This window comes from Bos mutus, chromosome 11 (assembly GCF_027580195.1).
Source record: "Bos mutus isolate GX-2022 chromosome 11, NWIPB_WYAK_1.1, whole genome shotgun sequence".
Taxonomy (NCBI): Eukaryota; Metazoa; Chordata; class Mammalia; order Artiodactyla; family Bovidae; genus Bos; species Bos mutus.
Window position 1 is genome coordinate 28,799,775 of NC_091627.1, and position 71,758 is coordinate 28,871,532.

The 71,758-nt window shown below is 45.7% G+C and overlaps 1 protein-coding gene across 1 annotated transcript; it reads right to left on the reverse strand.

The window, feature by feature from the left end:
* Positions 1-15,127: 15,127 nt before the first annotated feature.
* On the reverse strand, positions 15,128-56,674 carry APOB (apolipoprotein B). The gene is made up of 29 exons (XM_070380190.1): positions 56,602-56,674; positions 56,239-56,277; positions 55,096-55,211; positions 53,637-53,782; positions 50,934-51,087; positions 49,759-49,914; positions 48,952-49,076; positions 48,174-48,259; positions 46,660-46,879; positions 45,698-45,925; positions 45,358-45,475; positions 45,090-45,236; positions 43,492-43,703; positions 42,996-43,233; positions 42,290-42,466; positions 40,664-40,855; positions 39,608-39,775; positions 38,720-38,931; positions 35,816-35,998; positions 34,565-34,686; positions 30,591-30,801; positions 29,869-30,044; positions 29,556-29,743; positions 28,722-28,867; positions 27,305-27,678; positions 18,875-26,431; positions 18,020-18,134; positions 17,718-17,904; positions 15,128-16,768 (listed from the first exon to the last, which is right to left on the reverse strand). The coding sequence occupies exons 1-29, from the start codon at positions 56,672-56,674 to the stop codon at positions 15,128-15,130; spliced, it is 13,707 nt and encodes a 4,568-aa protein (XP_070236291.1).
* Between the last annotated feature and the right edge of the window lie 15,084 nt (positions 56,675-71,758).

Below are 71,758 nucleotides of genomic sequence, written 5' to 3' on the forward strand. Positions count from 1 at the left end.
CCTCAGTTTCCCTGTCTATAAAATAGAGACCACAATGGGCTACTTTGGATTTGTTGTATGAATGGTCTCGCACATAGAAAGCAATCTACTTTCATTAATATTCCTGATGATGATGTTGGTAAAAGAAGAGAGAGAGTCTGTCAGAAACTGAAGGCCTTTAGAAATTACCTGGTTGCGCTGTGGTCTGGAGGAATATGGCAAGGGACTGACCTCCAAGGGGCCCACAGAGGCACGAGAAGCCCCATGGGCCTTCGGCTGGGATGGCTTTCTTCACTTTGCTGAGTTCTGGGACTTGGTGACCTTGTGAACTTTGTGACCACAGCTGACCTTGGGACTTTGTGAGACGGAGGTGCCATATAGGACTTTTATTACTTCTGATCAACTTATCAATGATTGCTTGCCACTGAGAACTTAGTCCTGTTCTTCATATATATATTGAGGCATCAGCCTCCCTGGAACCTGTTCCTAGTAACTCTGGTGGGCGGGGGGAGGAGGGCGTGACAGAGCCCCTTCTCTGCTGGACACAGCAGTAGCCTGGCTGGCTTACCCAGGTTGGTGTTGGCCCTGGTCCCATCACCTGAGAAATGTTCTCTACATGTAATGAGGCCCACGTCGATGCCGTCTTTAAGTTAGAGGCCAAAGCAGAAACTCAGCCAAGACAAAGACTCCCAGTTTGCTAGGTACCAAACGTTACAGAAACTTATGGCTCCTTTTGGGGTTAGTGAAGGAGGGAGGGACTGATGGCCCAGGAAGAGTTCTATTGGTTGTCCAGGAAGAGTGGATTTCAAGTCAGATCATCTGATCCTAATGACAGCAAATATTCCATAGCCTTCACATTGCATCAGTCACCACTCTAAGCAACTGACACGTTCAGTTCAGTTCAGTTGCTCAGTCGTGTCTGACTCTTTGCGACCCCATGGACTGCAGCACGCCGGCCTCCCTGTCCATCGTCAACTCCCAGAGTTTACTCAGACTCATGTCCATTGAGTCAGTGATGCCATTCAACTGACACATATTAATGCCTATAATTTAACAAGAACCCTCTGAGGTAGGTATTTTTTAAAAAACTTATTTATTTTTGAATAGAAGGATCATTGCTTTATAGAATCTGTTGTTTTCTGTCAAATGAGGTAGGTACCTTTATTATACCCACTTTACACTTGAGGAAATGAAGATTCAGAACAGCCCAGAAAGCTCAGGAGGTCAGAGCCCTGGCACAAAAGGGAGCTGGAATTACATCCAGGTGGCTAGGCCTGTTCTGTGTCTTCTCCTGGAGGATGGGATCAAAGGACAAAGCCCCTTCTTCCCCACTGAAGGAGATCTGGGCTTACCGTTGGGAAGCTGTAAGCCTGGGCGTTTCTGATGCGCAGGAAGCCCTGGAGCGCCTCGCTGGCCGGCCACTCGGAAGCCGCTTGTCCTGCATTCCACGGCGGCCACATGCAGTTGCCTGGAGAGCCTCTGGGAGCCTCATTAATCACAGCGTGGCCCCTCATGGGGGCTGGCCCCACCGCACTCCACCTCTCCTCTCTCACATGCTGAATTCTCACTTTGAAAGGGAGCATGGCCTTCCCTTGGAGAGGGGCTCCCGGCCTCCCAAAGGTGGGGAGTAGGAACCACCTCTCCCTTCACGTTGTTCTTTTAGGTTTTGCTGTGTCCTTGCCAGGGGCCCAGACCTAGGAGGCCCGGTCGTGGGCAACAGATTGGATGAGATATGTGAAACCCAGGCCTGGCCCAGGGCACCCACAGGCCCCACAGCCAGGAGAAGGGAGGACGGATGGCTCACAGGAGCATCGGGGGCCCTGAGGGTTGGGGTACTGGGTCAGAGAAGGCCTCCCAGAAGAGGGGGAGTCTGGGGGCTTCGTGGCTAAGAAGATGTCACTCACCCCTCTAAGCCACTGTCACACATTAATGCCTATAACTTAATAAGAACCCTCTGAGGTAGGTAGTATTACTATCCCCAAATAATATCTCCCAGAGCAGATAGGTATGGCATGTCACTGGGAAGGGAGTGGCGGGGCTGGGGGCTGCTGTTGAAGCCCTGGGGCCCCACCTGCTGAGCCCTTTTCCTCCCGAGTCAGGAGGCCTGAGCCCTCCTGGTACCCAGCCCCGGGGTCCCCTGGTGCAAGCTCCTCTATTCACCCCTGTGTGCTTGCCTCACCCTTCTGTGTGCCCCATGAGGCAGGCCCCAAAGCACAGGGGCGGCACTTGAAGGGACCACAGAACTAAGGACAAATTACTGGTTGGTGGCCCACCTGGCCTTGGCGCCTAGCAGGGCCGCCTGGAGCAGATGGCATGGCCAAGTCGAGAGGACGTAAGTGTAGGCTTCCCCTCGCCTTAGCCAAGTACCTCCCTGGCCCTCATGAGCCCCAGATTCGTGTCTGGGGGCAGCTTGCCCTGGTGGCGCTGCCTTTCCCTCTAGGGTCCCCCCTACAGCCCAGGCCCCTTGTTGGGTGTCCTGGGGAGCCCTCAGCACCCTTCCCTCTCACACCTTGTCACCAGGCAGGACTGGAGGAGATGCCCTGAGGTGCCAGCAGTAGGCCTCAGCCCTGACCAGTCCTGACCAGCACCTCTCACTCGGCTTCCAGGGGTAGGGGGGACACCCTTGGCCCTATCTTGGTTTAAGCTGATCTCAAAACAAATACAGTTGCATCTCCTGGGAGTCAGGCCATGGAAGGAAGACACCTTCTCCCTCATTACCAAGGGACGATCATTTAAGATTATGCTTTTCTGGTCCTCTCTGGAGTCTATGAATCCCTAGTAGGGAGCCATTCAGGATTTGCATAGGTGGCGCTAGTAGTAAAGAACCCACCTGCGAATGAATGCAGGAGACATAAGACCTGCAGGTTCCATCCCTGGGTCGGGAAGATCCCCTGGAGGAGGAAATGGCAACCCACTCCAGTATTTTTGCCTGGGAAATTCCATGGACAGAGGAGCCTGGTGGGCTACAGTCCATAGGGTCGCAAAGAGTTGGACATGACTGAAGTGACTTAGCATGCACACACAAGGACTTTTTGATTTTCTGTGGGTTGCTGGGAAAGTCAGTGGAGAGTCTGCTCAGTGGGTGATGGGGTCCATCCTCCTTGCCCCCCAGGAGGCCTCAGTCAAACCCAACGACCCTGTCCCTGCCAGGGTGGTGACATAGGAAGGAGGTGGCTGGATTCTTGGGGGTCAGAGAGCGTTGAGAGGTAATGTCTTCTGGGGCCGTTTTACATTTTCACCTCCAGCTTTATATTTTGTTCAGAGCTGTTCGCATTACACTTCAGCACTTAATTCAACAGCCATAGAAAATACGCTCTTTTTACTTTTTTCATCTTTTTGACCTAAGATCATGTTGGTGCCAATTTCCTTGAAAATAATTCATTACCTGTAGGCCCCTGGTGGGAAATCCCAGCGGTCACCCACACCGCCCCTCTCTCTGTAATTCCGTGGCCTCCTCTCGCTCACCCTCCCCTTGGGAGCCCTGGCCTCTGTGTTTATACACTAACGTTTTTTCTCACACATTCATTGTGTGGCTTTCCTTAATTTGGTGTCCCGCCGGGCACCGGCAGGAGGCCACTCAAACATTATGTCAGTGATCTCAAAATTGAACCCCAGGGCTTTCTTCTGCCAGCGGCCCGAGCAGATGTGTGGCACACTTTATTAACTCAAGTACCCGAGAGTTGAAAATTTCATTAGTTTGAGGGGAGGGCTAAGTCCCATCCAGAGACCTGGTCTGGACAGATTCTTTGTGTCGACCTGACCCCTAGCAAAACGGATTATTGTTCTAAGTGAGACAAGCGACCCAATGTTCTGCCTGTTACGCACACATGGTCTGTAACCTTTTAAAATACGAGTGTGGGAAAACAGCGCCTTCGGCCACGTCCCCAACTGCACATTCCTGACAGGTGGCAGCCGGACTCCTAGCAACGCCACTAGGGGCCTAGAATTATCCAGGGGCCACAGTGGTTCCCTCAGGGCAGGTACAGGCCGGGACAGGAAGAAGGGAAGGGGGAACCTTGGGGAACCTCCAGTGCCCCCAAGACTTGGCCCAGGTCGGATTGTGGCCTTAGCCTGGTGTGCAGGACAGCCACCCTCCTAGGCCCTCTTGGCCTAGGTCCTGTTTTCCAGAAGTACTGGAGGAGCTTTGCCAGGGAGCATGGGAGACAAGCAGGGAAGCGTTGGTTGGTTGGTTGTGTAAAGAGTTTACCAGGGTGCTGGGCATTACGTGAACCACATCCCTGCACAAACCCATGTGCTCACCTGAGCCCCCCATCCCCATCTAAGTGATCTTGTGTTCTACCTATTAGGCGGCCATGCTCTGTAACCTTTCAAAACATGGGTGGTGGGGAGGGGATCAGCACCTTCTGCCTCCTCCCTGATCATTGATTCTGGCTCAGGGGCAGCCGGCTCTAGGGGAGAAAGGGCTTGGTAAAGTCAGCAGCCCCTGAGGTTCCCTAGCAAGGCCCTGAACTGTGACCCGTGTGTGAGACGGGGCTGATCCTCAATGGCCCGGTGAGCTGCAGGCAATAATCCGGCAGTCCAGGATGAAGCAGGGCTTCCCAGGTGGCACGAGTGGTAAAGAGCCTGCCTGCCAATGCAGGAGACATACAAGATGCAGGTTCGATCCCTGGGTCAGGAAGATCCTTTGGAGAAGGAAATGGCAACCCCCTCCAATATTCTTGTCTGGAAAATTCCATGAGCAGAGGAGCCTGGCGGGCTACAGTCCATGGGGTCGCAAAGAGTTGGACATGACTGAGTGACTGAGCATGCCAGGATGAGAGGATGGATGAAGGACCAATCGGGCCGGGGGTGCAATCTCCAGTTCATGACGTGGCAGGAGGAAGCAGGCAGTTCTGACCAAGGGACCCGGGGAGCAGGAATTGACTGAGGCTTGAACAGGCAGAGGAGTGGGTGAGGGAAGGGTCCTGGGAAGGAAAGCAACAAGCTGCGGATCTTGGTTGGAGTTTTGGGGACACTAAGAGGTGGCTGTGACTGTCTACAGCGTACTGGCTCTGGGCTGTGTGGCTCAGAGACAGGGCAGTTCCTGGGCTGAGAGAGGTTTCCATGGGGAGCCCGCAGGCAACCTTTCTGGTGGTACTGAGCTCTTCTGTGGGGCCTGTCGTGAGCGTCCACCTGTTGACCATCCCAGATATGGTGGCTACAAGCCTTGAGCCCTAGGGACATGGCTCCCCTCCCCCCCGCCTCCCCAGCCCCCAGCGGGGGCTTGGCTCTCCCCAGAGGCTCCGTGACCCGGCCTCCCAGGGAGCTGAGGAGAGGGCGGCCCTGGCCTCCACCTTCTGACAGACACAAAGCAGAGCTGGTTGTAAAAACTTAATTAAATGAAATATTTTAACAAGAAATTCCGAGAACAGAATGCCCTGCTCATAAGCAAGCCCCCACTGAAATAAAAGCTGACGGGAAGCGTGTGTTCTGTCTGACAAGAGAAAGCTTCTGCAGGAACCATGCTGGTGCAGAGGCAGCCTGTGCTGGGCAGGTGGGTGAGCCAGCCCGCCTGGGTCAGAGCCGTCCGGGGCTGGCTCGGCGCTCTGGGAAAGCCTGGACCATCCTCTTCCCACAAAAGCACGGTGCTTAGCATCTCCTGTGCGCCAGGTGGTGCGCGGACGGAGTGTGTGCCATTCCTGTGCTCCTGCTGGAATGAGCTTTATAAGATGAAGAAATGGAGACTCAGGGAGGATACGTGACCTCCCAGACTTAGGTCAGAGGTGCGAGTGAGGGGGAGCTGCGATCAGAGCCCAGTCCTCCTGACCCCCAAATTCAGTCTTGTTTCCACCTAACTTGCCCTTTATTTCTTTTTTTTAAAAATTAGTTTATTTTTGGCTGCGCTGGGTCTTTGTGGCTGCCCCCGGGCTTTCTCTAGTTACAGCACAAGGGGGCTGCCCTCTAGTTGCAGTGGGCAGGCTTCTCGTTGCAGTGACTTCTCTTGTTGCAGGGCACAGGCTCTAGGGCGAGTGGGCTCAGTAGTTGTGGCATATGGGCTTAGTTTCTCTGTGGCATGTGGGATCTTCCAGAATCAAGGATCGAACCCATGTCCCCTGCATTAGCAGGTGGATTTTTAAACCCTTGGACCACCAGGGAAGCCCCTGACCTGCCCTTTCTACCACAGAGAGATTGCTGGCTGGCCCAAAGAAGTAGGGCCACCTCCAGGGTGGGATGTGCCGTCATTCCTTCTCTTGGGGAAGCGCAGCCAAACTTTCTCCCCACAGCGGGCTGAGAGAAGCGGGGAACTTCATTCCCACTCTGAGGAGAGGGCCCCGGGGCCAGTATGGCTGAGGCATCACAGTGAGATCAGACTGTGTCAGGCCCAGTGGTCACATCATAGATGGGCTGCCCTGTGGGCAGATGGATGATCAAGGCTGACAGAGCTCAGGAGAGCACTGGAAGGTTCTGGAAAGCTTCCTGGAGGAGGAGACACTCTAGGGGACTCTGAATAGTACTTACAGAGTCGGGGGAATGTGTTCCAGGCTTGGGGAAGGGAATGAGCAAAGCCTGGGGGTGGGTGGCAAAGCTCGCTGAGTAGCCAAAGGGGCAGGAGGAGTCAAGATCCGATGACTGACCCCTAGGATAACCTTGCCCTCCTGTATGTGTCAGTGATGATGGGGCGCTGGGAACCATCTGCCTCCCTGTAGTCTGGGGCCTCTGTGAGGAAAATGTACCACATGTACAAATCAAGTGACCGGCTTAACTTTCTAGAATAGAAGTATTTCTGTAACAGTAGAAACAAATCCTTCCTGGCATAAGCTGGTATATTTACCACATGCCATCTCAGTGACCTCAGTAGGACCTGGCTGAGTACCACCCTGATTGAAGAAAGCTCCATAAAACCCTGAACTGCAAAGAACATTCATTTTAGGTAGAATGGTTTGCAGGATACAAGGACACTGCTTTACAAGAATCTTCTCCATCAGTTTCTCTTATACTGTAAAGTTAAAATATTCTTTGATTTATCAAAGTGAACACCTGCATTTTCTTGAACCTAGTGAATGTGTTGGAGAAGGCAATGGCACCCCACTCCAGTACTCTTGCCTGGAAAATCCCACGGACAGAGAGAGGAGCCTGGTAGGCTGAAGTCCATGGGGTCGCTAAGAGTCGGGCACGACTGAGCGATTTCACTTTCACTTTTCACTTTCATGCACTGGAGAAGGACATGGCAACCCACTCCAGTGTTCTTGCCTGGAGAATCCCAGGGATGGGGGAGCCTGGTGGGCTGCCGTCTATGGGGCCGCACAGAGTTGGACACGACTGAAACGACTTAGCAGCAGCAGCAGCAGTGAATGTGTACAGTGAGTCAGGAATGTAGTTGGTTTAGAAATCACCTTCCAATGAAAGTGACTTTTTTTGCAGAAGAAAAATTGCCTGCAAATTCCATCCTCCACCATCTTCCACATGTTTCTTTCCCTTAGACACCAAAAGGAAACACACAGAATATTCCATCAGGAACCTGCATCCACAGGACCCATCTCTTACCACAAAACCAAAGACTTGACTAAATCTCCCCTGTGTAAGGTTTTCATCTCAGCCTTTTGGGAGTAAGCAAATACATGCAGGCTTCCATTACCCATCTACCTTGTCCCAGGAAAACTGCATGAAGAATTCTTTAAGTTAATTTTTAAATTTATGTTTCGCTGTGCTGGGTCTTTGTTGCTGTGTGGGCTTTCTCTAGTCCCAGTGAGCACAGGCTGCTCTCTAGTTGTGATGTTGTGGGCTTCTCATTGTGATGGCTTCTCCTGTTGTGGAGCACAGACTCTAGGGTGTGTGGGCTCAGCAGCTGTGGCGCACAGGCTCAGTTGCCCTGGAGCATGTAGGATCTTCCTGGACCAGGGATCGAACCCGTGTCCCCTGTATTGGCAGGCAGATTCTTAACCGCTGGACCACTGGGGAAATCCTGAGTAAAGAATTCTTGATAAACAGCTTCTTTTAAAAATATGGCAGGATGAATCACTGCCCCATTTAATTTGTGAAAGGTAGAAAAAATTTTAATATTTTAAAGCTGGCTGCAGTTGGAACCTGTTGGCCTAAAAAGAAGGCAAAGTGTTTCCTTATAAGAAGATGCCTTGTTTTATCTTAAAGTAAAATAGGTCAAAAGACCTTTGGGTTATAAAACGGGAGGCCCTAGTGCCTCCCCAGACATAATCACAGAAGAGTCAAGTTGTTCTGCCCTCTGCAGTGACAGGAGTCTTCCTCTGTTGCGTGGGGCAGACAGGGTTTGGAGACCTGGGGAAAGTTGAAGGGAGAGGGGGAAAGAGCCCTAGAGGGATGGGACAGCCATGTGTTAGGGGACCTTGGGTTGGGTGCTATGTGAGCTGGAGCTCAATGAGTTGCTCAATGTTATGTGGTAACCTGGATGGGAGGGAGGTTTGGGGGAGAATGGATACATGTATATGTATGGCTGAGTCCCTTTGTCATTGGCTCTACCCTAATACAAAATAAAAATCTCAACAGGAAAAAAAAAAAAAGAGGGAGACCTTGGAGGCTGGATAGTGTGGGCACATCCAAGCAGCCAACACACGGTTGCATAGTGAGTTTCAGGCTTGTATTTCGTGTATGTTGGATTTGCTCAAAGAGGGGCACATCATGGTCAGTCCTGTCAGTCCTGGAAGGACCATAGGAGACGGGGCTGGGGACCTGTGCAGCTTCCCAGAGGCAGTCAGGCCTGCAGCAGAGATGGAGCCAGGAGCCAGGCCTGCAGACTGCGTGGAGAAACTCTTGCAAGCTTGGAGATGGAGACTGCCCCACTGGCCAGATGGAGGACTTCTAAGGGGTAAGATTTCCACTGGGGGTTCCCAGGATATGGTGGCCCGGTGGGGAGCTTGGAGAATCTGAGTGGCCTCAGAGAAGGAGTGGGGGTTGGGGCTGGTGTGTCCCATGTTTGGCTTATTCCCTACTGTTACTGGGGAGTTGAGGCTTCATGTGTCTTCCATCCAGCCCCATGGCTTTCCCCCTACACAAGAGTTGAGGGGAGGCCCTTTACCCCAGCTTACACCTGTGCCTGTTATAGAATGAGAGCCAGTCCTGCGTGGCTTAGGGGACCGGTGACTGGGGAGGCTGGATGTCAGGGCCGGGGAGGAAAAGCTGAAATGTAAAAGCACCGAATTTGGCGTGGGAGCAAGAACCTAGAGGAAAGGGAAGAAGGTGGTCCAAAGTATCAGGCCCCAGTCAGCAAAGGTGACCTCCCATTATCCATCACCTGTGGTATTAAGACCGCTGACCAGAGGTCAAGATAACAAAACAGGCACAGGAAGTGATCTGAGACATCAGAGAAAGGAGATTCAATGGGAAATGCCACAAGAAATGGACCAAACGAACTGGCTTGAGGATCAAGAGGAAAGGTGACACTCCCAGGACCCCACATCTAGTTTCCCTCGCTGCCCCTACTGTCCCCTGGGACCCTGGGGTGCCTGTGAGTCCTTCTCATCTGGCCCTCCCCCAGCCTCCCACTGCAGAGCCTTTCTTCATCTCTGAATGCTTAGGAGAATGCCTGGCTTAGAGATGGGGCTTAACAAATAGCTGCTGAGGACATGAAACAATTCTCTTTTTGAAAGGGGAGGAGTTTGTCCATCCAAAAATCCCAGGTTGATGCCATAAAGAAAGGGAACCACAAAGTAAATTAAGTATTTAATATGTGTCAGGCTCTTGGAAATTTTTCTTCTCTCTTTAAATTTTTGAATAAAAAAGCAATATATTTAAATTAATAACATTAAAAAATAGTTGTTCAGTCGTGTCTGGCTTTTTGCAACCCCATGGACTGTAGACTGCCAGGCTCCTCTGTCCATGGAATTCTCCAGGCAAGAATACTGAGTGGGTAGCCGTCTCCTTCTCCAGGGGATCTTCCAGACCCAAGGATCAAACCCCAGTCTTCTGCATAGCAGGAGGATCCTTTACTATCAGAGCCACCAAGGAAATACAGTAAATGGCCCTGAACTCATCGCTCAGCATGAGGGTGAAAGCATGATGTAATTCACACCTACCTCTTGTGTGTCCTCACCTTTTGTGATGGTTAATTTTATGTGTCAACTTGACTGAGCTAACGGATACCCAGTAGCTGGTAAACATTATTTCTGGCCATCTATAAGGTTGCTTCCAGATGAGATTAGCATTTGAATTGGTAGACTGAGTGAAACAGATGGCCCTCACCTCTACATGTGAGCACCATCCAATCTGTTGAGGCCAGGATGGAACAAAAGACAGAGGAGGGTGAATTTGCTCTTTCCTGAGCAGGGATGTCCATTGTCTCCTACCCTTAGACATTGGTGCTCCTGGTTCTTGGGCCTTTGGACTTTGATCAAGTCTTATACTTTTGGCCACCAGAGTCTCAGGCCTTCAACAGACATTGTTGGCTTTCTTGGTTCTCCAGGTTGCATATCGTAGATTATGGGACTTCTTAGCCTCTGTTTTCTAGACAATTTCCTGTTTTATCTATCAATTCTGCTTCTCCTGAGAAGTCTAATACACCCATCCTTACCCCTGCCTTTCCACCATATGTTACCTCTTTTGAGTCTTGAGTTTACCATTTCTTTCCTTTAAAAGTATAATTCCAGAAGATAAACTTAGTTTTAGTTGATTTTGAATTTATTGAACAGGTATCATGCTGTGTTTAATCTTCTGGGACTTACCTTCTCACTCCATTTATGTTGGTAAAATTCCTCTATATGCTTGTGTGTAACTGTAATTATATTTTGCTCACTTGCTTCTATCAAAATGATGCAATCAATTAGTTTACTCACCATGTGCCAGGTATTTCAGGTACCTTATTTCATTTCATCTTCATTACAACTCTATAATGTAAGGGGGAACCACTCTAATCCTGCTCAGAGTACTTCAGACTATTCTTTTATGATTCCCATTTTAAAGATGAAACTAAAAAAATCAAGTAACTTTCCCAAGGTTATATAACTCATGAGAAAGGAAGTCTGACTTTGGCTCCAGAGCTTAGCTTTCTTTTGAGACAAGGGAAGTAGTGGCTGCCGGACTCTGTCCTCTTTCTAACTCTTCTTTCCATGAACTTCCAAGGCATTGTGTAGGAGTGTTCCAACATTCCAGGAGTGTTCTAATGTCCTCAGCTTTGATCCATCTAGCCCAACCCTTGGAACAAGGCTCCTGGAGCTTCCCTGGAGTCTCATTGCTCTATAGGGACCTACATGCCAGCCTGAATTGGACCGACTTGATGAAAGAGAAGGAGTGGCGAGTCCACTTGAGGATCCAGGGGTAGCCGGGCTGCCGACCGAGCCACCCTTCCCTCAGTCTACGCTCTAGCTGAGAGTCTGAAGTGTGATTGTCTCTGCTTCATGTGGTGCTCATGCTACACAGCTATGGCCCAGCCACAGCTTAGAAACAAGCGTGGGGCCACAGCTCCTGGGCCAGCCTACCTTCCAAGGCCATAGTTGTCTTTCTTGATTAAAACTGGGCCTCAGTGGTGCCAGTGGAAGGTGAAGTTAACACAAGGATCAGAACTTAGTGCGTAGTGCCCTGGATATCACTGACGCAAGGCACTGCTCAGACTTGGAGGAGGAGTGAGCCAGTCTGTACAGGAGGAGGAGGGCAGGGCCCTTTCCTCCTAGAAACATGTGTACCTACTCCACCAGCTTTTACGAGGCCCTGGAACGTTATTTGTTGGTGACCACCCAACCATCCCACCAACAAACAGAGTGCTTGAAGGGAGTGCAGTTGACCTCTTAATGTGAAACAGTGAGACAAAGGGATGAGCTAAGAGGTAGGGTCTGTTTCTGCACATTTATCTCTGGTTATTAGACACTTTTAGAGGGAACATCTGTTTGTCCATCCTGGCTCCCATGTTACAGGCCCCATTTGAGGGCCAGCTTGGCCCCTTCTCTGACTGAATGGGGACTAAGTCATAAATTAGAGGCAGAAAAGGGACCTAGAATAAGCAGTCAGAGGGGACTTTGCTCATCTCATAGGTAAAGGGCAATTGGGTTCCTCAACTGACCAGCCTTCACAGGAAAAGCAAAGAGAATGGACAGAGCTCCTGATATTCCAGGTGGTACCCACTCCCAAGAGACTTAATTATTACAAGGTTTATTCTGGGTACAGAGCCACTGGCCTAAGGCAGAATCCGGGAGTCAAACCAAGTACACAGCTTGGTCATGCTTCCAAAGTTTGGGACCTGGGCTGGGGTCCATTATCTCATTTCTTCGTTGGTTTTCAACTTCGGATATTTGTTTTACGGGAGGAATAGCTGGGTTTATAGTAGTACTTTCCACATCATCTCACAGTATGTTCTCAGGACATGTACATGTTGGCTCACTCTCAGGTCAATAGGGCAATTATACAAGAGGAAAAACTCTGTTTTCTTGTTACATTTCTAAAGGTAGGTATAAGGACACAAAATCAATACAATTGGTTAAAATAATCCCTCATTCCCATTTCTCTGGATAGTTTCTCTAGCCCACATCACCAATATAATAATGGAGATATTTCTGCATGGACATACCATGCAACCTGAAGCATACCATGTGATCCCACATGACCGGCTATAAGTCCATGCCTTACATTAATAATCTGTCCCCCACACATTCCTCATGTTTATGCTGATGCCCCGTTCGTCTGCAAGTTATGCAGTTTCAAAATTTCTTAACTCTGAAGTCAGCTTGACTCATTCTGCTTCCTTGTTCTTTGGGTCATCCCAGCCATTTTTGTCTCCAGTGAATCTTCCAGGCAGTTCCAGTCCTCAGAGCTTTTGTACACATCCCTTCTGTCCTTAACAATCAGCCCCACAGCTCTGTCAATTTGTCAGTTATGTCTTCCTGATGCTTCTTGTATCCACCCCATCACCATTCTCAGCAGCTATGACTTGACTGAGACGTTGGGTATCTTTTACCTGGACCTTGCAACAGCCTCAAATCCAGATTCATCCCATGACAATTCATCCTGTAGAAGCTGTGATACCAGTTTTCTTAAGTCACAACTCATTTCACCCTCCTATTCAAACACTTGCATTGGATGCCCTCTCCAGCCAGTAAAGTACCAGCTTTCAAGACCTCTGCTGCCTTTCTAATCCTGTCTCCCCTCGATTTGGCTACCTTCAAACATACCTAACTCTGTTTCTTTGCTATGTTCTTCTGTAATGTCATTTCTCCCTTGCTGCTGCTGCTGCTGCTAAGTCACGCCCTTACCTCTTGTCAAAGTCTATGTATCCTCAAGATCCATTTCAACAGTCTCCATGAATACTTCTTGGTTTTTATCCTTTCCTGTAATAAACCTTCATAATACTTTGTATATATCCATGATGGGACAGCACATTCCACCCCTGATAAACAGATGGACAAACATCCAGGGACTGTATCATACTGATCTTTGTTTCCTCTATAGAGGTTTTGTGTATAGCACATAGAAGCATTTAATAAATGTTCACTAAACTGTCTGGAGAAGGCAATGACACCCCATTCCAGTATTCCTGCCTGGAAAATCCCATGGACGGAGGAGCCTGGTAGGCTGCAGTCCACGGAGTCGCTAAGAGTCGGACAAGACTGAGCGACTTCACTTTTACTTTTCACTTTCATGCTTTGGAGAAGGAAATGGCAACCCACTCCAGTGTTCTTGCCTGGAGAATCCCAGGGATGGGGGAGCCTGGTGGGCTGCCATCTATGGGGTCGCACAGAATCGGACACGACTGAAGCGACTTAGCAGCAGCAGTGACTCTCTTTGGCACCTCAGTTCTAGACAGAAGAATCCTGCAAGGGTACCAAGAGGCTAATGTGTTTCCTAATGCTGTGCATTTTAAGAGTAGCCTTTAAGAAGGGAATGTGAAGACTTCATGAAAGAATGGTACAGGTTGAAGGTATTTGGGAATAAGAAGGGCCTTTTCCAAATAGGCCTCATGTAGGACTTAGGTAGGGATGAGAGTCTGCAATTTCCTACTCTCCAATGGTCACACCCTTCCTCTGTCCTCAAGTGCCATTGAAATGAATGTTATAGCTGCCCTTCCCAATGATATCAGCTTCTAGCCTTCCTTCACCAGAGCTCACCTTGGATGCTCTGGCTGGATGATGTTGTTGTTTAGTTGCTAAGTTGTGTCCAACTCTTTTGTGACCCCAGGGACTGTAGGCTGCCAGGCTCCTCTGTCCATGGGATATCCAGACAAGAATACTGGAGTGGGTTGCCATTTTCTTCTCCAAGGGACCTTCCCAACCCAGGGATCGAACCCATGTCCCCTACATTGGCAGATTCTCTACCACTGAGTCACCTGGAAAATCCCTGACTGGATGTTACCAGTGTTTAAGATCAGAGTTTGAGGTGAGTGGATGAAGCAAGGGAAACACTTAGGTTTTGATTACACTTAGGATGGTTGGATATTAAGTTTGGAGAAATAAAGAAACTCAACAGCATAAATATATGCTTTATGCCAGTGCCTCCTCTCTTACCCTTACCTCCTCGGCCATGAATGGATCCTGGCCAAGCTTCAGGGAGCCTCTAGGGTCCCTACTATCATGAGGTCCTTGGGGGCTAGGACTTCTTAGCCATTCCTTCTCCATTCCTGGCAGGTGAGTGAAATAAAGGGCCTGGTGATTTATCTCAGAGCCTAGCAGACAGCCTTGCCTGGCAAATGCAGACTGATTGCTGAGGAAGACTGTGTGTCACATAATGAGATGCTCCTGTGGATCAAATTATGTGAAAGCTTCTGCAAATAATTTTTCATTCTCACTTGGCAAATACACTCTCTGAGATCAGTTACTTCCTTTCAGGTGGCAAAATATGTCCCTTCTTAAATTCTCCTTTTCCCCTATCACTCAAAACAGTATGTGTTCCAGAGGTTTTGAAATGTCAGACAGTTGAATAAATACTCTCATTTTCTCTATCTTTCAATGCGAATGAATCACGATGAGTGTTATAATACACGATAAAGAATTTATTTGTTCTCACTCTCTTAGAGTTTAGCAAAATAACTCAGATCCTGGTTTTCTTGAACTTGCAAAAAATGTCATTCCCCAGAGTTCAGAGACCTTCAGAGAACTGATGCCAGCTTCAGTGTGGGTCCAGTTCATACGTGCTTCTGCTTGAAGCCAGCTGCCTATAACTGTTATAGGGCTGGCTTGGTCAAAAGTTATATTAATACATACAGTTTGAGTTTTTTCCCTACTATGTGAAAGTCTAATTGAAGAATTGCTATAAAAACTCAGAAGGTGATAGTAAACTCTCCTGGAGCAACCTTTATGTAGGGGCTCATGTCATTGATTGTGGCTGATTGTAGCTCTTTCAGCAACTCCATGATATAGTTCAGAAACATGTGGTAGTTTTGAATGGACAGGTCAATCAATCTTTTAGACTCAGAGATGAATTTTTCACAGTAATCAGAGAGCTGGTCTGAAAACTCCTGTAGTTTATATGTGAACTGCTGGTGGTAATCAGAAATGATTTCCTTCACTGCAACAGCCCAGCTTTTAATTACTTCCTGAGCACTGGTAGAAAGCTCTGTAATCTTCTCTTTCCCCCTTCCCTCTGCATTGGCAAGGATGCTAAGATACTCCTGCAAACTTTTCTGTATCAATGGTTCAATCTGACTTGAGAGTTGGGAAGCAAAATCAGTAGCACTGACAATGTATTTGGAATGGAAGTCCTTAAGGACATCTACTAGGTTCTTGATCAGGTTGATGACCTTCTCTTCAAATTCATAATATTTCACTGTCCAGCCAACCGTAGTTGGATCAAAATATTCTTGGTGAAGAGCCTGCACATACTGAAGGAGCTGCTGTAATTCTTGAGAAGCTACCTGAAGTTTGTTTTGGATTAGTTTATTAAACTCAACAAAGTTATAGTTTAGGTTTTCTTTCAGGAATCTAAAAACAAATGAAATGTATATGTCAGAGATTGTATTGATATTCTGTAGGGTTTGATTAATGAAATCAGTCAATTTCTTCTCCTTGAAGCGTTTAAGTTCACTTTCTATCTCTTGGAAAATGTCTTGTAGAGACCTTTGAAGATCACTTAGCATCTCTGTCATCATGGTAGACTGGAGGTAACTGAGTGCCTTTTGGATCTCTTGTGAGAAAAATAGAAATGTTTTCATACACTCCAAGGCCATATCTATTAGTTGATTGCACATTGATGTAAAAGAAAATTTATTGTTTAGTTCCTTGTATAACTCAGACTCCTCCATCAGGTACAGTAAATAGGAAAACAGTATATGTAATCCTTTATGGATATTTGAATGTACCTGGGACAGTCGCTTCGCTATTTCTTGTATGACCACAGTGCAGAGCTCATCTGCAGTGTAGTTCCTGGCTCTTCCTGGGAGCTGGAATCTGGTTACATTCAGGAGATCAATGAACAAGTCAGTCGCATGCTTGACTGTCACGCTGTATCCCTGAGTAACTCCTATTAAGCTGTCTGACACCTTCTTCTGGAGTCTCTGGAAACCACTGCGGTCCTCCTGAGCCAACAGTTCCTGGTACACACTCTGGGCCTTGTCCTTCCACTGCTGGTAGGTTTCAGTGGTGCCTCTGGCCATCCTTTGGAGCTCCATGTCCACTTCATCAATCTGCCTCATGGCCCCTTGATACACCTGATCAGCGCTGTCCTGTAGGCCTCTCCTCAGTTTTAAAGTAGCATCTTTCAGATCAAGTCCCGTGTACTCCTGGTGGTACTTGTTGACATAGTCATAAAGGGCTCCTGTGGCCCTGGGCACACTGTCTTTGAGCGAGCTTAGCAATTCGGACACAGCTCCTTCTTCCCAGTTAGCTTTGATCTGAACTTCATCATCCAATTCCAGGACCCTCAACTCAATTTTGAATATGTTGAGTATTTTATCTGGAGAGGCCTATGACCAGCAGAAAAGGACGAAAAGAACATGTTTTCAATTATCCTGATTACATAATACACTACATTAAAACTTCATTAGCAATTAAAAGTAAAGATCAGAGGATCTTTCATATTCTGATGGAGATTTATCTTTCACATGTCATATCTTTCATATGTGTTTGTCTTACGGTTAAGCAAATACACTCATTAATTCCTCTTTAACACATGCCCCAGAAAGGATAAAATTATGTACGGCATTTGCACAGGGACATTTAACATCAAGGCTTTTCTAGGACTGAAGATTAGAAGAGGAGGAGCAAGTGGAGGAAGAGGGAGGAGGAGGATAGAGAGAATGGGGAGAAAAAAAAACAGGAAAACACTAATTCAGAGAAAGAAGATGTAACAAAAATGAAAAATGTCCAGGGCTCATCTAGGAGAGACCTAGAAGACCAATATCAGGTGCTATCCATCCTCCAAGCCTATGACAAAGTTTAATAATAGAAACTGATTATTTCTTCTTCTCTACTAATGGCATCTTTGATTTGGCCCCAGCAGAACTTGTATGGTAGGTGAGAGGAATTTGGCATATCTCACCTAACAATCCTATCATGGGGAAGAATTTTGAAGCCTCAAATACTCCAGATGCCCCAATCTGAAAAATGTACTCAGCATATGGCAGAGTTTGTCCATGATTTAGGTGATGAGGCAAAACTCTCATCTTTCTAGAATGACCCAAATGTAATAAAATAATAATGGTAATAGGAAGTCATATGTGCATTTCATACAATCAATAAAAGACTCCTAACACTTTCTGGAGAATAGTTCCTCAGAAGAGAAGTTTAACCAGTTAATTGCTTGTATTTTACCTGGTTTTGGAAAGCCCAGGTAATACTTTGCATGGACTTCAATTTATCTGCCCATATTCTATGTTAGCTCTTGATATGTGTAAACCACTAGATGGGCCTCACCTGAGGGCGGTAGTAGAGGTTCCATCCCAATACGGTATCGCTAATGTTTTTCACGTCAATGACCACAGTGCCTATGGCTGGGAAGGCTACTGATGAGGAGAAGTGGTTCTCATCTTCTTGGTAGTGCAGACAGACATCAGTTAATGTTGGGCTGGTGATGTTAAGGTCAACCTTTCCATTCCAGTACCTGAAAGCAAAAAAACCCCAAACCCCCCAGGAAACAGATGGGCCATCACGAAAAGGAGGTGGAGATGGCAGACACCACAATGACTAGAAAAAAGATGAAATTAAAAGTTCCCTACCCAAGTCCTTGATATTTGCCATCTTCTTCATATTCTGCACTGAAGTCACGGTGTGCAAAGGATGCGTTAGTCTTATACACTAACATGCCACCTTCGATTTTGTGTGTTCCTACAACTGTATGGGACAGATTTTATATTTCATTAGATTAGTAACTGCAGGATATAAATATTTTCCTTGTGAAAACAGAATTCTATCTTAACTATATGTCTTATATGTTTGTAACATGCAGTACTAATTTGAAAAAAAAAATAGGAGACCTTATTCATCCTAAAATTATTACAGAAACACCTATTTTCTCTGAAACTATTTCTGTAGAATGTCAGTAGGTTTTCAACAGGATGGTTTTCAAACATGGAGTATAAATGTATCTCCTTCCTGCCTCTTTTAAATTTTGCTATAGATAGCAGCTTTGCCTCAAGTCCTATCTAAATACATAATAATTTATTTACAACTCTCTTTGAAGAAATGCAGCACGTGCAGAGGGTGGGGGAGCTTCGCTGGTGGCTCAGTGGTAAAGAATCCACCTGCCAATGCAGGAACCATGGGTTCGATCCCTGATCTGGGAAGATCCCACATGGCAAGGAGCAACTAAGCCTGTGTACTACAACATTTGAGCCTGTGCTCTAGAGCCCGGGAACTGCAACAACTGAAGCACAGGCTCTGCAACAAGAGAAGCCATTGCAATCAGAAGCCCACGCACCACAACTAGAGAGAACCCCTCACTCGCCACAACTACAGAAAACTCCATGTAGCAACGAAGACCCAGCACAGCCAAATATAAATAAAGTCTTAAAAAAAAAAAAAATACAGCCTGGGGGCTGGGGGTGGGGTGGGGAGTCAGGAAATTTCCTTACCATTTAGGTCATATTCCAGGAACTGAATGGTCGAGCTGCATGTGGAATCAAGGAATGTTTCAACATGATCTCCTTTGTTTTTCAAACCAGCACTCCAAGTGGTGTTATACAAGGGCGAGGCCACCTCAAAACGCGCAGTCAGTGTTCCAAAGGAAGGAACGAGAATTCCAGCAGGTACAGAGAACTTCATGGAAGGAATCTCAAGAGTCTGCTCGGGCACGGTGATGGTCGGCAGCTCAGAGTCTGCGATGTTACTGGCCACTGTGTTTAGATCCAGAACAGTGCTGCCAACTGAAATACTTTTGGGAAGGGTGAACTGGGACATAGTCAACTGAGATGCAGGCACAGTTATCTCAAAAAAGGGAACAGAGGAGGCTTCTGGTTTAGAGTATTGTATTAACACATCAACTCTGGGGAATTTTACTTGGGGTAGAGTTGATACGTTGAAGGTCAATGGAAGAGTACTTAGCTTCTTGTAGATTTTTATTTCACTGAGGTCAAGTGTGTAGGATGGAATCTGAAGATCTGTAAAGGGGACTTGGAATGTAGGTGTGACATGAATGGAATTTTGATTATTTCGTTTCAGTCCAGGAATAATGAATTTATCATCCAATTCTTGCATGGGGATAGAAACAAGATAACCATTGGGGTTTTTGGTATATATGAGGGCAGTTGCAGCACGGAGATACTGTTTCCTATTAAGGCTGGTGGTGACATTCAGCTTTAGGAGGTCCCATAAGCTTTTGTCATAAACTGGTAGGACAGTATCTTTGAGGAACCGTAGGTACCCTTCTAAGGAGACTGCCATGTCAAAGCGAGCCACTTCTTGGTCATTAGAGAGCTGTATATTGTTCTGGAGAGACCCAGAAGGAACCTGGACCTCACTGTTCCAGCTGATTTTCTGGTTCTCAGTGTTAACATTCAAGGAGACTTCCTGGCCAAGGAAATTGATTTTAAGGAGGGAATTGGGCTGATGTGCACGGACCTGAACGAGGGCTGATATTTTCCACAGGGAGAGCTCCAGGGTGGCTTTGCTTGTATGCTCTCCAGATGTTAAAATTAGGCCCCCTAGCTCTAAATGGTTTTTCATATTTTGTTCCCAGATGATATATATGCGTTGGAGTGTGGCTTCTCCAGCAAAATTTTCTTTTACTTTGAGGTCCCAGAGACCATCTGCTTTGGAGGCTCCTTGTAGTGTCACAGAAGATCTGGTGCCCTTGGAATTCAAGTAAGTGTTGGCTTCACTGGCAAGAGACCCTGAATATCCCCATGAACCAAAAGAACCCTCAACACCTCCTTTGGTAGATGACTCAATGGAAAAGTAAGAGGTGAGGCTTTCTAAGGTGAGCTTGTGGGCAACTGCTCCCGTAGCAGCAGAGAGCAGTTTGGGGGAATTGAAATTATACTTTAATTCAATGGCTGAAGAGACAGTAGGTTTTGACTTGGTATTCCCATGAAACTCTTGCTTGAAACTCATTTTCAAAATTGGAATTTGGACCCTTGCCGTTGTCGTCACTGATGCGTCCATATTTTTCTTGGTGAAACTAACGGTACTGTCATGATTGCCCTCCACAAATCTGTTACTCAGGGACAAAGCGGTGGCTAACTTTAGTCCTCTTTTCCTCGTCAAACTTGAGGTGCCCTCTAATTTGTACTGCAGTGTATCCATGACAGAAGACGATGAAGTAAGAAAATGAGCGACAATATCTGACTGGTTATACAGACCAACATTGGTATTCAGTGTGATGATGCTTGATTTAAAGGAAAAATCATAGGTAATATTGCCCAGGGCTGGAATTAAAATTTTGTTTATGGTACTCAATACCTTGAACTCTGGAAGAGAAAGCTCAGAAAGTTCCTTAGGGACAGGAAGGGCCGGCAGCTCTAAGAAGGGCAGGACTAACGTGTATGAGGGTACGGAGATGCTAGAACCCAGGACAGTGATGCTGGGGGTGCTGATCTCTTTGGGGATCATATACTCAAATGTTAACATCTTCACTGTGAAGGGAGACACTTCAATGTTGGCAACTGGAATAGTGTATCCAGGAATTTTATAGATCTTGGGTGGCTGGTTAAGGGATTTTTCAACTTTGTACTTATCAAATGTAGTTTTTGCTTCATTATAGGATTTGATAAAAAAATCTAGTGCCTGGTTTCTGACTGTCTCGAAAAGCCTGGAGAAGGAATTGATGTTACGATGGATAAGAGTGTAGAAGGCATCCAGAGGAACTGGGATGGAGTGCTTGTCTTTGTTTTTCTTATACTGAGCCCTTACACTTAAATCAAATGATTGCTTTGTTGTTTTCAAGAAATCCTTCAAGCCTGTCTTTTTCCATAAGGAGATTTCTTTTATCTGGGGAGTTGTGAGCTTTGTGTAAGGTAGAGTCATTTCAGGGATTTTTAAAGGAATGTTTAAGAAATCCAGGTTGGCTTCTCCATTTATTCCTATGTGGGCTTCGATGCTTTTCTCATTGTTGCCAGCAGAGAAATTTTGATGGTACTTATATTGATTGAACCTGCCACTTGCTTGCCAACTGGCTTGCTGGGTACTAGGACTCAGAAACAGTGCATAATTATTCAGAAAGTCTATCTTCCCTGTCAGTTTTAATGGAAAGCTAACTCTCAAGTTCCCTTCATTGTTTGTGGATGCAGTCATCTCATATGGCTGTGCTGAGAAGAAAAGAGAATTTCTCAAAGTTCCAACAACTTTCCCATTTAAATGAGCATCATGGTTGCCAGTTATCTCCGCCTTCCCCTCTTGAAGCAGTGCCAGGCCTTTAGCAGTTAGAACACTGCGACCCACATGCTGACATTCAGCTTGTGACTGGATTTCAAATTTAGAGAAGTTGAGGAATCGAGACTCATATAGTATTTTTTGGTTCACTCTTAGGTGTTTGCTGTTGATCTTATTAGACAATCTGAAGGAAGTGATGGACTCTTCCACAGTAAAGCTGCTTTGGGATTCATGTGTTCCCTCATCTGAGAATTCGTGGCAGGCCAATTTCCAGGATGCTCTTCCAGAAGAAGCCCATGCTATGTGTCCAGCTTCCAACAGGGTCTTGAGGTCACTGTGCAGGTCAGCCTGGCTGGAGAAGTCCAGCTGGGGGATGTTCAATTTGTGGAAGTACTTTGTGTTACTGTCCAGGGTAAGTTGATTACTTATGTTGATGAGCACACTGCTACTGAGCTCCAGTGTATTTTTTTCTGTGTGTATACCTGCCACTGTGTTTGACTTTCCCTCAATAGCATTTCCAACCCAGAGCACCTCACTCTCATGCTCTGTCTTCAGGTACTTGCTGGAGAACCTCACAGATTCCTTCAGAACCAGTGGATTAAGTGTAGGGTCTGAAAGTTGTGCTTTTGCTTGAAAATCAAAATTGAGCACTTCTAATCTGGATGCTCCTTTGGCGGTGATGGAAGCCTCCATCTCCGCCTGGTTTGCCAAAGCTGTTGCATTCTGAATGTCAGCATTTGCATCTAATGTGAAAAAAGGAGACTGGATTTTCAGAATGCTGTACAGCTTGCCAAAAGCAGGTACTTCAATTGTGTGTGAGATATGGGGAAGCTGGAATTCTGGGATGTGAAGGTCAGAAACTTGAAAATCTGTAAGGTTGAGATTCGGGATGACAAATTCTGGAATAGTGATTTCCGGTAAATGGAAGTCTGGCACAGTGATTCCAGCAAGAATGGTATCCACCCCGCTCAGATCCCCCAGGTACACTTCTGGAACTGGCCACTGCAGCTCACTGTTCAGCATCTGGTCAATGGTTCTGATGATCTTTATTTTTATTTCTACGAAGTCAATTGTAAAGGAAGGGATGTGGAGGGTATTAAGGATGGTAAATTCTGGCGTGGAAAAGCTGGATGGGATTTTCACATCCTTCAGTGTTTTGAAGTTGATCTGAAAGGATGGGATCCTCAGATCTGTCAGGGGAACGATGAAGTCAGGAGTCTGATATGTAGCCTCCTGAAGGGCACGGAGACCGATTTTGAAGGCAGGTATGGTCCCAAAGGTGGTCTGGATTTCAGGAACAGTGAACCCTTGTTCTACTAACGTTTTCAGGTTTTCAGCCCAGTCTTGGATTGAATACTGTTCTGCAAAGTCAGTAAGGTTCTTAGCAGCAAGAGCCCACCAGTCAGAAATGTAGGTGACGAGTGTGTTGTAGACCTGGCCCACTAGGAATAGGTACCGCTGGAGTTCCTGCTGTACATCCATTTGATATACTCGGTCTCGAAAATCTTCCAGGGTCTCCTGAAACTTTGCTTTCATGTAAGTTACAGATGTTGAACTTAGAGCCTCCTGTAACCAATCCAAGACTAAGGTGATTTTGGTGGCCTTTAGGTTTTCCAGATAGGTTGAGACCACAATCCTAGCATCCTCTACAAGCAGTCTGAGTGCCTTTGCTTTCTGTGGGAATTCCAGGGCCTGAATTTCATCATTGATTCGCTGAGTCACCTCATGAATTTTGTTATTGGTTTCATCTACAAACTGGTGGTAATCAAATGACCTTAATTTTTTTACCAACATGTCAAGGAATCTGTTTACTTCTTCAAGGAATTGATTAAAAGACAATGCTTCAAGCTGCTTGAGAGCATTGTCGGTAAGCCCAATCAATTTTTCAACAATTTCTGCCATCTTGACCTGCTGTAGGACACTGCTTAGCTTCTGAACAGTCTCCTGCAGCTTATATTGTTGGGCCAACTGCACTGATTTATCCATTAAAGCCTGGATGTGTTGATCTATTTTATACATCTTAATGAACTCATGGACCATGACTCCGAAAGCATTGATTTCCTCAGTTACTTTAAAACCTTCAGAAAGACTTGTAACACGGTATTTGACATGCTCAATAATTTCCTTTATTCTTTGAAATGGGATTGTAGTTCTCAACTGATCTAAAAGCACTCTGACGTCAACAGCTTCAACCTGCTGTTTGAACATTTCAGCAAGGTGATGGATGTCTACAGTCTGAATCTGTACCTTGAGCTGTTGCAATTTTTCTTGTATCTGGATTCTGATTTGATACTTAGTATCCATATTTTGAATCCAAGATGCAGTACTACTTTCAGTTTTGTTAAAATCAAAATTTTCAATAAAAAAATACAGATCACGGATTTTTTTTACTAAATTGACACGGATATGATAATGTTCATCAAGAATTTTCAATTTTTCAATGATTTGATCAATAATCTTAGCAATAGTTGTCTTAAAATCATGCAAATCATAATTATCTTCAAAATACTGATCAAATTGTATCACATATGTTTGCAGCTGAGACAGTTTTTCATTAAGGTTGATTGTGGCATTGTCTAATACAATTTGCAGGTCATTTTCTGTGAAAGCAGTTAGTTTCTCCTTGGCACTCAAAACTTGTCTCTCCCAATTGAACGTGCTCAGATAATCACTAACTTGCTGTGAGAGTCTGTCCAAGGCTTCTACATATTTCCTCATGTGTTTATCAATATGGGTGCGCTTCAATTCTTTCTGTACAGTCTCCAGTGCACCTATAACTACTACCCGAGTCTTCTCAAAACATTTTGGCAGGAATTTAAAGAATGGGAGATGGATGGTGTGAGCATTTTGGTTCTTATCATATTTTACAGAAGCAACAAGAGTGAATTCCTGGGGCTGGCCAACAGAATCCCTCATCTCGAAAGTGTCGATGACATTGATGGGCTCGTTGAGGACAAGTGGCACTGCAATAGGGAAGTCCAACACAGTGAGGTCAGCCAGGGCTCGTCCACTGAGCTCAACACCAGCTTTGTCTTTTGTGTTGTAAGCACTGAAGTCCTGGCTGTATTCATTTTGGTTCAACTGGGTCCTGAGTTTCCAGTCGCCTGTCTGCTCGGCCAGAGTGAGTAGGGCACTGACTTTGTGATCAAGAGCAGTGGTGATGCTTCTCTTGGACATGAGACGGTGACTTGTGGATCCTCTGTAGTCATGGGAGAAAGTAAAGGCCAGAGGTTCTGCTTTCAACAGGAATTTGCTGTACAGCTGCCCCGTGTGTTGTCCCCAGAGAACCAGCTCCCCATTGCCATTTGTATGTGTGTCGATGGTCATTGTAAATGGGGCCACTGCAGAGTGGAATGCATTGCTGAAATGCAGGGAGTCTGAGTTGTAGTTTGTTCTGATGTCCACAGTTGAAGCAAGCCCAGCAATGTTCGTGTTGAGCCGATGGCTAAACTCTGTTCCCTGTACCTTAGCTACAGTGTCTGCTTTATAGCTTGCAGATAAGTCAGCATAAGAAAGAGTGTAGATGTGTTTTATTTCATCATTTTGGTAGGCTCCTTTTATGGTCCCACCCACATTCAGCTTCAGAGGTTCTAGCCTTAATTTTCCATTGTTGGTCATATCCAGAGCACTGAATTTCAAGTCACTGTTTAAAGTAGTTACCAGGGAATAGGGCTCTAACTGTAGATTAAAATTTTGCTTATAAAACTTGTCAGAGCTATAAATGTTGTCAAGTTTGGAAGAGAAGTCCAGTGAGAACCCTACAATGTTCAGATTGTTTGTGTAGTCAAGTTTCATTTCATCATATGAACCCATTATGTCATTTGAAAGCTTGAGTCCTTCCTGGTTGATTTTGAAGTGGAAGATGTTTTTGCTGTCGACACCCAGAATCATGGCCTGATAAGCACTTCCCAGCGACAGCTCTGTGGGGGCAGCTTTTCCATCTAGACTGAATTTCGCATGGTGTTCTCGAAAGCGGCCGTTTGATGTTAATTTCAGAGATGCCCCAGAGAGGCTGACTGCCGCGTTGAGTTCATTCTCCAGCACTAGGGGATTATACTTCAAGCTGGTCGTTGCACTGGTGGACATTCCGTCCCGGGCAATCCTGAGTGTTGCCTTGTGAGCACCACTGTTAATCTTGTCAGTGCCCAAAATATCGGCATTTAACTCGAGGCCGTGAGAATTTAGAGATCCAGAAAGCAGGGTGAAGAACCTTAGTGCCTTGTAATCAGCCTGATACTCAGAACGGAGCAATGCATGCTGCTTAGAGAAGGTCAGATCCACTTTGTTTGACGTGGCAAAGTCCTCATACTTCCCGTTGGTGTCAGATTTCAGTGTCAGCTCATAGTTCTCATATTTCAGGGAAGCAGTATTTTTCACGAGGCCATCTTGCAGATCCGAGGTAGAGGTAATGGAGACAGTGCCATCATCATACCTTCCTGTTATCTGATTGGTGCCCTGGACATAGGAGGAGTTAAACCTCAGGTTGGATTCTCCAGTGAGCTGGCCCGTGGCAGGATCTCTCTGATAAGACAGGTCATATGCGCCTTTAGCATAGAATGCAGAGGCTCTGAACTGTCCGTCAATCTTGACTTCCTTGACGTACAAATGCTCTTTCTTCTTTGAGTCCAAATGGACTGACGCAGAAATCTGTGGGCCCCAGGCACTGGATGCGTCAAATGTTAGCAGACCTTCTGAGGCCGGACTGTTTCCCCTTTTCTCTACATGACTGAATTTGACATTTGAATCCAGAAATTTGTGGTGTAGAGACCCATCACCTGAGAAGGTGAGTGTATTCCTGTGGTCATATGCTGTTTTTCCAGATCCTAGCATAAAAATCAAAACACACTGATTAAATGAAGTCATGCATCTTCAGAACAATTTCTATGGTGAAAGGCTTTCAGTAATAAAGTCCCATTGGTCTGGGTCAGTTGTGCCACAGTCTCCTCTATCTGTAGTGTGAGCATAAAATCTGACAGCAAAAGGCCTTCCTCCCAGAAGCCCTCCCTGACTACCACAGACCTTGCTGGGTTTCCCTTTCAAGTGCCTCCACTTTATACCTAGACTGTATCACAGCATCTTTTACATTGAAATCTAATTGCTAGTTTATCTGTTCATTTTCTCTCTTACTGCCTAGTAGGATACTTGATACATATGTGTTTAATAAATATTTCCAAAAGAAGAGAGGCAGGGAGGGAAAAAGGTAAGAAAGAAAAAGTATAGGGTTCCCTATTTGCAGGGCAGCAGTGGATACACAGACATAGAGATCAGACTTATGAACAAGGTGGTGGAGGGGGAGGAAGGAGAGGGTAGGATATATGGAGAGAGTAACATGGAAACATATACATTACCATATGTAAAACAGACAGCTAATGGGAATTTGCTGTATGACTCAGGGAACTCAAACTGGGGCTCTGTAACAACCTGGAGGGGAGGGGTGGGAAGGGAGGTGGGAGGGAGGTTCAAGAGGGAGGGGACATAGGCATACCTATGGCTAATTCATGTTGATGTTTGGCAGAAACCAACACAATATTGGAAAGTAATTATCCTTCAATTAAAAATAATAATAATAAAAAAAGAACAGGGTTCCAAGGAGCAAGAAAAATATCTGTAAGGAAGTTTTTCCCTTCCTAGAGGAGGTTCTCCCGCTGGGACATGCAGCGAAGCCATTCTGTGACCCTCCCGCGAGCATGGCTCACCTTGCACGTGGTAGGAGAGCAGGTTGACCACAGAATCTGCCTTCACGTGGTACTGAGCCTGAAGGCTCCAGTGGTCTGTGCTGGTGTTGCCCCCAGTATAGGAGGCAGACCAGTTGTACAAGTTGCTGTAGATACTTGTGGAGAGGTCTAGCACACCCAAGAGGGGCAGCCGCAGTGGATACAAGTTGGGGATGGTAAAAGTGGGGATTTGGAACTCTTGCGATGGCAGGTGGAATCCCAGAGGCTGGAAGTTGAGGGCTGGAGTCTGAATCGTCTTGAACATCTTTAGATCTTCGGAGGATTTGCCACCAAAAGGCAATGGGATCTCAATTTCCATACTGTTCTTGTTCAAGGTGTATTTGATCCGACCGTCACTGAAATAAAGAGCAAAGACAGTGCCCACAGTCAGACAGCAAGAACTTCACTGCCTCCTGACCTTCCAAACAATAGTGCAGGTGTCCCATTGTCAATCCAATACTGCACGTTGCTCATGCTCTTCCCAAGGCCTGGAGTCCCTGGTTTTAATCCCTACCTATCAAACTCTCAGATTCATTCAAATCCCTTCCAAGAGCTGCGTCCTTATGACTGCTATTGCTATTGCTAAGTCACTTGGGTCGTGTCCGAATCTGTGTGACCCCATAGACGGCAGCCCACCAGGCTTCCCCATCCCTGGGATTCTCCAGGCAAGAACACTGGAGTGGGTTGCCATTTCCTTCTCCAATGCATGAAAGTGAAAAGTGAAAGTGAAGTCGCTCAGTCATGTTCGACCCTCAGCGACCCATGGACTGCAGCCTTCCAGGCTCCTCCATCCATGGGATTTTCCAGGCAAGAGTACTGGAGTGGGGTGCCATTGCCTTCTCTGTCTAAGTCATAGTTGTGTGGGCTAGGTTGCTTCAGTCTTGTCTGACCCTTTGCGACCCTGTGGACTGCCAGGCTCCTCTGTCTATGGGATTTTCCAGGCAAGAACGCTGGAGTGGGTTGCATGCCCTCCTCCAGGGAATCGTCCCGACCCAGCGATAGAACTGGAGTCTCTTACAGCTCGTGCATTGGCAGGCAGGTTCTTTACCACTAGCACCACCTGGAAGCCCAAGTCATAGTTTTTCTTGTTCTTACAGTGACATAATCACTTACCTCCAAAAGCGTTTCATAACCGTGAAACATCTTAGGGACAGAGTACTAGGATCTCCTAATTACTTTCTTAGGATTCTTTTTGTTAACTGGGTTGGTGTTCACATTCTGACCTCATATTTACTAATGCAAAAATGCCATAGCATTTATGCTACAGTTACTAATGTCTTTAAATTGCTCACATCACTTCCATTAAAAATGTAAATTGAAAAAAAGCCTAGATCATGCTAAGTAAAATCTTCCATTTACGTCTCATAGTTCAAGAAATTTTTCTGGTTCATTTTTTCACCTTTTCAAGAAGAGGTTGTCTGGGATGTGGAAGTTTGGCAATTCCATTTTCTGGAGGCACAACTCTTGCAGGCCACTGAGTTGGTCTTGTATATTCTGGGTGTAAGGAAGACTCCTCGATGTCTCCTGGAGCCAGGTGCTTGCTGCCTACAAAATAACAGGAGTTTTAAAAGGAGTGGGCATGGACAGGCATCACACACAATTCACATTAGGTGATAATCCAAATTTGACAGCTCTATCATTAAGCAGGATGATATACTCAAAGTTAAAATATAAATCATAAAAATTATTTAATTTTGGTTGGCAGTAATTCATCTCTTTCTGTATTTTATAAAAGGAATGCATAGCATAGTCAACCCTCTAGCCAGTGTCCTGTAGTTCCCTGTGATGTCTTAGGCACAGGTAACTCTTCTGCTTAGTATTCATTTGGTATTTCAAACATACAGCCTTGTGTAAATGGGTAACTAGGCACATGTTAAGGGCTTCCCTGGTGGTTCAGTGGTAAAGAACCTGCCTGCCAATGCAGGAGAAGCAAGTTCAATCCCTGGGTAAGGAAGATGCCCTGGAGTTGGCAACCCACTCCAGTATTCTTTCCTGGGAAATCCCATGGACAGAAGAGCCTGGTGGGCTATAGTACATGGGGTTGCAAAACAGCTGGACAAGACTTAACACCTAAACAACAACCGTGTACACGTCAATGCTTTTTTTTCTCCCCAGGAATTCCCTGGGGGTGGGAAGCATACCTTCTCCATCTTTGGATATTCTCTTTCACCTAATATAGGGTTGACTATGTAATTATCACTGTGTATTTATTGACTGGCTGACATGTACTCACAGCAACTAATTTGGAACCCATGTGCCGAAAAGTCAGGTCTGTCTGAGGAACTCTGCGATCCAGGAGAATATTGGCATACGTATGCAAGCTTTTAGGAAAAGCAGAGAGATCCACAGGGAAATTGGAAGTTGCTTTTTTAGTATCCACATTGGTGCCTGTGTTCCATTCAAATTCAATCTTATCTCCATCTGAAAACACACATGGGAAATAGCTGTCAGGAGCACCAGGTCAGTCCCGACCTATGGCCATCAGCACTGCCCTCAAGTACACGGAGCTCTTCTTGGGTGTGCTCACGTAGGAGGGACATACACACCATAACGCCATGCCACCTTCTTGGATATTGTTGAGCCGTAAGCTGTGGCAGAGGAGTCCATCTGAAGGAGCAGTTTTGAGGGAGACCAGAGGCTGAGAATCTCACTTCTGGCTTCTGCTTGCAAACGGGGTATGGAAATCACACCTTTGATTTTGCCTTCTTCCTTCCTGTCATAGCTATTGAAAAAGAAAAGGTCAACATCAATGATTCTATTCATTCCAAGGAGATACGCAGGATGAAACACGAGTTCTATTTGTGGTGATACACGAATGGCTCAAAGAAGTGACCAGAGATTAAACTCCTCAACTTCTAAAGCTAACTCGGCACAAATTCAGGACTTTCCAGGGAGGTAGGGGAGAGGTTTTCAAAAACTGAATCCTGCTCTACCCTTTACTGTCTCTGCTGTCTTGGCCAAATTATTTAACCCCTCTGAACTGCCATTCCCTCATCTATAAAACAGAGAAACTCATACCTACCTTGCAGTTTATCACGTGAGATAATTAAAGTACCCAGCACAGTGCCTCATGAATAGTAATACCAATGAATGGCAGGCAGGTCCAACCAGACATGAGCGGACAGTCAGAATGATGAGGGTTCTATCTGTCCCTTGCACTGTGGACTGTGGGTACCCCTGGCCTGGTCAGCTTTAAAGCTGAAAAGGAAGAAAGGGCAGAGCCAGGAAGGTCCACAGCTCTGTCCAGACCCCCTAGAGAGTTCCTTACCTTATGTGGCCAGTGAGGGTGACCTCAGTGATTTTCTTGTTCTGAAAGTCCAGGGTGAGCTTGTAAGACTTCTTTTCCTTAGAATGTTCATAATTAACTTTGAGGACTGTCCCAAGGTCAATGTCAAAATCTGGAATGTGGAGTTCACTGGACAAGGTCTTACTCTGCCGGTTGTATCTAAACAGCAGAGTAGCCTCGGTCTGCTTCACACCTGGGAGAGTGTACAAGTCAAGATGCGTATTCATCAGCTCCGTATAGGAAGAAAAGAGAACAAGGCAGAGAAACTTCCAGAACTTAAAGCACTCAACTGAGGACACAGTTCAAGGATGTTACTTTAAATTTTTAAGTCTAGGGTACCTGGACATGTGTTCAGTTTGTAAATATTTACTGATTACTTATCATGGGCGAGACACTGCTCTTGGCACTGGGATTCCCAGTCCTCATGGAGCTGACATTCCAGTGGGACATGTACAGACAATAAGCAAGTACATTGTGTCCGGTGGTCATAAATGTTAAGATGAAAAGTAAAACTGGATAAGATGATAAAGGACAGACAAGCATAGAAGACGTGCTGTTTCATGCGTGGTGGCCAGAGAAGCTCTGATAAGAGGATATGTGGGCAGAGGCTTGAAGGAAGAGAGAGGGTGAGGGACTTCCCTGGTGGTCCATTGGCTAAGATTCCAAGCTCCCAGTGTAGGGGACCCAGGTTGCATCCCTGCTCAGGGAACTAGACCACACATGCCACAACTTAGAGTTCGCATGCGGCCACTAAAGATCTTGCATGCCGCAGCTAAAGACCTGGCACAGCCAAACGAATAAATGAAAGTGAGAAAGATGCTGAGCCAGGCTGTATCCTATGGGGAGAGTAGTCCAGGCAGAGGAAATCAGAAGTGCAAAGGGCCTGACATGAGGAACGCTTAGCATGTTCAGGGATCAGTAAAGGCTTGGCTCTGTCAGGCACACATCTCCGTGTGAGCATCTGCCAATGACATCCTTCCTGGTGCCCTGCCTTCCTCTCTCCCAGCTCCTCCCTTCTTTGTCACAAGATTCCCAGGTTTCCTTCAGTTCACAGGTTTACCCATTTTACATCTCTTGTAAAATTGTTAAATGACATTTTTTTTTCATACATATCCCCTGTGAGCACCCCCTTTCCTGAGGGTTTTATTTTCCTTTTGTTTTTAATCTTGTGACTTACTGTTCCTGCATAAATAATCATCCACAGTGAATATCTCAGCTTCTCCTAAAACCTAAAACCTGCTTCTCCACTGGCCTTTTCCATCTCAGGACATGGCAACCCTGATCTTCATCTGCTCAGGCCAAAATTTTGAGTTGTCCTGAGAGCCTTTTTTCTCTTACACTGAATATCCACTGTATCAGGCAAATTCTGTCTGGCTAACTCTCAAAATATGGCCAGAATCCAACCACATTTGCCACCACCAATCCAATCCAATGCACCACCATCTCTGGCCTGGATTATTGTGACAGGGTGCACCCTAGTTTCTCTGCCCTTGTCCTTCTAAAGTCTTTGCTCAGCATAAACACAAATCAAATAGTTTCTTCTTCAAAACTAAACAAATAGGACATCACCAAACTTAGAGGCACAGCAAAGGAAATCATAAACAAAATGGAAAGAAGACCTACCGACTAGGAGAAAATATTTGCAAACCACAAGAGCTTAATTTCCAAAATATACAAACAGCTTATACAGCTCAACATCAAAAAGCAAACAACCCAATCAAAAAATGGGTTCTCTAAAGAAGAGATAGAGATGGCCAAGAGGCATTTGCGAAGATGCTCAGCATCACTAATTATTCAGTTCAGTTCAGTTCAGTTGCTCAGTTGTGTCCGACTCTTTGCGACACCATGAATTGCAGCACGCCAAGCCTCCCTGTCCATCACCAACTCCCGGAGTTCACTCAGACTCACGTCCATCGAGTCAGTGATGCCATCCAGCCATCTCATCCTCTGTTGTCCCCTTCTCCTCCTGCCCCCAATCCCTCCCAGCATCAGAGTCTTTTCCAATGAGTCAGCTCTTCGCATGAGGTAGCCAAAGTATTGGAGTTTCAGCTTTAGCATCAGTCCTTCCAATGAACACCCAGGACTGATCTGCTTTAGAATGGACTTATTGGATCTCCTTGCAGTCCAAGGGACTCTCAAGAGTCTTCTCCAACACCACAGTTAAAAATCATCAATTCTTCTGTGCTCAGCTTTCTTCACAGTCCAACTCTCACATCCATACAAGCCCACTGGAAAAACCATAGCCTTGACTAGACAGACCTTTGTTGGCAAAGTAATGTCTCTGCTTTTTAATATCACTAATTATTAGAGAAACACAAATCAAAACTACAGTGAGGTATCACCTCACACTGGTCAGAATGGTCATTATCAAGAAGTCTAAAAATAATAAATGCTGGATAGGATATGGAGAAAACAGAACCCTTCTACTGTGTAGATGGGGCTATAAATTGGTGCAGCCACTATGGAGAACAGTATGGAGGTTCCCTAAAAAACTAAAAACTATAAACATATGATGTAGCAATCCCACTCCTGGGCATATACCCAAATTAGACAAAAAAACCTAATTTGAAAAGACAGATGAACCCCAATGTTCACAGCAGCACTATTTACAATAGTGAAGACATGAAAGAAACCTAAATGTCCACCAACAGATGAATGGATAAAGAAGATCTGGTATACACATACAATGGAATACTGCTGCTAAGTTGCTTCAGTCGTGTCTGACTCTGTGCGACCCCATAGATGGCAGCCCACCAGGCTCCCCCATCCCTGGGATTCTCCAGGCAAGAACACTGGAGTGGGTTGCCATTTCCTTCTCCAATGCATGAAAGTGAAAAGTGAAAGCGAAGTTGCTTAGTCATGTCCGACTCTTGGTGACCTCATGGACTGCAGCCCACCAGGCTCCTCCGTCCATGGGATTTTCCAGGCAAGAGTACTGGGGCGCCATTGCCTTCTCTGACTATGGAATACTACCCAGTCATAAAAAAGAATAAAACATTGCTATATGCAGAAACATGGATGGACCTAGGGATTATTGTTCTAACTGAAATAAGTCAAACAAAGCAAAACAAATATCATATGATATCACTAACATGTGGGATCTAAAAAAAATGATATAAATGAATTTACTGATAAAACAGACTCACAGAAAACAAACTTATGGCTACCAAAGGGCAAAGGGGGTGGATGGGTAAATTAAGACTTTGAGATTAACAGATACACACTATTATATGTAAAAGAGATTAAAAAAGGACCTACTGTATACTGTGTACAGGGAACTATAGTCAATATCTTATAATAACCTATAATGGAAAAGAATCTGAAAAAGTATACATATATATATATATATATAAACCAAATCACTTTGCTATATACCTGAAAGTAACACATTTTAAATCAAGTATACTTCAATTTTAAAATAGTAGCTTACTTCACTCATTGTAAAAACTAACATCCTTACACAGCCTACATGACCATCCTTCGCCCTGCCCCTATTTCTGACTTCATCTTCTACAGTTTTCCTCCCTGATCTCTGCTTCAACCATACCGACTTCCTTCCTTTTCCTCAAACAGAGGCCATGCACTTGCCCCAGGACCCTTGCACCAGCTGGCCCCTCAGTCTGTAACACTCTTTACATGTGCATTATCCCCTGACCTCTTTCAGGCCTCTTGTTTATGCTCCCTTTACCAGTGAGAGCTTCCCTTTTCAATCCAAATGGCACCGGCTTCCCCCATCCTTTGTCCTGGCTTCCACTCCTGACATCCCCTAGGCCCCTCTGTGCTCTATTCTCCCCAGCACTAATCTGACTTTCTGAATATTTACAATGGCACCTCACTCCAGTATTCTTGCCTGGAAAATCCCATTGTTAAATACATTAAATGAAATTCATTCTCCTTGTGAGTCCTGGACTTGAGACTGAGGGCGGAGATGGAGGGACCCTTTTCTGGATACTTGCCTTCAGTCTGAGTTACAAGCTTCAGCATGTCCACCAAGGCTTCACCATCTCTCCGGAGTTCATAGAATGCCTTGGCAGAATACTGTTCCACTTCTCCTGTGGGTTTCAATTCCAGTTCAAATCTAAAGATGTTACAATGCATGCGATGCATAATGTTAGAGCCTTCGTGATGATAATAATGTCGCCAAAACAACTCGGCCTCAACTGCAACAAAAATCTGGTCCTTATTTAACCCTGTCACTTGTCCTTAACTAATGATGATCTTTAAGGTCCCTTCATTTCCTCCAAAAGCCCAAGGCAAGGGCAAATCCCAGGATGCTTGGGGTTTTTGGACCAGCAGGGGTTGGCTGGTTAAGTCAGCGAAGCTGAGAATAAGGAGTGGGAAGTGAAGTGAAAGTTGCTCCGTTGTGTCCGATGCTGAGACTCCATGGACTATAAGATCCATGGAATTCTCCAGGCCAGAATGCTGGAGTGGGTAGCCTTTGCCTTCTCCAGGGGATCTTCCCAACCCAGGGATTGAAACCAGGTGTCCCGCATTGCGGGTGGATTCTTTACCAGCTGAGCCACAAGGGAAGCCATGGGGTGGGAGTGGCTTCAAGAAAGACCTTGCCCATGTGTCTGGAGGTAACAGAAACATGGATACTGAACTGGGAGCAAATCAGCATATGTCTATGATCTCCTCTAATGCATGAGGGAGAAAAAGGGGGCGCCAAGTGGCAGTGGGTAGTTTCCTTGAGGGAGTTTGATAAAATTTCCTCTGTTTATTTTTGGAGCTAAGACCTCCCTAGGGGTTATGACACCTCACCTTCCAATACTGCCCTCTCCTCCCCACCTATGGGGATGCCAAAACCTAGCCACACAGGTTAGGTAGGTAACCTTCTGGTGTATAGGGCAGAGGACCACAGTTCTAAATAACCAAGGCACAGAACAAGTTCCTGAGGCTGGTGACATGGCAACACAACACACAGTGTTCTTCCTTGGCTCTGCTTGCATGTGAATGCTCAGTCACGTCCAACTCTGTGTTGCCCGTCAGGCTCCTTGGTCCATGGGATTTCCCACAGGAATACTGGAGTGGGTTGTCATTTTCTTCTCCAACGGATCTTCCCCACCCAGGGATGGAACCCATGCCTGTTGTGTCTCCCGCACTGGCAGGCAGATTCTTTATCACTAGCACCACATGGGAAGCCCTGCTAGGTGGTCATAATCTAGGAGGTGAGCGGATGCTGGGCAGAGACACTGAGCATTTCTGACCTGGTGTCCCCAGTCAGCGGGTAGTAGGAGGAAGAGTCTGTGGAGCTGGCATTGGAGTATGCACCCGTGATGCAATAGTTCAGGCCAATGAAGAAAGGCTTGCAAGTTGACCAGGACTGCCTGTTCTCAATGAGAGGTGGGATCACTTCCGTTTTGGTGGTAGAGACCAAATGCAATGTGTTACTAGTGAAAGAAGGAAAAAAAAAAACCTAGTTATTTTCAAGTCATTGAAATGAACATTACTGATTCTCCCAATGTAAATGCCCCCTTACCCTGGCCCCTATCTTCCCTCTGTTCATATCCACCTCAAATTCTTTGATTTATTCAGAAACACAGAACTGTAAGAAGAACATCAATAAGGCGAACAACCCTGTGACTCTTATCATTTCCCAAAACAATTTGCACTAAGACATTGCACTAAGTTGGTCACATTTCCTATCTGTAGTTTCCATGACAGTAGGAATTAAGAGTCTCCCTTTACAGATGAAAGAGACTCAGAGAGGTCAGTAACGGACACTGGGACCCGACTTCATGGCTGCCCCTTCCTTCCTAAAGTGCAGATAAAAGGTGTCCAACTTGTTTTTCACCTGAAATCCCTCTCCACTAGCTTTTATCCACCAGCACTAAACATACTCAAGTCTCTTTTCCCACTGTGTACACACACTCCACACCCCTTTCCTGCCCTTCTAGCCCCCTCTTGTCTCCCTCACAATCAAGAAATCTGTCTGCCTCTGTAGCCACCACTTTCATTCAACACCCTTCTCCTGAACAGGGGTCTGACGGCCACCCTCCTGGTGCTTCTGAACTGCCTTCATCAGCATCTCCAGTCACCTCCAATGGACATTTTTTGGCTTTGTCTTCTTTGATCTCTTGGAAGCATTCAGTAGAGTTGCTCACTAATGGCCAGATTAAGACTTTAGAGTCTGAACTAGATCTGAAAATGTCTGGTATCCTCCTCCCCAGTATGCTCTTAAAAAATTAGTAAGTGCAAGAATATTTCACAATGTCCTGGTTCCACCTAAGGATGGTCTCTTTGATATATCATGTTCTTTTCTCAGGGCTGTTTTCTCATTTTAGGAGTGTGCTGAGACCAACCTTTGCTGGTGGGTTGGAACTCTAAGTACCAGTGATGCCCTGTCCGTGGGGTGATCCACCCTTGTGGCTGCTCCCGGGCTTCTGTGACCGTTTATGGCTTCGGTCACCACTTATCACTCTTTGCTGTGTATGCCTCTTCCTTTTACATGTGTATATTCTATCTGTTCTTGTCCTAGTCCCTCATGCCTTACTCTACATGAATCACTGTTTGATTTCAACAACCTCTATGTGCCAGTGATACCCAGATATGTATTTATAGTTCAGACATTTGCACTGAGCTCAGACCTATGGATCCGACGACAGCTGGGTATTCTCAGTCTCCCACGACTTCCAAGCCAGTGTGTTGAAAATGGCATTTGTCCTTATCCCCCTCACCAACTGCTTTGCTTCTTTAGTCTCTATTTCAATGACGAGCACCCCTGACTCCTCCTGACTCCTTCTTTTTCCTCACCCCGCCCCGTCCACTCCACTCCCTGCATCCAGTCGATCACCAAGTTTCCACCTCCTAAGGATTTCTGGGGTCAGTTCATTGCTCTGTCTGCCTGCCCTCATCAGGTGTGGCACTACCATCTCCCCCAGCATGGGGTTGTAACCAGGCTCCTGACTCATCTTTCTGCTCTGGCCACGCCTCCTCTCGACCCATCTCCTACTCCAGAGTCAGAGTTTTCTAAAACACCAACCTTACCTCATTTACACGCCCACTTTCAACCCTTTTGCCTTCAGAAGAGCCCACACTCCTGAAGATGGCTCACAAGGCTGACCCCTGCCAGCCTCTCACATCCTCTTTCATTGTATTTCCCATGCACTTGACCACATGGAACTTTTCTTGCAGTTCCTGGAACCACATTTTTCCTTCAGTTTCCTTCAGGTCACTGCAGGTGCTTTTCTCTTTGCCTGGGAGCATTCATTCTTTTCTCTTTTGTCTGGGTAACTCCCACACGGCTTCCAGGGATCAGCTGAAGTGTGGCTTTCTCCAGAATGCTTTCCCTAACTGCCACAGGCTCCACAATACACAACGTCATGGTCCTCTCCTGCTTCCTCGAACTCAGCCTTCACTTGACAGTCACCGCTTATCTCACTATATTTGAACTGATAAATTAATGTGTCCTTATATAACAGTTTTATTGTGGAGGCAGAAAGAGAATGAGAGTAAAATGGTCTCCATTTGTCTTATATTTGATAACACTCTTGCAAAGCATTCAGGGGGTTAGAGTTCAGTGAACATAATAATTATTAATTAAAAAGTGTCCAAAATATGGAAACACTGAGGTAAATCCATGTTTGAGGATTATATTTACCATGGAGCTCTCAATAGGAGGTCGCCTCCCACAGTCAGTAGATTAGGACTTTCATGCTTTATCTACTGAACTTGCCATTGTAGATTGGTATGTCCTTTGGTATTTTCCTTGGGAAAAATGTTCATTTCCCAAGGATGTTTTCTCTATAGCTAGTGTTTGTTTGTTTTTTTCCATTCTCAAAAAAAAATCACACAAGAAAATACAATCTAATAGCAACAAATTAATCAGTAGGTCTTAAGTCTCAGCTTAGTGGAATATGAAAAGTTTAGGAAACTTTAATTACGCAGTGAGTCTAGGACAGGTAATCCAGTACCTTCTCTGAGGAAACTGTAGTGAGTCTAGGCAGGTTAAAAGCAGGTAATCCAGTACCTTGTCTCACCCCATTCCCCCCGCCTCCCATCAAGATCCACTGGGGCCTGAATTTTCTCAATCAACTGTGTAGCTTGGCCAAACCCTGCAGTCATAATTTCTTCTACCAAGCTGGCTGGTCAGATCGAAGTGAAAGAATTACCTGCCACTGAACAGCCTGACTGGCCTCTTGGGAGAAGGAATGATGAACTTCAGCTGCCCGGCTTTTAGGACTACTCGTGCCTCCAGGCCTGTTTCATGGAAGAAGTTGGTGTTCATCTGCACCCCGCTCCTGGCAAAGTCTGGGATGACGATGCCCATGTTTGTCACAAACTCCACAGACACAGACGGCTTTGTCACCAGTTCTGCCTGCATCTGTAAGTCAGACAATGACCTAATCAGCTTGGTTCAATAACCTCAGTCCCCTGCAGTCAGATCACCACTCCCCCCACAGCTTCCCACTTCTGGGAAGAGTCTCTGGATGGCTCACACCAGAGGAAGCATTACTGAGATGTGTTTGTGGGAGGAAAAGCCATGTTCTCAGTCCTTCAGGGCCAGACTGATACCCAGGACCAGGAAGTACCCACGTTAACTTTAAGTATAACAGGATACAAAGATGACCGAAACACTTAGTTCTCATGTTATAGCCATGCCTGAGCGGAAGTTGCTAGGTGCAACCTGGTGGAAGCCTAATGTTCATCAACACATACACACTACCATGTGTAAAATAGACAGCTGGCGAGAAGTTGCTGTACAACACAGGGAGCCCAGGCTGGTGCTCTATGATGACCTCGAGGGGTGGAGTGGGGGGAGGGGAGAGGGGCTCAAGAGGGAGGTGATATATGTATAATTATGGCTGAGTCACAATATTGTATGGCAGAAACCAACAGAACACAGTAAAGCAATTTTCCTCCAATTAAATTAAAAAATACGTTAAAAAAAGAAAAGTTAATGAGGTCATTCCAATGATGACGCACTTCGTTTTGAATTGCAAACACCTTTTTAAATTGCACAAGACACCTGCCCTGGAGGAAAGTGAACAGATTCTTACATCAGCTACTTCCAGTTTCACTCCAGCTTTGATTCCAGGAGTGATGATGCCGGAGGAGGACACTTGCAGTTGTAATCCAAGTCCAGTGGGGAGTTCAAAGGCATTGTCCATGAAGATGTAGTGAAGGAACAAGTCACTTGTTGAACCTTTCCTTATGAGCTCTTTAATCTATATATCATACAGGAGAGAGTGAAAGTAAGCCTCATTGAAGTAGGCTTTCCGAAATGCAGCCTCCCCTATGTCAGACAATAGTTATTCTTCTTTATCCAGATAGAATGAAAGGGACTAGCATATTTTAATTAGCTGAATAGCTTAATAAATAAAGATGAATTATTATTGATTTCAACAAATTGAAATACAAAAATTTGCCCTGGATAGATATCATGTCATTTTCAACTGGGGATTCAAAGGGCATTTCAGACTATTTCTGGGCCTCTGAGATTTGTGAACTTTAAGTATCATTGCATGGCATGACTTAATTCTGATTATTTGGCATTGGAATACTTGCAGCACAATATATTATGGTCAAACCAGTTTTTTTAAAACTGACGAGCTATTTAGATGATGTACATATCAGTATGCATTAGTGTTTATTCTTTATAACACCTCTGGAAAATAACTTGAGATCTCTTTTATGAAAGCCACATTATTATTCGTTATATCCTAGGGAGTATATTTGGATATTTTCTCCCTTTTAAATAAACTAATAATTATGAATATTTAGACAATGGACTGCAGTTTTCTACATACTTTTTTCATAATCACTTCATCATTTAAATATTAAAGCATATCCCTCTAGGTAGAGAGATACACTTAGTACTGTTTTCCACATGAACAAATGAATGCTGTTAATAGATACGTGATGAATAGCTTAATTTCTAAATGCTATCAATTCCTTAGGAATCCAGGAATCTTTTTCACTGACATTTAAGACAAACTTGCATCTCTGAAGGAAGCACAAGCACTTTCTCTGGTCTGCATGACTGGGATCTTAAGGGAGTCTGGAGATCTCAGCAGAGCCCAGGCTAACCCATCACCCTATGATGGTCCACTTACCATCTGAGGGATCCCCTGCAGGGTACGAACACCTTTCAGCAGCAACTTCCCCAGGAGTTGGAGGTCATGGAGTTTGACAAAGCCAAGCTCTTCTCCCAAGATGCGGAGGTAGGCTCTGGCTTCTGGGAAGTCTTTGGATTTCAGATCTTTGACCAGCTTCTCAACGTTGAACATGACTCCATTGACCATGTCCTGGGATTTTAACAACAAAATGTCTAGTGAGGTGTGAGTGCTGTCAAACACCCTTGGGATAAGGTGTGGGACCTCCCTGTTGCAGCTGTGATGAGCCTAAATATAAACCCTCGTAGTGGGGACGTGGGGCAGACACTGAAACCAGGCCCCCACCTTTTATCAAAAGACAGACAGCTCCTCCAAACTGACATAAAAAAAAAAAAAACCAACAAAAAACTAAGGTCTCGTCAGGGACAGTGGTGCTTCCACACTGTTCTTAACTTGAATGATGTAGGCATTCAAGTGATCTATGATGTAGGCATAGGTGATCTCTGTTCTCCAGCATGCCAGGATCCCTATGGCTCCCCAAGATTAGAAGATCCTCTGTCCCCCATCCCCTCCCCTGCTTACTCCTTCTCTCCTCCGACAAAGGAAAACCACTAGGGATTTCCTGGGAAAGCATAGCTGCTGTATACATTGGCCAAAAGCTTGAAACACATCTCATCTAGGGAAGCTCTGATCTAGGTAAGTTCTTAGAGATAAGAATTCCATAGACTGGTGCTTAGGCATCAGAGAAACAAAGAGTGACTGAGAAACCCAAAACAGATCAAAGACCCTCAGCCTCAAGTGGAGGTGAGTAAATTAGGAGATGGAGGTGAGCATCAGGGAGTAAATTACCACCCTGCTTCTCAAACTGAAATGTGTACACTGGTCATTTTGGGGTTCTCATTCAAATGCAAGTTCTGATTCCATACAGCCCAGTAGGGCCTGAGAACCTGCATTTCTAACAAGCATTGCTGTGATGCCAATGACTGGACCATGCTTTGGACAGCAAAGAATTAAAGAATAAGAAGGTCCAGATCACACAATCTATTTTCTGCTCCTTAAGTGGAGGCTTATGCCAACTTCAAAGAGGATTCTGCCTCCATCAGCTAGTGCACGGATGTGGGTGAGAGCCAAAGAAAGTAGTTAATAATAGTGAAAATATGAATTTCAAAATTATAATAGTATCTGCTTCTTGAATAATCAACACAAGAGTCAGGGGCTTTGTTTAGCTTTTTACATACTTTAGTTCATTTAGTCTTTAAGTATCCTTGTGAAGGATATAAGTTATTATTAGCATTCTGGGGATGTGGAAACAGATATAACATCAAGCAACTTGCCCAGGTATGCAGAGCTTGAAGAGAGTGAGGTTAGATTTCAAACCCATGACCCAGAGTTCACATTCTTAATCATTATGCTAGAGAGCCTCTAATGAGCCTGGACTCTGGGCAGACTGAATCTCCAGAAGGCCCATCACTGCAGAGGATACTGTCTCTTATTCCCACTGGACTGGTTACTAATAGCCATAGTTGTCACTTTGGTTAGATAGTGCTTTGATGATTTCCAGGCTTAGGTAAGGACATTTTCGCATTGAGACCCAAAGCTTTCCTTGAGAGGATATGTAAAACATACCTGCTCATGTTTATCATCTTTGGTGTAGCCAAAGTGATCCACCAAGACCTTGGAGACACGATCAGGAACTCGACCGTTAACCCAGTACAAAGCCTTGTTGACACTGTCTGGGAAAAATCCTTCCTTCCCAAAAAGAGCTTCAAGTGTTGGTTCAAAACCTTTTCCTTCCAAACCAATCTGAGAGAGAAAATCAGGCAAGAAACACCATCAGGTTTCTCTGTTGTCTGTCCATCTCCCATTCCCCTATTTATGCTCAATTTATTAAACAAGTACTTGGTGAATGCTACTGGGCAGGAGTTGACCTGAGCACTCCACAGGAGTTGTCTTATTTAAATCTCACCAGAATCTTGCAAGGCAAAACCTATTATGTGCTTGTTTTTTGGAAGAGGCAGCTAAGGTTCAGAGGGGATATATAGTTAAACTGAAGATTCTGGTTTGGGGGTGAATTTGGGGTTTGAACCCTTGGATTTAGGGTGTAAGTGCTTTTCTGAGACATCGCACTTCCGTTCATATAAGGAGTCGTGCTCCACATGGCCCCTAGTGGGGAGGCAGAAAGAAGAGGGGGGAGGGAAAGAAGTGATGGTATCACTGCCTGATGATTCTTGTTCCTCCTGTAACTGGCTCATGGCTCCCTTGACTTGACTATTTATGATGTAGGCCAGAATGGGCTAGAAAACATAAGACTCTGGTTCAGGCCCACACATACCTCAAAGAGGTCAGCTGAAGCAAATCCAAAGACTTTGAGGGTCGTTTTCAGCATGCTTTCTTTAGGAAGGTAATTGTTTGGATCAAATATAAGATTTCCTTCGATTTTGGCTGAGACCAGGTCAAGTGATGGCAGAGAAATCGATTTGGAAAACTGATAGCTCCGGGAAAATTTCTTGAAATCCATGATAGTTGGAAGCTGAGATTTTTTCAGAGCTTCTTCCACTAAGCTTTTCAAGCTAGATAAAAAGAAGGAGAGTATTTTGAGCTGACACACATCATGTTACTCTCTCCCAAGTCAACGTGGATTTCCATTCTCTACCAAACTCTTTGGGTTTTATTTGCCCCCAAAGCTTGGCTCAGATCTGCTGCACTTTCACACAGATGTTGGTTCCAGAAGAAAGAACAGCCTGTAAAAGGCAGGCAGTGGTTAAATCAGAATTGAGGTTTGGAATTTCAGCCCCTTGAGGCAGATGCAGGAAAATCACTTTACTTACTCCTGGACGTACAAATCTTCTGAGTTTAAGATGTTGGCGATGTGGGAAGCCACAAAGTTCTTCACTTGCTCATTCTGTTCCCCAGGGAGAAGTTGGGTGATTTTGCTAATATCCGACTGGGAAGGACTCCCCATCAGCATGAGGTAGGCAGCCAGCCGCTTATCCCCTGGAGAGGTGTCATCGAGGAAAGTCTGAAGAAGGACTTCCCGGACCTGTGGCCCAAAGACAAGACTGTCATCACTGTCAGAACATGGAACACGTCTGGCAAACATGCCTGATCTTATTTTGCAAGTGGTATTTCTCTCTATGAATTCTTCAAATGCTGTTACTGAACCTTCTTCACCCAGAGCAACCAGCTCAAGGAAGGGTTCTCAGAAGACACCTATCAAATGTATGTTGAGGGGCTTCCCTGGTGGTCAGTGGTTAAGACTTTGCCTTCCAATGCAGGGGGTGTGGGTTCAATCCCTGGTTGGGCAGCTGAGGTTCCCAAATGCCTTGTGGCCAAAAAACCAAAACATAAAACAGAAGCAATATTGTAACAAATTCAATAAAGACTTTAATATAGTCTACATCAAAAAGAATCTTAAAAAATATGCATGCTGAATTCAACTGCATTAAAATACACAAGTTATGGCCAAGTTATGACTTGTTGGAGATCTGCCACTAACTGAAGATAAAGATGTTTTAACATAAATTATTTCAATATGAGGGTAAAGGTAAGGAGAAATCAGGAGAATTTGATGCTAATAAGTAAGTCAGGTTGTCTGCAAAGCTGTGGAATCACCATCACCACCTTTGGGGGCCAGTTTGACTCTCTTAGTCTAGGGAAATTGGGGGAAAAAAATCAGACATGTTTTCCCAAGATGGGAGTGATGGTCAATCTGGCGAGAGGACAGCAGGTAGTGAAAAAAATCACACTTCGCCTGCTGAAGTAGCAGGAAGGTCAACTATTTTTCTCATGTCTGCATATGGTTAGGCAGTCAATTGTTTAGTCTCTTCTTGTAACCCCATTGACTGTACCTCGATAACTGTCCATGGGATTTTCCAGAGAAGAATAGTGCAGTGGGTTGCCATTTCCTTTTCCAGGGGATCTTTCCCACCCAGGGATCAAACCTGTGTCTCCTACATTGGCAGGAATATTCTTTAGCACTGAGCCATCTGGAAGCCCCAGGCAGTCAATAGGTGTATTGAAATTTGCAATTAAACAGCAGTAGAATAAAGTCCGGAGAAGGCAATGGCACCCCACTCCAGTACTCTTGCCTGGAAAATCCCATGGACGGAGGAGTCTGGTAGGCTGCAGTCCATGAGGTCGCTAGGAGTCGGACATGACTGAGCGACTTCACTTTCACTTTTTACTTTCATGCATTGGAGAAGGAAATGGCAACCCACTCCAGTGTTCTTGCCTGGAGAATCCCAGGGACGGGGGAGCCTGGTGGGCTGCCGTCTCTGGGGTCACTCAGAGTTGGACACAACTGAAGCGACTTAGCAGTAGCAGCAGCAGAAAAAAGTCAGTAGAATGGTGAGATTTAGAATCTCATTCCAAATCTTTGTCAATCTGAATCAACTTGTCATTTTCGGCCCTCTTCTGCTGACCTTACCTCGTCACTAAGCTCCATTTTCCGCAGGGCCTGGATGGCAGCCTTCTGAATCACCAGGGATGGCTGTTCACTTCTGATACATTTCAGGACTGAAGATGTGAGTTTGGGGGTTAGTTGCTCCATGGTTTTACCAATATTTCCTATGACCTGCATTGAAAATAAACAAGAGAGAATCAGGGCACAGAAGGTGCAGTGAGGGGTAGACAGAAAAAGTGTGTTTGAAATGATGCCTATTATACAAAACCAACACACAAAAAACTGAAAATACCCTCAGAATCAGGTAGGTGAGATCTTCGTTCCCAGTGCAGTCATTGCCAATCTGTTCTGACAGGTAATCAGCAATTTCCAGCAGGTCCTGTGTCCATGCAGGGTTTGTCTTATGATAGCTACAGAAGAAGAGTTAGGATTCAGCAAGCATAGCCAGGTTTATCTTAAAATATACACTGATGTTCGCTGATTTCTTATTTCAAGTCATTACTTTCAAAATTGACCAGTAGACAAACGAAAGGGTAAGTATCAGAATTTGCAAGTGGAGGGAGGGTACAAACAGAATACTGACACATGGGGTCATCCTTCGCTCCTACGAGGAGAACCAGTGGAAAACTCACTTGTTGATCATGTGACTCAGAGCATAAAACGTGAGCCGGCTCTGCTGCACTCTTGCGGTGTTAAAGACCTCCCGCAGCCTCTCGGCCGAGGGCTCTGGGATCAGGGCCACCAGGTAGGTCACGGCATCTATCAGAAGGGGGTTGGCTCTCTCATTTTTCAGCCACTGGAGGATGTGAGTGTAGCACTGGGGCTGTCCACACTGAATCAAGGCTTGTAAAGTGATGGGACTGGGAAGAAAAGGGCAGAGAAAGAAAGATCACCTTCTAGGCAGCTAAAACCTCCTTGGCCCACAGTGTTCCCTCTGTCAGGAATTCCCTTATTCAAGATCCAAATCCAACCATCTTCCAGAATCTAACTCAGATCCCTAGAGAACAGAGAGGCCTTCCCCATAAGTAGCATCCCCTGGAGAAGCACCACGGAGCAAAGTCTGAAGAAGGACCCCCTGGACTCAACACCAGAGAGGACTGTTACCCTTTGGTCAGAAGATGGAACATGCCACATAAACACTCGCCCAGTCCCCAGTCCCTTCTCTGACCTTCACAGCACTAAGACTGCACTGAAGTAAAGAGAAGTCACGGTATTATTTGGTTTGCTTGAGTTCTCTCTCCTCTAGCCTACAGGCTTCCAGAAAACACAGACTTCTTTTCCTCTCACACTTCCCAGGGTACTCATTATAGAATGAGGGATTAAAGATACCCATTAAAATGTGGGAAAGATTTTCCTCCTATCTCAACACATAAATATTTATCTACCTTGGATGCAATGTATGCGTGTGTGTTACCCATGGATCTCTAGACACCTTAGCTGACATTTCTCTATCAAGCAAACATTTACTGACTGACTCAATTGATTAAATGGGTTGAAATTTCAATGGTTTCTGAGATTGTCTGGCCGAGGTCTCAGCCAGCTCCCATGGGCTCATAATCTATGAAGGTTTGAACTGCGACTGCTCGAGAAATACCTGGACACCTCGATCAGCTTCGGCAAGAGGGAGGTGACCGCCTCACTGCTGAGGCCTCGCAGCTCGGTCACTAGTTTATGGAAGAGGTTGGCTCTCTGGGCATTCTGCTCAGAGACGTGCAGTTTTTGCAGCTCCTGGAGTGTCTTCACAATGGCCTCAGCGTGGTTTGGAGGTGACGTGGACCTGGTGCTCTCAAAGGCAAGACCCACTGCCTCAGTGCCTGGAAGGAGGAGTGTGTCAGAGGGATTCCAGCTTACCCCTGCATCTCAACCTCATCTTTCTTCTAGAAGCTGGAGATCCAGGAGGGGTCAGCAAGAGGGGGGCGGAGAAAAGAAGGCTCTGACTTCAGTGTTTCCCTAACTTGCCACCCTCTCCTTGTGATTAGCATGAATATTGTGCATACCTGCTGTTGCTTCAGTCGTGTCGGACTCTTTGCAACCCCATAGACCGTAGCCTGCCAGGCTCCCTTTTCCATGGGATTCTCCAGGCAAGAATACTGGAGTGGGTGCCATGTCCTTCTCCAGGGGATCTTCCCAAGCCAGGGATTGAGCCTGAGTCTCTTACATCTCCTGGACTGGCAGCCGGGTTCTTTACCACGAGCACCACTTGGGAAGTCCAGCGTTAATATTATTCCTCAATTTAAAGATAAGGGAACTAAGACCCAGAGGTGAGCCACTTACCATGCCCAAGACCTTTCTGGGTGTAAGAGGCAGAGCTGGGATTGAATCCAGGCTTGTTCGACTTGTATTGGATTGAATGACCTTTTTGCCCAAAAGAACTGGTGAGGAGGTGCTGCTGACATAACAGCGGAGGCTAGACTCACTGGCCCTCACCTGTCCTGTCTTCCCACTGGGTCTAATGGCAGTTTGTGTGTGTGTGTTGGGGGGATGTTTTGTGTTCCCTCCATCACCCTGTTCTCACCTCTGCCCAGGAGGTGGGTGAATCAGTGGTGCGGAGGAAGGAGTCCTGACTTAGACTAGACCTGGAGGCCCATTCTGTACCGCCTCTAACAGTCTGTGACTTTGAATACATCACCAAGCCTCTCTGTGCGTCCCTTTCCTTCCATAGAATGGGTGTAAAGGCACATGCTGCCACCACCTGACACCACAGTGGCTGAGAACGAGGTAGGGCACACGGCTCACTGACGTACAAGACAGGTGCAGGCCGAGGTTGGTTTCTGTAGTTCCCTTCAGCTCTAAAGACTGATTCCTGACCTTTCCCATTTGCCCTACCTCGCTCAGGCCCGGCTGTCTGATTTACCAAAGGTGGACTTGGGAGGCCAGTTTCCTACTTCCTACACCCAGGGAGCTTTGGGAGAACTCTCCCCTTTCCTAAAGGGGAAAGGGATAAATCCCATTGCCACTTGACATTCTGAAATGAACAGGCTTTCTCAGGAGAATGGCCCATGACCAGAAGCCCAGAGCCCAGGACTCTCACAGGGCCCAGCAAGGAGCTAAGCCATGGTTGGTACCTCATGGGCAGGTTTCCCAACCCTGGCAACCATCACACCTTACCTTCCTCAAAGAAGCGGCTGTTGATCTTAGGTGTGTTTTCAAGTTTCAAAGTCTGTGTGACCTGTGCCATCATCCCGTATTTGTTCCTGGCAACACAGGAATCACAGCACGTCACGGATGGCCAGGCTCCCCGCTGCATCCTCTGCTCTTCACGTGGAATGTCTCCCCTATCTCTGCTCCTCCCCAAATCCTGCTCCCCTTTCAAAACATACTTATTTATATCCAGCTGTCCTTGACCCCCTGTGAACAGCAACAGCTCCTTCTGGTCATGCTGGCTGTCCTTCCATCAGAAGGACACATGCACCTTACACTGTCCACCGTTCCAGAGTGCCCAGAGGGAATGACCCAGCATTAAGGTCCAAAATTCTTCTGTGATCTCCCATAGTTCAGTGCCAAGAATATAGATAGTGGTTACTCAGTCAACACTAGTTGGCTGACCAGTTTGCAAAATGGATATGTAAGTCTCTAGGCCAATTCCAACATCTTCTGTAAAGCCTTTCTAACCCGAGCAGCTAGTAATGGTTCCAGTTTTTCCTGATCTCTAGCCCTTAAAGTCTGGATCTCAGATATCTTTTGTTGGTTTTGAATTGTTCCTCATGCCTAAGTCTTTCCTACTAAATGACCTATTATCTTGAGACAGGAGGACAGAAATACATTTTGTTTTGTATCTTTTCACACCTCCTCCCAGGCACAGCCTAGCTTGCAACAGGGCACCGAGAAGCATTCAGCTCCTAATGGCCCCATAAATAAGGAATCAGGGCTACAGCCGGGGACCTACTTGTAGGAGAAGGGCAGGAATAGGTGTTGCTCATTGCAGATAGCTTCTGACACGTGCTTCTTCCTTGGGTCCAGGGTGTACCGGCAGGACTGGCTGCTGCCAATCAGTGTTGACAAGGGGCGGGTCTGTGAATGGGATCAGGGGAAAAGCATTTTCATCAGTCCTTGGGGCTTGAACCTGAGTCTTCTCCCATATGTATTTCCCTTCAGGGAAGAAAGTGGGGGAACAGGGGTTCTGTACCACTAGATAAACTCAGCGAGAGAAGAGAGCTTCATACTTGACTTTTAGTCAAGGGGATGAAAACCCAAAAGCTGAGTCCGGCTGTAGACTTTCCTTATTTCACTCCAGGAGACTTCTGATCTGTACAAAGTATTTATAACCTGGAATCCAGCACATGGGGCTTCCTAGGTGTCACTAGTAGTAAAGAACCTGCTTGCCAATGAAGGAAACACAATGAAACATGCGTTTGATTGTTCCCAGGGTTGGGAACATCCCCTGGAGAAGGGCATGGCAACCCGCTCCAGAATTCTTGCCTGGAGAATTCCATGGACAGAGGAGCCTGGCAGGCTACAGTCCACGGGGTTGCAAAAAGTCAGACATGACTGAAGCGACTTAGCATGCATGCACACATCTAACATGACTCCCTGTCCTACCGCACACGAACACTTCACACCTGTTCCTACTGCTCCTTATGTTTTCTCTGCCTAGAATTTTTTCTCTGGGATCCCTTCTAGCTCTAACATTCCATAATGTTAATAATGAAGAGGCTGCTGCCAGTGTGCATAGCAATGCTGATGTGAAACTTACCATGCCTCTAATCAAAGCGAGTGGGCTAACTCCCGTGCTAATGGGCTGGAAGTGATCACACTTCTCCAGGTGTCTTTCAATAGATATTTCTGTTGCCACATTTCCCTTCTTCGTTTTAACAGTAAAGTCTGTGGAGCAGTTTCCATACACGGTATCCTAGGGCAGCAGGAGATACAACAAGTGTAGTCAATGCAGGGAACCATCTTTAGGTGCTTGGGGTGGGGCTGGGAAAGAAGCCTGTAAGAAAAGGCAAGGGCAACACGGATCTGGGAGAAAGCTTCGTCCTCTTGGACAGAACGTGGGTGCGGTTGGTTCCCGGGCAGCCAGGGTGGGCATGAGAAAACATCTTAAGGGTGGTCCTGGCTCTGAGGTACACCTCCCTGCCCTCCTAGGGCCCGGCCAACACTGGTTGCATATTCTGTGCTCTCGGAGCCTTTTCTCCATCTCTCATTTATGGCATGTACTCCAATCCGCTTTGTGTTGTATGTGTCTTGGTTCTCCCCCCAGAACCTGAGACCTCCATGTGCAGGGGCCCCTGCAGGATGCAGCAGTGTCTGCTCCCCGTGGAGTGCAGCACAGAGCTCAGAACACAGTAAGAGCTCAAAAATGTTCATGGGACTGAACTAAGCTGAATGCATCCTCAGAGCAAAACCTGGGATTCTTAAAAGAGGCTGGCAAATAGATTCAATTATTTTCTGTGTTTAAAATGCGCACAGGGGACTTCGTTGGTGGTCCAGTGGTTAAGACTCTGCCTTCCAATGCAAGGGGCACAGGTTCAATCCCTGGTCAGTGAACTAAGATCCCATATGTTGCAGAGTGTGGCCAAAAATTGCATACACACACACAGACACACACACACACACACACACACAGAGGCCTTACTGTGCTCCACCTTGTGGAAACATAACAAAATCAAACAGAGGGTAGGGTGGTCAGGACTCCCCGGAAACTGCTATAAAATTAGACCCAACCTGCTCAGGCTGTGTGGGCTGGGCCCTCAGTGAGCCCGGAAACCAGGGGAGCTCTGAGCAACATGTTTCACACCAATACAGGGCCTCCTGTGTAACTAGCCATGCAGCTGAGCCCACGATCCAGTTGACGTATAAATGGAACCCAGCTCCATTATATGAAGAGGAGTTCAAAGGACCACTATTATCAGCTTTTAAAATTCTCACCAGAAATAACACTTGCTTAGCCTCTTCTGTTTCTGGGGGAAGCAGGAGGGCAGAGATGATGCCCCTCTTGATGTTGAGGATGTGTTTAGGCTCTTCTTTCTCTGGGTAAAGTAGAACTTGCTTGCCTTCAGGAACAGCCAGCTTGAGGTCGTACCTGGTGCAGAGAGTGTGTGGTCACCGAGGGTCCCTTCTCTACCGTGAGCCATAGGCTAGGTGGCTTTGCAGCCTCCTTTTTACTATTTTCTTTTTACATCGTTTTTGATAAATATCAGCACATATACATATATTTTCAAAAAAGTATACAAGTATGTGTATGCTTCTGGTATTCTTTCTTTTCCTTTTTTTTTTTTTTTTTGGCTTGGCTAGGCTCACCCAGTCCCTCTCTCTCCCCATATCAGGCTCTGCAGCCACGCTCCCCACAGAACACCCCACTGGGCCTTCCATTCATGTCTCCACACTCATATGATCTTATACAGAAGCGTGGGAGTGAAAACGCCTTCATAGAAATAGTTTGTCACTGCTGGTTTTATTCAAATGGCATGGCATCATGCATACTTGTGTTTATCTTGTGCTTCTCATTTAATTCTACTCCATGAAGTCCAGGTTCGATGCACGATACTGGATGCTTGCGGCTAGTGCACTGGGACGACCCAGAGGGATGGTATGGGGAGGGAGGAGGGAGTAGGGTTCAGGATGGGGAACACATGTATACCTGTGGCGGATTCATTTTGATATTTGGCAAAACTAATACAATTTGTAAAGTTTAAAAATAAAATAAAATAAAATAAAAGACTTTAATCATAAAAATCTACTTAAAATGTAAAAAAAAAAAAAAAAGAAAGAAAATCCTTGAGTCATCTGGTAGCACTCTAACAGGTTCTTTTTACAAAGCTGTATAACAGTCCACTCTGTGGTTATCTATTCTTTATTCAGATAGTCTCCTATTTGATGGCATTCACCTTTTCTCTTCCTGGGTGTTTAAATTTTTTTGCCCCACCAACAACACTGATACAAACATTCTTATGCATCTATCTTCACATGTTACTACTTTTCTTTTTAGCTATGTCAAAGGCTCCAAGTATTTTTCATTATAATTTACTCAATTGACTAAAGGCACTCCTTTGCAGCAGCAATGTGTGAGGGTATGCTTTGCCTCACAGGCTTGCCAGCAATAGGTGATATTGCTGTTCTAAGTTTCTGTAGTCTTAAGGGTATAAGTGAGTATAAGGTGATAAATATCTTGTTGCATTAATTTCCTGACCACCAGCGAACTGGAGCTTCTTTCCATACATTTGTTGGACATTCCTTCACTTTCATATGATCTCAGGCTATGGCTAAAGCCTGGGTCAACTCTGATTTTAGGGACCTTTCTTTGGGGACTTCACTAGGGGATTTCAGAGAGCCTGGCACCACCTGCTCTAGCTGAGTCAGAAGAAAGAAAAAGAGATGAGGGATGCTTCCCACAGCCCTACATCCTCTCAGAAAATTCCAGACACTGTGACACAGGCTCACAGGAAAGCCTCAAGGTGGCCAAAAGCAGGAGTCTTTTTTGTTTGGATGAGGGTAAGGACCAAAGAAGACTTCCCTGGTGGCTCAGATGGTAAAGAATCTGCCTGCAATGTGGGAGGCCCTGTTCTCTGGGTTGGGAAGATCCCCTGGAGAAGGGAATGGCTACCCACTCCAATATTCTTGCCTGGAGAATTCCATGGATAGAGGAGCCTGGAGGGCTACAGTCCATGGGGTTTTAAGTCGAACATAACTGGAGCAACTAGTCAAAGTCAGAGCAACTAACAGACAAAGACCAGAGAGCAACTCCTACCCCCTTCCATCACTGCAGCCCCACTCCCTCCAATGCTTCCAAGTCTTGGATGCAATAAGATGTGCTGGTAAGAGACAGAAGCACCAGGGCCTATTTTGGCTTCCAAGTCTAAGGTTTAACAAATTGAAAGACAGGCAGGGAAGGAGTGTCCATTGTTACCAAATCAACAACCCCATGACTGTCTGTATTTGCACACACTTAGGGCACTACAAGGGCTTCCCTGGTGGCTCAGATGGAAAAGAATCTGCCTGCAATGCAGGAGACACTGCAAACTGTGATCTGGAGATGAGGCAGGGGTGATGTTCAAAAAAATCCAACAACCAACACACCATGAACACTGATCAGTCAGAAGCGCTGCCAGCTGTAAGCAACAGGAAAGGTCTGGTCAGCGTGCACTGGCAGGATGTCAGCCCTGGAGGGGGACCCGCTCAGGCCGTGGCTCTCCCCGGACCCCTTGAAGCTAGTGTTCTCTGCTGAGCCGAGCCATGTTTGGTCACAGCAAGTCCTGCCCGGACCCTCTCTGAGGACCACCAGGCACAGTCTTGTTTCATTCTTTAAACATGAATTCACTTGTTTAAACAAACCATCTCAGCTTTATTGTCTCAAGGAGTTTTAAAGTGTGAGATCTTTTAGAACCATATTTAAATGATAATTAGGGAAACTTCAGTAGGGGAGGGTAAAGACTACTTCCCTCTTTTTGATTGTTGTGAAAACTCAGCAATTCCCTGTTCTATGGTGAATAGAGTACAAATACGTGTATTCACATATGTGCCCAACAATAAACACATACTCATGTCTCCCTTGGACACACACACACACTCATGCGAAACACATGCCATGATGCCCGGGGCTCAGAAATTTGAACGCACATGCCCACATCTTACTTGGACATCGCAGCAGCAAACTCCTCAGAGTTCTTGGTCTTCTTCAGCAAGGCCTTGCCCTCAGGGTTGAGGCCATCCACCTCTTTCAGGGTGCAGTCACTCGTCTTCAGGATGAAGTTGCAGAGTTGGGGGACCTCCAGCTCCACCTGAGAAGACAGGGTAACAGTACATTAAGATTCTCCACCAAGGACACAACACTCCTCCCCAGCTCAGGGCTTTCTGACCTTTCCCATGTTCCACGGGACACCATACTTCTGAAGTTTTCCCCTTTGTATGCAAAGGATGATAACTTTTTATTGGTTCTAAATGTACTCCCTGTTAGTATAAAGAGGTACAACTGGCTGGAAGAAATGCAGCTGAGGAGTGAGGGTTTGGAAGAAAACCAGGAGGCAGGAGGAGGGCTATCATTGGTTTCAACAGTAAATGCTTCCTTCATGTCAGTGGAAAAACCAAAAATCCAAGACCATGTGTATCTATCCGGGCCTATTCCGAGCTTCCCATACAGCTGGAGTTTAAGTAGTTCCCTCTGTGTTACCCGGCGCGGTTTAAAGAGCTTTCTGCAGTGCTGGAGATGGTCTGCTTTCTCACTATCCAATATAGGAGCCACTAGGTGTGGGGGCCAACTGGGCATTTGAAATACAGTTAGTGTGACTAAATACACCAGTGTGAATTTTTACTTTTATTCAACTGATTTTTATTTATTTAAAACTTTTTATTTTATATTTAAATATAGCCAAGTAGCAACTTTTATTCAATTTAAATAGTCGCATGTGACTAATGGCTACCTTACCTGACAGCACAGATGCCGGTGCCCTAAAAATAAGAGGGCGGCCCGGTTTGACTTCTCTTTCCCACATGAACCCCAATAGTTGCCCTTAGATCTGTTCCACAGAACATGGATACGAGTACAGTCTGTCTCAACAACTGGTGAAGTTTTATCTGAGAACAAACTGCACGTTTAAAATTTTCTGTTCTGTTTGTTTTTAGTTGTAGATACTATTTCAGTTAGATGATAAAAGCCACACTCCAGAATGCTTTCCTGGGATGCTCACCCACTGGACATCTCTTGAAATGTTAAATCTATTGGTCTGCAATCTTGACATTTTAGATCACATATTCTAATTACAGCTTGGAAAGAAAAGTGAAAGTGAAGTCGCTCAGTCATGTCCGACTCCTTTGCGACTCCATGGACTACCAGGCTTCTCTGTCCATAGGATTTTTCTAGGCAAAAGTACTGGAGTGGATTGCCATTTCCTTCTCTAGGGGATCTTCTTGACCCAGGGATTGAACCCGGGTCTCCCGCACTGCAGGCAGAGGCAGACAACTTCTCAGCACAGAAGCTGACTTGCAAACTGAGGGCCAGTTCAGAACTTAGAGGTTATGACAGTCCTGGCACAAGCCGGGTTTGCTCAGCCCTGGGTTCCAGGGTCCTCCAGTGGTCTTCCCTCTCCCCTCGTACCTTGCAGTTGATCTTGGTGGCGCTTCTTGAATCAGCAGTCCCAGGGACACCACTGGAACTCTCAGCTTCATAGTTATAGACATATTTCCTGAGGTGCTTGAATCGCACTGCATCTTCTACAATGAGGAGAAATCCATCAGCTACATGGCAGAAATAACTCGCCCAAGGATATTCAATCCTGGGCATAGAAGGATAGTGGCACAGATAATGAAAAATGGTAATTAAACTCCAATTATTTTCAATTAATTTTGCCTTATACTTAATTTTTCTTTATAGATTTAACTTCTCCGTTACGACAGTGCTGAGGCTAATATTTAAATTAACTGGTATTCCTTGAATATATAATCTGAAGCACAAGGCAGGGAGTGTCAAGTAATGAGGTTCAGACAGTCTACAGGAAAGACTCCTTGGAAAATTGAGAGTTGACAGAATAAAGCAAATATATCTCTCACTGCCTTTTCAGCATGAAAATACTCTAACTCTGTGGCTCTTTTTAGATTCTACCAAATATCTGAGGCAAAGTTCACTAAGCATCAAGGGTATCTGGCTGACTTAAGAAACCCCCAAGAAGGAATTTCTGGAGGTTTCCGCTGTGCTTGAGAGAAATTTCCTGAACAATTTGAGAGAAAGAACATCTGGGTCCCGAGTCCAGATGCAGTGATGCCAGACGCCCACGAGATGGCAGTGCTGCCCCATCAGAGGTTAGCATCCCGCTCTTTCCGGAGAATACAGGGTACCACTGCAAGGCCGGCTCCTTTGACCCTTAGGGGTCAGGTAAATACAAATCCCAGGGTGAGCATCTACAAAGGTTGAAGTCAGCATTTCCTCACCCTCTTGTGCTTCAGATTAATGATTAGTCCCTGACAAACAGTCTCTTTAAAGTGCCCACGGACCAACAGGTCCCTTCCCCATCCTATCTCCAGGCTGAAAGTTTGGGACAGAGGGGAAGGGCGAGTGAAAGAGCTGAGATCCCCTCGCGGGGACAGAAGCTCCAGGAACTGGCTTCTTGGGGTCAGAGCAGTGTACACCAATTACAGCATCACGGTGTTTCAGTGATCTGAGGTGCAGAGGGAGGGGTCGGGGGTCGAGGGTCGGGGGGTGGGGTGGGGCGCGCCCTTCCCAGCTCAGGGGGAAATGCCTTACTTGGACAGCTGGGGCTGACATTTTCCAGCACTTCATCTCCTGTAAGAAAGGGAGAAAGGCAACTGTAGGTTTTCCCTTTCTTCCAGCTGGGTCCTAGGGTCTGACCAGGAGGACCACTGCATTAACCTCTAGCAGGGAAGAAGGCTTTGAAGAATCCTCCGTCCCTCCCATCACCTCCCCGACCCCACCCTGAGTCTAGAGGAGCCCCCCGCAGCTGGTCCTGTGCCCCTGTCCTTCCATCCTCGGGCTGCCCTCCCTCTGTCCCGGGACCAAGCTGCCCCAGCCACCACTCCGGCCCTGGCTTCGGGTCCCTGGTCCTCCACCCCCTGCCCCGCACCCCGGGGACTGGGTGGCCTCACTCACTGGCCTGGGCGTTGGCGGCATCCAGGAACAGCAGCAGCAGCAGCAGCAGCACCGCGGGCCTCGGGGCGCCCATGGCCAACCTGGGTGGTGTCTCCCTCCCGCCTGCTGTCTGGGCCTGGCCTCGGCGCTGCTCGCTGGCTCCGGGGGACGGGCGCCCACAGGCAGCCCCGGACCCACACTTGCACCTGCAGTGGGAATGGACGGCCGGCGCCCGGGGCCCTATTTATACGAGGCCTGAGGCCGCCCTCCCAGGGCTGCAGCTGAAGGAGCACCGGGCAAATTGCAAAAGGTCCAAAGGGCAGCGACCAGGGCCTGTTTGCTTTTCCGCACCAGGCCCGGCTCTGAGCCCTGAGGAGGGGCCGGTGAGGGGGCTCAGCCCAGACTCCTCCAGGGCCACTGGGGCCCCGCCTCTCCCCTGGCCTGTCCTCGGGGGTCTCAGGGCCGGGGGAGACTGCCCTGACCCAGGGAGATGACTGAGCGCAGGATGAAGCCTGTCCCTGCTCCTTGCATGGACTCTGTAGCCACTGGATGGCTAGTCCTTCCCAGCATCTAGGTGGAGACCTTCCCCCCACCCCAACTTCCTTCCTACCTGGTGGACTTTGAGGTTGCCTAGGGGCCTCTAACCCAGATCAGTACCCAAGGCTCTGGGTCACCTGCCCTGGACTCAGTCCATCTGGAGGAAGCTGAGAGAGAAGAGAAGGAGAGAGGGGTCTGGAGAGGGACTGACCCCTTCTTGACCTGAGGGACCACATCTCTGTCAAAGCAGAAATCCAGGAGCCAGAATCTTGTGGAAGTCCCAGTGAGGAGGGGCCTTTGGAAAAGGCCAGCCTCCTCCCTCTTCTCCCCTGCCCACCCCAAAGGTCCAATTTCTTCTTGGGAAGTTGAGAGGAGGAGGCTTTTCTCTATATGAACTGCCTTTGGGTTTCCTCAGGGACAGGGGAGGCCAGTGAGGAGAAGTGGAGTAGTGGGTGGACGCAGAATATTTCTCCTAACACATCCCAGAACCTTCTCCATGAATCCGTCCCTTCCTCTCTAGGTCCTGTCCATGTCCCACAGGAAACTTTGCCCAAGGCTCTTCTCCCACGTTTCCTTGCCCTGTCATAGGCAATCAGGCACAGCATAAGTACTGAATTCTTGGGCTTCCCAGGTGGCTCAGTGGTAAATAATCTGCCTGCCAATGCAGGAGACAAGGGTTTGGTCCCTGGGTCGGGAAGATCCTGTGGAGGAAAAAATGGCAACCCACTCCAGCCTTCTTGCCTGGGAAATCCCATAGACAGAGGAGCCTGGCAGGCTACAGTCCATGATTGCAAAGGGGTGGACACAAATGAGTGATGAGCCTACACACTCATACACTGATGTCTTACTGACCCAGAAACAATCATAAAGGGTGATGGCTGGGGTGGTTTTGTGAGGGGATGGATGAATGTCTGAGACTGGCCGTGTCTACAAGGCACCTGCAATCTGACTGGGGAGAAAAGCTGCGTAGACAGGAGACAGCTGGTAAGCAATGCTAGCAGGCTGCAAGCAAAGCTCAAGGGTGTAGAACTGCTGGAGGAGAGCCAAGGGAGGAGTCGGGGGTGGGCAACAAGCAATGAAGAGAGACTACAGACTGAAGGGGACATGGAGCGCCTGAGGCACAAGTCAGTATATGTTGTTACAATCTGTTATTTATGAGATGCATCCAGGGGTAACGAACCACATGTGAAGTCATTTAAATTTTCTGGTGCCAAGACTGACAGTTCCAGAAGGCTCATGTTCTGAAACATTTTAGTCGCTAAGTTGTGTCCAGCTTTCTGCGACCTCATGGACTGCAGCATGCCAGGCTTCCCTGTCCTTTACCATCCTCTGGAGTTTGCTCAAACTCATGCCCATTGAGTTAGTGATGTCATCCAACCATCTCATTCTGTGTCAACCCCTCTCTGCCTTCAGTCTTTCTCAGTATCAGGGTCTTTTCCACTGAGCCAACTCTTCACATCAGGTGGCCATAGTATTGGAGCTTCAGTGTCAGTCCTTCCAATGAATATTCTTGGAAGGGTTGATTTCCTTTAGGATTGACTGGTTTGATCTTGTAGTCCAAGGGACTCTCAAGAGTCTTCTCCAGCACCACAGTTCTGAAATAGTGTATGCTGCTGCTGCTGCTGCTGCTGCTAAGTCGCTTCAGTTGTGTCCGACTCTGTGCGACCCCATGGACTGCAGCCCACCAGGCTCCCCCGTCCCTGGGATTCTCCAGGCAAGAACATTGGAGTGGGTTGCCATTTCCTTCTCCAAAGCATGAAAGTGAAAAGTGAAAGTGAAATCGCTCAGTTGTGCCCGACTCTTAGCGACACCATTGACTGCAGCCCACCAGGCTCCTCCGTCCATGGGGTTTTCCAGACAAGAGTACTGGAGTGGGGTGCCGTTAGCCCCATTTCCTCAGAGGACACTTGAAGGTTTGTCTTGTTCTCGGATCCTGGGCCTTCACATTTCTCCTCTTTCATGTATTGTCCTTAGCTGGGAACTCTCTATTAGCAGCTAAACTTCCTTCAGGCATTAGCTTTTTTGTATCCAAGGTATATTCATATCATTAAAAGTGGGTATTACAAAGCCTTCAATCCAAGGCTGGTCATACCTACACCACTGAGTTGTACAAGATCTGGAAAAAAACAACTGCCCCCAAACCCCATTTCTCTGAGTATTTTATTTGAACTATTTTATGTAGAGTGTCGCTCCACAGGAGGAGCTACTGTCAGAATTTCAGGAAATGGTCCTGCTCCCATACATTTTTACTTTAAGGAGAATGGGCAAACATATGTAGGTACAAAGAAACCAAAAGGAGATGGTTAACTTCAGTTTATGAACACAAGTCCAGGCTTCCTCTGCTGGATGACAAATGAAGCCACTGTCTTATAGTATGTCAGTGGAAAACATTAATAAGTCTTAGAGATTAATGTACAGCATTATGAATGTAGTTAACAGTACTGCTTAGCATATTTGCAAGTTGCTAAGAGAATAGATGGGACTTCCCAGGTGGCTCCCCAGGTGGTAAAGAACCCTCCTGCCAGTGCAGGAGACATAAGAGATGCATGTTCAATCCCTGGGTCTGGAAGATCCTCTGGAGGAGGGCAGGACAACCCACTCCAGTATTCTTGCCTGGAAAACTCCATAGACAGAGGACCCTGGAGGGCTACATTCCTTAGGGTCACAAAGAGTCGGACGTGACTGAAATGACTTAGCACACAAAAGAGTGATTACAAAAGGATCACAAGAAAAGAAAAAAAAATTTTTGGTAACTGTGTACAGTGTTGGAGGTTGACTTACTGTGATTTTGCAATGTGATCGTTTTGCAACATTGGATTAATCTATTAGAAAAGGTAGAGAACATAATTTTTATGATTTGAGACTAAAAAATGAATCTGCTGACTTGGATACAGGAAAACTCGGTGGGTTGTTTCTATGCCCTGAATTGATTGTCACCATCTCTAAAAGAGAAACCCTAAGACTTGGAAGCACTGGGCTCAGCTTCTGTTTCTTTCTCCAATTTTCTCTGTAAAGTCACCTCAGTGCTGGGCTTCAGCCAGCAGTACCCATGCTCTGACAGGGTCAGGGACACAAGCGCTACAGAGGAAGTGTTGATTGTTGAGTTGATTTGGGTACACTCAGAGAAATACTGTAAGGATTAATAAAGACTTTTCTGAAATTACTAAATCCACTTAGACCTTGTGTAAATCACTATTTCATTTTTTAAAAATTATTTATTTATTTTTGGCTGTGCTGGGTCTTCACTGCTGTGCAGGCTTTTCTCTAGTTGCATGAATGGGGGCTATTCTCTAGTTGCAGTGTATGGGCTTCTCCTTGCAGTGGCTTCTCTTGCTGCAGAGCACAGGCTTCAGTAGCTGCAGCAGGTAGGCTCAGCAGTGGCTCACTGACTCTGGACACAGACTCAATAGTTGGGATGCACGGGCTTAGGTGTTCCATGGCATGTGGGATCGTCCTGGACCAGGGATCAAACCTGTGTCTCCTGCATTGGCAGGCAGATTCTTTACCACTGAGTTGCCAGGGAAGCCCGTAAAACACTATTTTAAAATACAGCATTGTCCGTGACCATAGCTATCACTCCTCATCTCTTTCCCTTTAAGTAGAACATTTCTCAGTTTGTTCTCCTAAACACACTTGAAGTTTCAAAGGACAGCAAGCTGTTTTCACAGACATCAAATAGTGTCAGGAGTCAGGCAATCTTCTAGTATAAGCTATTCACTGAATGGAGAAAACTCAGGTCCTGAGAGGTCAGTTGATATAAAGGAAAGCAGTGTGTGTGTTAGAGTCAAGAAGACCTGGGATTGAGTCCTATCTGGGTTTCTTGTGGGGTTTGTAACCTTGGCTAAATGACTTCACTTTCCCAAGTCTCTGTTTAGTCATCCCTAGAACAGGATTAAAAATATACACCTCCCTCAGAGGAATCTTTGTGAGAATTAAGTGAAACAATTATGTAAATGATTGCATTGATAGCAGGATGTCCCGCAAAAGAAGACAATACATGGTAAATTATCATTTAATATGTGTGTGCACTGGAGTGGAAGTATATTTGGAGGGTACCTACTGAGCTAGCAACCACAACAGATATAGAGACAGACATAAATAGAACAAAAGGAGGAAATCAGGCAAAGGAGAGAGAGCAGAAACAAGACAGGGCATCCTTGAGGGCGATGTACAGCAGACACAGAGCGTCTGTTGGTCACTGATGATTCCTAACTTCTCTGGGGATCTGAAATCTCTGTCTTTTCTGGAGTGAACGGAGGCCTTCCTATAGCAAGCAGACTACTGAGTGACTAGAGTAGACACACATTCTGAAGTTGTTGAGATTCTCAGCTGGTAGCTATGATTTATCAGTTTGTGAAGGCAAAAAGTCCCATTGGGTGAACCACTGGTCTGAGTAATCACAGAGCTCAGGGTCCCCATTAGAAAGCCATCTGATGAATGGAATTTCAAGGAATTAGATAAGGCTGAATACCCCAGTTACAGTCTTCAGAAACGAAACTATGCATTCTGTTTATCTGCAGGTGACCAGAAGGGTCCTGGTCAAGTTCAGGGACCTACAGGGACTATTCAAGGCCCCTCGGCAGCCCACTATCCTGAGTTCAGCATAGTTTATATACTGAAATGTATTCAATATATATTTGCTGAAAACAAATGAATGAATTTATGACATTCAGTTTTACCTCTGTTGCTTCCAGGACATTCAGGGACAGTGACCATGATGTTAAATATATCTTTTCAGGGACATAAAACAAGAAAATACAATCTGATACAAATTATTCCCAGCTATACTGTTCAAATAACTCATCTGGCAAATAGGGACCAGAATTGACAATGATTAATTGGCTCATTTCTTTTCTGCCTATGACAGCATTATAATTGCTAAATGACGCCCAGAAGCTAAAAGTAAACTTCAAGAATTATAGATGGAGGGATTTCCCTGGTGGTCCAGTGGTTAAGAATCTGTCTGCCAATGCAGGGGATATGGGATCAATCCCTGGTCTGGGAAGATCCCACATGCCACAGGGGATGAACCCACACGCTACAACTACTGAAGGTCGAAATCGTAGAATGTATGCTCTGCAATGAGAAGCTGCAGTAGTGAGAGACGAGTGCACCGCAATACAGTAGCCCCTGATCGTCACAACTAGAGAAAGCCCACACAGAAATGAAGACTCAGTGCAACCCAAAATAATAAATAGATAAACTGAAGAAAAAGAATTGTAGATGGGGCCATTCCCAGTATGGTCTGTGCATGCTGATAACAGAGTGCAGACGCACATATGTACAAACACATACAGAAATGATAAATGTCAAGGGAAAAAACAGTGCTAAATGGTGTAAAAGAAAGATGGTGGGAAGGGCCAGCATCAATCAGATGAAGACATGACTGATGGATGATTCATTTCTGGTGAAGAAGCAAAAAGAAGCCTTCCTCCTCAGTTATTCTGCTATCCAAGAGATAAGGTCAGACTGTTGAGCTGCAGTGCTTACCGAGGAGGAAAGTCCGAAGTCAGCATGGTTCAGCATGCGGTCAGGTCGTATGGGTGTGTAGCCATCCCTTCCATGACCGTGCAGATCTCAGCCCTCCACCCTGCCTGGGCAGCTCTAGCCCCACCTACTTCCAGGAGCCTTTCTCTGGCTCCCATCGTTAGACCTCCTGGCTTCTGATCCTGGTCTCTCAAGGGTCAGTTCCTTTATAGGGCAACAGTTCCTAAAAGACCTCCATACAGACATCCTGTTGCCCTGAATCTATATTTGTCTCTGGTGATATTATTTAATTTTTATGTGTTTACATATTATCTTGCCAACTGGAGAGATAAGCTTGGAGGACAGGACTGTGTGTTGTTTTCACCTTTGTGTTCCTCTTCCCTCTCCCTCGCCAGCGCCTCACAGAGGGCCAGGCAGGTAGCAGTGAAGGAGTAAAACCCTGTGACTGTTATGTGAGATGGTCCTTGTGAGACAGGTTTTTTTAAAAATTTTTTCCATACCTACAACTCAGTTTTACTCTTGGGTGCTGCTGTATATGCTTATATGTTAGTTTATTGGGTTGGCCAAAAAGTTCATTTGGATTTTTCCATAAGAAACCCGAACAAACTTTTTGACCAACCCAACAGAATGAGTGGTGGATCTGAATCAGCATGAGATAGGCAGGATCTCAGAGCCGGGATCATGGGACAGTCTCAGACTGAGTATGGTCCCTCACCTGTGAGATGAGTAAACATGATTAGGTGACCTTTTAAACTCATTGCAGCTCTGACTACTTGATTCTGCGGACACTTTGGAACTTAAAGAAAACAACCTACAAATTATCTTGGGTTTCGACTTCACTGTGATGAGGAACTGGGGCTGAGGACTTGGAATCACTGAGCAGGATGCATTTCCAGGAGACCTGAACTCATACTGTGCAAGAAATATAACTCTTCATCTGTTTTAAACAGATTTCCAAATAAGGAGAGGTCCTGCCCTCCTGGGGGTAGTGGGGACTCTTAGGAAGTCCTTCCTCATGTATGCTTTTAGGCTTCATCCTTGCCTTTTTTTTTAATTTTGACGACATTGGGTCTTCACTGCAGTGCATGGGCTTCTCTCGTTGTGGTGTTTGGGTTCAGTAGTTGCAGTGCCTGGGCTTAGTTGCTTGGCAGCATGTGGGATCTTAGTTCCAAAACCAGGGATCAAACTGACATCCCCTGCATTGGAAGGCAGATTCTTAATCACCCGACCACCAGGGAAGTCACTTGTCTTCTTTAGACATATCTTAGTTTTTCCTTTGAAAGGCTTTTTGCCGGCTTTGGTCAGCTGCTCTTTACTGACTTTTTTTAAGTTTTGTGTTCTCACAGGACCAAAGTTTATAACACGCTACCCTCAAAGAGCTGACCAGCACTAATGACAAAGAAATGGCTGGATAGCTAAACAAATCCCACCTGCCCCACCCACACAACTGCAGGTTCTCTTCAAGTATTCAGGGAGCCTCTGAGCACTTCATCTCCTGAGAGCTTACAGGTGAGGAGAAGGGCCTGAATGCACATCACAGCTAATAAAAAGAAAGAAAAAGCTAAAGAGCCCAGTGTGGGGTCTACACAGCAAGGCTGCAGTGGTCCGATGTGGGTCTCTGAGGTCCCGCAGGAGGTGGGTCTTGAGTAGTTCTTGGATGATGGACAGGATTTGGGTACTTTGACTGGGGGGTACCACTGAAAGTGCAAGGGCCAGAAGTTGAGTCTCTGATGTGGCTGACAGTCTGTAACCCAGCCAGCCAGCTGAGTTCATGGAGAAGGCTGGGGAAAAGTGGGATGCGGATTAGGACGGAGCACAGGGCACTGTGCCTGGGACACAGACAGCTGGCTGGCTAATTCAATCTTTGATTTAATTGTGAGTTACTGCATAAATGGAACAATGTACATTTGTCATTAAAAATGGTACTTTATGGCATTAAGTGGGGCTTCCTTGGTGGCTCAGATGGTAAAGAATCTGCCTGCAATGCAGGAGACCCTGGTTTGATCCCTGGATCAGAAAGATCCCCTGGAGAAGGGAATGGCTACCCACTCCAGAATTCCTGCCTGGAGAATGCCATGGACAGAGGAGCCTGGTGTGCTTCGGTCCATGAGGTCGAAAAGAATTAGACACGATTGAGTCACTTTCACTTCACATGGCATTAAACCTCTAGCTAGTGTGAACGCAATGATTATATTGGTCTGGATTCTCCTTGTCCAAAGCTGTGAAGGGAAATGGAGGAACAGGGATTCCTAGAGTGTAAAGGCACAGAATATATTAGAGGGTGACTCCAGACAATATTCTTACTCTGTAGATAAACTGAGGCCTTGACAGAATGAGGTTCTTTTTTGTTTTTATTTTTGTTTTTTTTTCCCAGACAAGGGCAAAGATGGGGTAAGAACTTGGGTCTCCTAATTTATAATCTAGACTATTCATTATTCTCTAATTGCACTGAATCTATGCTGACTACATAAAATTGCTTGGAGACGCTTTATGAAAATGAATCTTTGATCTCAGTGTATTTCCTTGTAATCTATTGCCCATTAAAAGTGAAAAACTTAATTAATATTTTTGTGGGTTTGTGTTCAGAATAAATGTTGTTATGTAACAAACTACACAGAATCACAGAGATTTAGGGCTTCACAGGGCCATTACAATCATTGCATCCAACTCATCTCCCAACATGGGTATCTCATCAAACTCAAAATACCCGGGAGCCCATTAGCAGGCTGCCTAAAAATGCTCTAGTTAGCAGAGAAATTAAAATTCCCTTAAAGGGACACTCCCCCAGCCTGCTTATCTGCAGAGGACCAGCTGGACCCTATGTATGGACAGCAATGCCTGTGGTCATATCTCAGGTCTCTTCTATTTCTGGCCTCTGCCCAGGTCAGACCATCCATCGCTGGGAAAACTGAGAGAGGGGCCCATTTGGGGATGGAAGTTTCTCTGATACAGTCTTTATCTGTATTTTGGTGTGAAGAGCAAATAACTGTCAGATTGGCTGATATTATTTTCATCTGTACCTCCTTTGCTGTCTGTTAGCTTAGGGGGAGGAGTCAGGCCATTCCCAGAACCCAATCTGCTTTGGTGTTTCGTTATTCAAAACAGAAAGTGGGTAGACCCATGTGCTGTTTAGTATCTGGGGTTCTTTGCCTTTCTTCTTTTTAATGGTGGCACTTAGCTTTAATAGTTATTTTAAAAAATAATGGTCACCTTCAGCTATTTTGAGATCTACCTTGGAAAAGAATTTTTTTTAATCAGCTTTATTGAGATAAGATTCATACCATAAAATACACCCATTTCAAGTGTATAATTCAATGTTTCTTAGTGTAATCAGAGAATTGTACAACCATTACCTCAACAGGTTTTTAGAAAAAATTTTAACATCTCTGAAAGAAATCTTGTTCCAATTAGCCAGCAACCCCCTAAACTCCCCATTCCTTCATCCCCATGCGTGTGTCTAAGTCGCTTCAGTCGTGTCTGACTCTTTGTGACCCTATGGACCATAGCCAGTCAGGCTCCTCTGTATAGCCACAAACTGCCTATGTTAGACATTTTGTACAAATGGGGTCATAAATGTATTGTTTTTTTGTGACAGGTTTCTTTTACTTAGCATAATATTTTCGAGGGTCATCCATATTGTAGCATCATTCCTTTTTATTGCCAAATAATAATCCATCATTTGGATTTACCACAGTTTATCTCTTCATCAGTTGATGGACATTTATGCTGCTTCTACTTAGTGGCTATTATGAATAATGCTGCTATGAATATTTGTGTACAAGTTTTTGGGTGGATGAACGTTTTCATTTCTCCTAAGAATATGAACAACAACACTTGTTGATTACCGCCATTCTAGTGGGTTTGAACTGTTTTCTCATTGTGATTTTCATTGGTATTTCCATGAGGGCTAGGATATTGAGCATATTTTTTGTGTTCTCACTGGCAATTTGTATATCTTCTTTGGAGAAACATTTATTCAAATCCTTTGGATTTCAAACTGTTTAATTGAGTTATTTTTATTACTAAGTTGTAAGAGTTCTTTGGGGCTTCCCAGGTGGCTCAGTGGTAAAGAATATGCCTGCCAATGCAGGAGATGTGGGTTCAACCCCTGGGTCAGAAAAATACTCTAGAGAAGGAAATGGCAACCCACTCCAGAATTCTTGCCTGGAAAATCCTATGGACAGAGGAACCAGTGACCTACAGTCCATGGGGTCACAAAAGAGCCGGACATGACTCAGTGACTAAGCAACAAAACAAGAGTTCTTTACATATGATAGACACAAGACCTTTATTAGACATAGGATTTACAAATATTTTCTCTCATTTTGTGGACTGTCTTTTCACTTTCATGGTGTCCTTTGAAATACATTTTTAATTTTGGTAAAGTCTGCTTTATTTATTTTTGTTACTTGTTCTTTTGGTATCTTACCTAAAAATACTGCCTAAAACAAGGTCAAGAAAATTTACTCCTATATATTCTTCAAGGAGATTCATAGTATTAGATATTATATTTATGTGTTCAATCCATTTAGAATTAAATTTTGTACACAGAGACCACCTTTCAAGCCTTGCTTTTGGAAATGTCTGAGTCCTGTGAGCCTGCACATGACTCTGAATAACCTCTCCCTCCTCCCTGCTAACAAGGTGTGGCTCGTTCCCAATGAGAATGACATCAGGCCCCTTGCTCAATGCACAGGGTCAGCCCCTTATCAGGTGCTGCTCCTCCCTGGTGCTTTCCAGGCAGTGACCAGTCACCAGTGCCCGAGAGCCACAGTCTCTGAGAGGACAGGCCTTGAGCCCTTGTCTTCTCAGAAGGAAAAAAGATGTTTTTGGTCTCTGAAGCTGAACTTCCAATCTCCTTTTCAAGTCCATGAGGCTCTCTGATAACCATGCTTCCTTTTTCCTTCCAAAAGTATCCAGTGGTTAGAGAAATGAGGTGTTTCTGCACCCAAGACGGCTCAACATGTTCTACAAGGAAATATACAAAACTAGAGACAAAAAACAAATTAAATGAAGTGACATCAAACACATCAGAATGATTGCTTAGAGGGTAAAGGGAAGAAGAGCAGGAGTTGTAGGTGGGACTGGGGAGTTAGGATGGGAAATAAATAAACCAGGAGAATGAGACAAGGATCCCTGCAGACCAATAACTGTGTGTCAGAGACTGGGAGGGGGAACAGTCATGTCTCCTCTTGAGTGATAACAGAACAACACTCCTAACTAAAAATGTTAAAAAAAAAAATCGTGTTTCTCAAGTACCCAAAATGTACTGATCACGGTGAGAGTTAACTTTCACAAATCATTTAACATTCAAAATAAAAGAAAATCTGCAAAACAGGTATTTTTAACCCCTGTTCCTAAAAATAAGGAAGCAAGGGCTAAATTCTACATAAAAGTGAAAGTGTTAGTCGCTCAGTTATGTCTGACTCTTGGTGACCCCATGGCCTGTAGCCTGCCAAGCTCCTCTGTCCATGGGATTCTCCAGGCAAGAATATTGGAGTGGGAAGCCATTCCCTTCTCCAGTGGACCTTGCTGACTCAGGGAGTGAACCCAGGTCTCCTGCATTGCAGGCTGTGTGAGCCACCAGGAAAGTCACAAATTTCACTGTCTTCCTTATGCAAGGTTTTCCTCATGATCCCTAGAAGAGGCAACCATGGATGTATAATAGGATCAAATGAACACCAAGGTTCATCTCAATTCATCTGGGTACATATACTCAAGTGGCTCTTTATCTGGGGAAATAAGCTACTGTCTTATTAACAAGAGCTGCAATTGTATCTTGCTTTAAGTTTTGCCAAAGTCTTTGGTGTCCGTTATTTCTTTTTTCTAATAACCTTTTGATCTGTTTTTTTTTTTTTTTTTTTTTTGGCTGTGCTACCTGGCATACATGATCTTAGTTCCTTAGCCAGGGATTGAACCTGCGCCTCTTGCAGAGACAGCACAGAGTCTTAACCACTGTACTGCCATGGAATTTCTAACCCTGTGAGTTTTATATTAGATATTACAGGTGAGGCTCTGGAGGCTCCCTGGAGTTAAATGACTTTCTGAGCACACCTGGCATGTCACCAGCTGAGCGAGAACTCAAGATTAGGTGTTCTGACTTCACATCCCCAGGAATTCATACTTATTTCACCATCCTGAATCTTAGTGAGAGAATTAGGGAATCCAGGACTTTTTATGGAATGTGATAGAGGAATAAGGCACAGGGGTTCTGAGCCTCTGAGATGCTCAGAGAGACAACGTGAAAATACGGGAGCAATCCACTGCCGCAGGAGGAGAGGGGGTTTGGTGGTACTTCCGAAGGGCCACCTTTGATAACATGCAGCTTTCTGTTGAAACGCACTTAGGTGAGAAGCAACAATGTGCTGAAACACCTGTGGCCGTCGCTCCTTTGATGTGTTCTTAATGTAAATGCTGTTTCTTGCAATTTTCCCCTTCTCAGTGCCTTCATGCATTTCCTCTAAGTAGGTAAACAAGAAGCTGGCTCAGACACCTCAGTTCTTTTTCCATATTTATCTTGCACATGATGACCTCACATGGTTATTCCTATGAGTGAAAATGTGAGACACTGTCTCATACTCAGAAAATCTGAGAATGAGTCAGTATGAAATGATGTGTCTGTCCTCTTATTCCAGACCAGGTCTTGGGACTGGGGAGTCCCTTGGCAGAACACTGGGTTAACAACATTCTCCATCACTGGCCAACCCATAGGCAAAGCTAATGGTCATTGAAATAACTTAATTTGGAGAAGTCCAATATAAAATGGTCTAAGTGATGGTGCTCAGTTGTATCTGACTCTTTCGTGACCCTATGGACCATAGCCCACCAGGCTCCTCTGCCCATGGGATTCTCCAAGAATACTGGAGTGGGTAGCCATTTCCTCCAGGGGATCTCCCTGACCCGGGGATCGAATCCATGTCTCCAACGTCTCCTACACTACAGACAGATTCTTTACTGTTTGAGCCACCAGGGAAGCCTTGAGGCAATTAACTCAAATCAATATATGCCTCTTGACTCTTACACCCAGACTTCTTAGTTAAATATGGTGATAGATGTCTGAATTACCCAGGTAATTGCTTCATCCTCACTTCATTAATAACAGAACTGTTTCTCCTTGTTAGAGGGCAGATGTGCTGTTTGCCTCCTTACTGCTCAGAGAAGCTAGAACCTTCCTGAAAAGAGGGAGGTTGAGGGGTGGGCAATCAGACAATGTAGCTTCCAGCCCATCCCATGGATGAGAACGCCACCATCTTTAGCTGCCCTGCTTCCACCTCTCTGATGGCCCCCTTCCATGGAGGGAGAGGAAACTCTCCTGGGAGCAACTTCCCTCTCCTCCACTCTCCTCACTTTCTTTCTCACTCTTGCCTCAGCAAATTCACTCTCTTGCCCTGGTCACCAAACCCCAGCCCCAAATTCCATTTTCTTTATTAAAGCTGTCTGTCACATTCTTCGTCCTCTTTCACATTTGCTTTATCATCACCACCAATTTAGCACCTTGTTATCTCTGAATTAATTGATATTTTGAGTTATTTTATGGACCAAGAGGCTGCCATATAAGTGAATATGTTGTCATGACTCCCAACATAGCCTGTGTATTAGTTTGCTCAGGTCACCATAACAAAGTACCACAGAATGGGTGACTTAAACAACAGCAGTTTCTTTTCTCAAAACTCTGGGGGCTAGAAGTTCAAGATCAAGGTGTTGGCAAGGCTGGTTTCTTTGGCTTATGGATGGCTATCTCCTCTTCCCTCAGTTTTCACATGGTTTTCCCTCTTTGCCTGCCTGCCTGTCTGTCTTACAAAGACAGCAGTCTTATTGGATCATGCTCACACTAATGGTTTCATTTTAATCACTGTGCTAAAAGCCCCATCTCCAAATACAGTCACATTCTGAGATACTGGAGCTTAAGATTTCAAAGTATGCCTTCGTCTGCTCAGACTGTTATAGCAAAAACCATAGACTGGGGCCTTAAACAACAGAAAATTTATCTTCTCACAGTCTGGAAGCTAGAAGTTTGAGATGAGCGTGCCAGCATGGTCAGGTTCTTGTGAGAGCTCTCTTCCAGGACTGCAGATGGCTACCTACTACCTGTGTCCTCACATGGTAGGGGGGTGAGTGGGAGCAGGGGTAGGAAGCAGAGAGAGAGAGAGAGAGAGAGAGAAAGAGAGAGAAAGAGAGAGAAGCAGGGAGCTCTGATGTTCCTTCTTATAAGGGAACCAATCTCACCATCAAAGCCCTGTCCTCCTGAAGTTGTCTAAACCTAATTACCTCCAACAGCTCTATTTCCAAACACTATCACATTGGGGATTAGGGCTTCAACATACACATTTGAGGGGAACACAATCCTACTCATAGCAACATCCAAATTTTTGGGGGGATACACTTGAGCCCTATACTCAGTGACTATACAATATAGTCAGAAGGGCTTTATAAACAGAAGTATATGACTTCCTTACAACTGGCAGTTATGCAGACTCCTTTCCTGAGAAGGACTCTGGAAAGCTGCAAAAAGACCCTGTTAGTGGAGTAGCTGACTAGGGACTAGGGTCCAAATGGGCTTGGAACTGCCTCACTGAGTTAAATGGCTTCCTCAGAGTCCTGAGATGGGCTTTGGCCATGTGATTGCTTCAGTGGAAGGACACCATGGGAGAATAGTGCCTCTAGAGCATTCTTCTGGGCAGCCAGGAGCTGTGCTTAGTTGCACATTTGTGTCCTACTCTTTGTGACCTCCATGGACTGCAGTCCCTCAGTCTCCTCTGTCCATGGGATTTTACATGCAAGAATACTGGAGTGGGTCACCATTGCCTTCTCCAGGGGGATCTTCCATACCCAGGGATCAAACCTGCACATATTGTAAGTCTCTTGCATTGGTAGGCGGGTTCTTTACCACTAGCACCACTTTGGAAGTCCTGGGTAGCCAGGAGATCCTGTAGTAATTTCAATGGTAGGACAAATCCAGAAAACAACTGGCCTGGGACACTAAGACAGCCTATCAGCAACAACAAAATAACCCATAATAATAATAGAGTGCATTATTTTGCTCATTATTATTTTAAAATATTTATTGATTGATTTGGCTGTGCTGGGTCTTAGTGGTGGCATGCAGGGTCTTTAGTTGCATCATTTGGGCTCTAGTTCCCTGACCAGGGTTTGA

Bases quoted from the DNA above. Each gene is read 5' to 3' on its own strand.
- APOB (XM_070380190.1), bottom strand. From the start codon at position 56,674: ATGGGCGCCCCGAGGCCCGCGGTGCTGCTGCTGCTGCTGCTGCTGTTC. The intron at 49,915-50,933 runs GTGAGAATTTTA...CTGCTGCCCTAG, and splicing joins CTAAGCAAGTGTTATTTCTG to GATACCGTGTATGGAAACTG. The intron at 48,260-48,951 runs GTAGGTCCCCGG...CTGTGTTGCCAG, and splicing joins TTCCTGCCCTTCTCCTACAA to GAACAAATACGGGATGATGG.